This window comes from Quercus suber, unplaced genomic scaffold (assembly GCF_002906115.3).
Source record: "Quercus suber isolate HL8 unplaced genomic scaffold, Cork oak 2.0 scaffold_69, whole genome shotgun sequence".
In the NCBI taxonomy this organism is placed as follows: Eukaryota; Viridiplantae; Streptophyta; class Magnoliopsida; order Fagales; family Fagaceae; genus Quercus; species Quercus suber.
Window position 1 is genome coordinate 1,503,077 of NW_027069534.1, and position 70,830 is coordinate 1,573,906.

Below are 70,830 nucleotides of genomic sequence, written 5' to 3' on the forward strand. Positions count from 1 at the left end.
AAAGAAGAAACGCTTGCATTATTGAGAGTACTTTTGATAGTTATGGTGCTTTCTTGTTGCAGCTGGCACTCAATAATTGTCCACAATTATGGTGCTTTCTTGTAGCATAACCAGTTACTCTTCCAGTTGCTAGCTATTACACGTGAATTTCGATCATATGGAGGTGATCCACTCCTTATCCACTACTAGATTCTTCTTTCTTTCATGAAATATTTTCTTTTTCATTTTCTTCCACATCCTCTAGCTTTTAAATGAACTTCTTAGTTGATATTTTTTTATTGATCATAATGGGATCGGCATCATTGAGCAACAAGTAATTTTCAATCATGCTAGGGCGGCGCCACGTTAAGGCCAAGGTGGTCCCAGGACCACCTTGACCTGAAAAAAAAAATTATATATAATAATTTTAAAAAAAAAATTATTTGTCTACCCTTCAGAAAAAATTTGGGAACACCCTTAGTTTTTTTTTTTTTTTATTCCAATAAAATTAAATTTTGTTCTATAATTTGTTCTACTTTCAAGTAAAAAGAAAAAGCTCAAAAAAAATTGAACTAAAATTTGGAAAAAAAAAAATTGTAACATAGCAAGCCCACCACAAGGAAAAAAAGACCAACATTAATCCTAAACAAAACTAACCCCAGACAGATTTTTAAATCAAAATAATTAAATTTTTATTAACTAAATACCCAACCGGGCTAACCCAAACGATTCTCCAAAAAAAAAAAAAAACCAACCCAAACCCAATACACCTAATATGCGTCTGTCGATTGATCAAATGCTAAAGCAAACCTGAAATTAGAAATCCCAACCTAAAGGAAAAAAAAACTCATCAACGACCAACGAACCAAGCACATCGGCGCGACGGTGCCCCTACCTCAAACTCGAGCAACAGAGCACATCTGGCCTCAAGCTCGAGCAACAGTAACAGACCCCGCCCCGCCCTTGGTCCCCGAGCACATCGACATCGGCGATAGCGAGATCGAAGATCGGACCAAAGATTGCCTTGGCTTGGCCTCGAGTCCTCGCCTCGACATGCTACCACGGCACTGCCCCTCTAGCCTCAAGGTATTTCAGTTCTTTACTTCTCTTTCTTTTTCTCTATTTCATCTTATGAAGCTCTCTCTCTCTCTTTCTCTTTGAACTGAAATGAGATTCTCTCTCCGTTTCTCTCTGTTTCTCTATGTCTAATTGCCTTTACTTTATAACTTTATTTGACATTTAGACTTTATCGGTTTGTGAGTTTGTTGTTTTGTGTATTGTGAATTTTGTGTGTTGTGAATGTTTTATATCTTTAATGTTTTGTGTAATGTTGATTGGCAATTGTGACTCTTGTCTGTTGAGTGGGGTGGGATAGGGGTGATGGGGCCGCGGGGTTGATTGTCAATATATGAATTTCTCTTTTTATTAGATTGTGTAATTTATATTTCTTAAGGAACACTCTGAAAAAAATTCATGGAACCACCACTGCAATCATGAGCACCACCAATTGACTTCAAAGAGAACACAGATGGGACTAGCAGAACACTAGGAGTTTCATGTTGAGTGGATTATATTATATAGAAATGCGCACATATAACATATTGTATGAACCCAAAAGCATTTTCTTTTTTATCTTTAAACAAATTAGGTGAGTTTCAAATAACTATCTCAACTGGTAAAATGAAATCATATCGCAATCATCATAAAATAGACCTTGTAGATTCAAATCCTCTCATATTTACTAGAAAGCTTATGAGAGAGAATTTTACATCATAAGAAGTCAAGCCAAAAAGAAAAAAGAAAGAGAAAGTTGCATTCATAAGAAAACTGCTACTAGCACCCGTCATGCATCCGTTAAAGTTAACTAGTTAAGCAAATCCACAAGAAGCCAACATGCAAGTAAATGACGGGCACAACAAACGATGTACTATTTCTCATAGGTCAGCGTGAGTGGTTGAGATGGGTGGAACTGTTGTGTCCAATCTCTCATGGAAAACTCAGGCGCATGATTCAAGCAAATAGAAAACGTATTTTCTAGCTAGCTAGTACAAGCATTAAAACCACCAAGTTTTTCACTGTACAAAAGCATGTACTAGGCCTATTGCGAGAGAGGGACACGTAACTATGGCACCATTTTAACAAGTCGAGTGCATTGAAGGACTAAACCAAGTCAAGTCATTTTTATTAATATTTTCTTTCTCATGCAACTTCAATGTGTGTGTGTATATATATATATATATATATATTATATTATATGCTCATGACAAAGATGTTCGAAATCTTTAACTAGAACTTCAACCAAATCAAAATGTGGGCCTCCAATGGTTTTAAAGTATTATGACTATTTTAATGGAGTTTTTGTGGCAAATTTTTCACATTCTATATGTGCATTTTCCTGACCAGAAAGATGGTTTTGGTGACAAATTTCCAAGCTTCGTTAGGTGTAGTATTTGTTATTGTTGACAATATAAAAAAAGAGAGAATGACTGAATAGTCAGTATAATAATATATGTAAAACAATGTACAAAAGGGAGCCTTTATATAAGCTAGGTATGTGTGCAGTACAAGTAATATAAGTGTAGTACAAGTAATATACTAGGCTAAGCCCAATGGGCTAATCTATACACTAACATCCCCCCTCAAACTCGAGGTGGCAAGGAGAAAGCCAACTGGAGTTTGGATATAAGATCTCGAAGACGACCAGGCGGGTGAGACTTGGTGAAGATATCAGCAGGCTGGTCAGCAGATGAGATGGAGAACAACTTGAGATTGCCTTTCTTGAGATGCTGGCGAGTGATGTGGCAGTCGATCTCAATGTGCTTGGTGCGTTCGTGGAAGACATCATTATGAGGAATGTAGATAGCACTACGATTGTTACAATAAAGAGGAGTAGCAGTGGGCTGTGGAGCATCCATGTCAGCCAAGAGCCAGCAAAGCCAGACAAGCTCGCAGGTGGTGTCGGCAAGGGCACGATACTCAGCCTCAGTACTGGAACGGGAAACAACATCCTGCTTTTTGCTACGCCATGAGACAAGAGAAGTACCCAACAGGAAACAGAAACCTGTGATAGAGCATCGATCAGTCGGATCACCTGCCCAGTCCACATCTGAATAAGCATGAAGCTCAAGAGAAGACCGAGAGGAGTAGTGTAGACCATGATAAAGTGTACCCTTGACATATCGGAGAATCCGAAGAACAGCAGCATAGTGGACAGAACGAGGGGCATCCATGAATTTACTAACCATACCCACGGCATGTGAAATATCTGGACGAGTAACAGTGAGATAGATCAGACTACCAACCAACTGACGATAGCGAGTAGCATCAGATATAGGTTCACCATCCAAGGGTGTGAGCTTGGCATTGTATTCCAAAGGAGTGGAAACAGTCTTGTTGTCAGTGATACCGGCTTTGGAGAGAAGATCAGAAGCATATTTAGCTTGGGAAAGATAGTATCCATCAGAGGATGAGGTAACCTCAAGCCCAAGAAAATAGCTGAGAGTGCCCAAATCTTTCATCTCAAAATGCTGACTAAGGAAGTGCTGGAGAGAGCGGATACCTGCAGAATCATCTCCAGTAATAATCATATCATCAACATAGAGAAGAATAAGAGTGATACCAGCAGAGGATCTTCGGACGAAGAGAGCAGTGTCATGAGGACTCGAAGTGAAACCCTGCTGAGCAACAACTGAGCTGAACTTTTCAAACCAAGCTCAAGGAGCCTGCTTGAGACCATAAAGAGCACGGCGAAGGCGACAAACTTGACTGCCTGAATGTGGATAGCCAGAGGGTGGTTGCATGTACACTTCTTCTTGAAGGTCTCCATTGAGGAAAGCATTCTTTACATCGATTTGATAAAGAGGCCAACGGCGAACAGTAGCCACAGCAATGAGACATCTGACAGATGTAAGGAGAGCAACAGGAGCAAATGTTTCCTCATAGTCAATGCCATACTCTTGGGTAAAGCCCTTGGCAACTAGGCGAGCCTTGTATCGTTCAACAGATCCATCAGCCTTGGTCTTGATCTTGTAAACCCACCTACAACCTACTATAGACTGACCAGGAGGCAAATCAACCATATCCCAAGTGTGATTTTTATGAAGGGCATCTAGTTCATCATTCATAGCTTGCTGCCAAAGAGGGTCAGTATGGGCCTTACGATAGGTGTGAGGTTCATAGAGGGTGGCAAGGGCAAAAGAGCAATGATAATCAGAAAGATAAGGGGGAGGAATGCTTACCCGAGTGGAACGACGAAGTTCAGGACCATCAGGAGACTCAGGAGAGGGTGGTGCCACAGGATCCAAGACAGGCGGGTCATATGCCGGGACAGAACGGAGATGAGTCGTCTGGAGAGGCAGACGATTTTGAAGAATCCTCCACAAGTTCAGGATAGAGAGGGAGGAAAAGATCAGTAAAAATGGGAGACTCAGAGAAAGAGGATGTAGGAAACTGCTGAAGACTCGTGAAAGGACGATGTTCCCAAAACTCAACATGACGGGAGACACAAGACGATGAGAAATGGGATCATAGCAGCAAAACCCTTTTGAGATACACCATAACCAAGGAAACAACAGAGACGAGCACGAGGTTGGAGCTTTTTCGTTCATGAGGAGGAAGAGAGACAAAGCAAGCACAACCAAAAACCCGAAGAGAGGAGTAGTCAGGGTTTGACCATAGAGAAGCTCAAATGGTGATTTGTTATGTGTAGTTGGTGAAGGGATACGATTAATGGTGTATACAGCAGTGAGTGCAGCCTCACCCCAAAAGCGCTCAGGAAGAGAGACAGAAATGAGAAAGGTGCTGACAACATCAAGATGTGACGATGTTTTCGTTCTGCACGACCATTTTGTTGAAGGTGTAAGGACAAGACCGCTGAGTAAGTGTACCATGATTGTCTAAAAAGGATAGGAAAGATTTATCATTATATTCTTGAGCATTATCTTACTGAAAAACTTTGACGGTGCGATTGAACTGTGTTTCAATCATTTTATGAAATGTTTGGTAAATAGACACAAGTTCAGACCTATGATGAAGCAGATAAATCCAAGTATATCGAGAAAAATCATCCACAAATATGACAAAATATCTAGATCCCCCCTCAGTAGGAATAGGTGCAGGACCCCAAATATCAGAATGTATAAGATCAAAAGGTGCAGAAGAAAATGAGGCACTATTATTAAAGGGCAATTTTGTTTGTTTGCCAAAATGACAGGAAGTACAATCAAATTTTTGAAACTGAACTGAACCTAAATGACCTTGAGAAGCTAACAACTAAAGACGAGATAAGGATGGATGACCAAGACGAGCATGCCATAGATCAGGTGAGGAGGTGGTAGTGGTAGCAGCTGCAGAAACAACTTGTGAAGGAATCTTCAAGTTATGAACCTCAAACATGCGACCAACCTTACGGCCTGTCCCAAGCACTTGACCCGTCCGGAGATCCTGCACATCCACACCATGATTAGTAAAGAGAAGATCTACGCCTAATTCACAAAGTTGACCAACAGAAAGCAAATTGAGGGATAACTTTGGATATGAAAAGTGTCACTAAGGGATAAACAAGGAGAAGAGATTGTTCCTTTATGACTAACAGGCATAGGAGTTCCATCAGCAGTGTAAATGGTGATTGGATGTTCTAAGGGTGCCTTATCAAAAAATTGGGATTCATCAGGAGTCATATGGTTACAACATGCAGTATCAAAAAACCAAGGTTGTTTACCTGAGGTGACAGAAAGGGCAGTGGAAGTGCGGGATAAAACCTGTTGAACAACTGCCTCAATATCAGCCGTAGTAAGTGAGGAAGTCAAAGATGGACCTGTAGGAACCGATGGATCTGAAGGACATACAGCAGCTGCCCGAGGAAGAGAAGCTTTATTCTGCTATTGCACAAATTTCTGCAGTTTGCAACAAACTTAGATGTCATGGCCTTTAGCACGGCAAAACTCACAGCAAGTACCTTTGGAAGACTGAGAGGTGGGTCGCCCAGAGTTTATTCGTGGAGGAGCAGTGAATGCAGCAATGGGAGGCTGTGGAGATGGTGTAGCCAATACATGATCAGATGATGACATGTGATGAGTAGGCCGACGGTTCTCCTCAGAAATGAGCTCCTTGACTGCAGCATCAAGAGAAGGAGTAGGAGACCGACTAAGCAGAGAAGCCCTAGTAGGCTCAAAATCCTCACGCAAACCCATCATGAAGTGCATAAATCTACGGCGATCCCGATATTTGACAAAGAGCTCAATGTCCTTAGAACACACTAGTGGAGGATCTGCAGCAGAGAGTTGTTCCCACATAGTAGAAGTCTGAGAATAAAAATCAGAAATAGACTGACCTGTCTCTTGGCGCATTTGATAAAGTTTTGATTCAATGTGGAACTCCAAGCTTGAATCATTAGTACAATTATAGCGATCGGCCAAAAACTTCCAAGCAGCCTCAGCAGTCTCAAGATGAGGAAGAAGATTATGAATGGAGGGAATAGAGGTATTAATAAACCAAGACAAGATCTTACTTTGAATACTCTCCCATTCCTCTAGGCGATCTTCATAATCATCTGTTGTAACAGTAGTCGTGGAAGACTCTTCAGCAGCTGTGACTTTGGACTTGGGGTTTGGTACTAGTTTAGGAATTGAACCAGTCACATATCTCCACAGTTTACGACCCTTGAGAAAAACAGTCATATTCTGAGACCATGCATGATAGCTAGTAGGACCACCAACATAATGATGATAGGACGTATAATGTCGCGTTCATTTTGTTGAGCCATAATGAAGAAAATGACCAAAAAATGAGATTTAGAGACCTCAAATGCAGAAACGGAGCCCAAAATCGGAATCTACGCGAAAAACTGAGCAAGACAGGTCCTGTTGAAAAATTTTGACTTTGGTCAAAGTCAAGGTCAACGGTCTAGTCAACAGTCAACGGCTGACGCTGACGTGGGGTGCTGACGTGGCGGAGTGACGTCACCTAGGGCTGACGTGGCAGTCCGTGAAACGGAGCAGGGCGCGTGTGGCGCGTGAGGCGCGTGGAAGGGAGAGACGGCGCGTGGTGGCGCGTGACAGCGCGTGGAGGCTCGTGCTCGTGAGGCAGAAACTTCTGGCAGCGCGTGGAGGCGCGTGGAAGGTTGTTTCTGACAGATTTTTGTTGGGTTTTGCTCGGGACTGTCAATCTGTCAATGTGTGCCTTTACTTTGGCGGTTTGATCAACAAACTGACAAAATCCGAGTGTTCTAGGGTTGTGGGCGTGACGGCGGTGACTCGCTTCTGACAGTGACTACTAGATGAAAGTGAGGGCAGCGGAAGAACGCCGGAGATGTCCACAGGAACCAAAAAATCAGAGGAAAAGCTCTGATACCATGTTAACAATATAAAGAGAGAGAGAATGACTGAATAGTCAGTATAATAATATATGTAAAACAATGTACAAAAGGGAGCCTTTATATAGGCTAGGTATGTGTGCAGTACAAGTAATATAAGTGTAGTACAAGTAATATACTAGGCTAAGCCCAATGGGCTAATCTATACACTAACAGTTATGTCGACCTATATAGTTTTAAAGGCAACATTGTCGCCATAATCAGTTTGGAATAATTCATTTCGTGATTCTTCTTTATTCCTAATCCACTAATTCTTTTTTTTTCCCAACTTTCATAATAGGCTTTGACTTCTACTTCAAAATGATTGTCACTGGCCACCAAACCGACAACCTTGGATCAACTAAACTCGATGGGAACAATATAGCAAAGTTCTTTATTCCTATCCTGTAATGGATTCATTCATCATGACTATGGATATGGTGAGCAATTTTCATGAGCTCCAATTGACTACAACCAGAATAAGGAGGGAATATGCGAAAAAGAAGTTTCATGTGTGAACTATGAGTGGAATAACACGCTGAAAATTGTCAAAGGCATATAGCTTAACTAGCACTTTTTAGTGTTTTCAATAAAAACATCTAAGATTCAAATCTCTTCTCCTATTATAAATATCAATTTATCAAAATAAAAGTCTGCTGAAAACTGTTTGTATGGGTAAAAATTCATTAAAAAAGGAAAAGTCTAGCAATAATCCAGGTTTAAGTTCAAATTTTGGACCAATATTTAAGGAGGGAGGGGACAATTACATCACCATTAGAAAACTGTTACTAGCATAATCATTCAAACTAATGATTAAAATGTAAATTACTTGTGACGAAGTTTAATGCTTGAATGATTCTTGATGCAACTAGTCCTTAAATTGCTTGAATGGTAGCACAAATCTTATTGACATTTTAGTTGGAAGAAAGTCTTTTGAATTCCATTTCAAGAACAATTGATTTAGAACTGTGGAAAGAAATTGGAAATATCATTATTTGACACTGGCTTGTATTATCAATTGTAGGACTTTGGGATGATTTGAAGTGTTTTCCATTTAGATATTAGAAATTTTTTCTATTCTTGATAGAACAACATTTTTTTATTTTTAAGTTATTGGACAAACTTCTTACTCAACTATATAAGTATATATTAACTGCAAAACAAACCATGAGTCAGAAGTTTACTGATCTCTTTGCTTATGAATTATTGAATTTGAACTTAAAAGACTCCATTAGAACTTCATAGTTCATACAATTACAAATGAAATAAATAGTAATTAATAAATAGGGAACATAAATTTTCACTTCTTCATGCCTTTCTGTTCCAAACATGGTAATCCAGAGTCACTGTTTAAATTAAACTGGACTGCATGTTGTTCTCCTTGATCATTGGAATTCCTTTGGCATGAAGTGCAGCTACGCCAATATAACTTAACCCAGTACTTGCAACAAATGACACAAGCTATAACAAATGCTTAGATAAAGAAAATCCAGGAAGATACCTTCAAATCTGCATCAGTTCTTCAAAGATTTTCATTGCAGAAGCCGGCAAACCTAATAGAACATTTATGCTTTTCCTCTCTTTCCCATGAGATAGGAACAGAATTACTTCCTTCTCAGGCAAAGCCACAGGGCCAGAAAAAAGAGCTTCTCCCCATCCAAAATCTACTGTGTGAAAAGATAGCCTAGACCAAGTTGTAACCAGTAGGGTTGCTGCAAGTGAAGGCCTAGCTCTTGTTGCTTCAAAATAGTCTATAGCCGATCTCATATAACTGTCTGTAATCATGTTAATTGCCTTTTGAACTAGTCCAACTGTAAATGACAGTGGGTTCTCTAGTTGCTCACTTGCATTACATATTGAATTTGTTAACACAATTGCATTGCCAGAGTACCCCTTTGGAATTGGTGGCTCAAATCTAGACCTTCCATCAACAGCAAAGAGAAGCTTTGTTTGCTGATCAGGCTGCATCCTTAGTGCCTGAGTTCTAGATTTCCAGACAAAAGCTGTGAGGGCTTCAAATGTTGTGCACTTCTCCAAAACCCCATCTTCCATTGCCTTTTTCTTGAGGTGTTCAAGCTTCTCAGGGTCAAAACAGAAGGAACTATAATGCATTTCTTCTTTGTAAAGTTCGCTGGTCTCTGATATATCTTCAATCTGAGCAAATTCTTTGTGCTCAAACTCTATCTTAGGTGGGTTCCGGGCTTTGAGTAAGCTTCTATCTAGAACTGGTGGGACTTTTAGGGGCAAGCCTCTTGCAGTTTCACTCCATGAGTTTACAAATTCCATGGCAGCAATTCCATCATGCATACAATGGTTCATGCATAGTCCAAGAACAAAACCTCCACATTTGAATTTAGTCACCTGGAAGATTAAATTAGAAATGCAACTTTTAAAAAATGCTGTTTGTTTCAACTTAACAAAGGGGAAAAGAGAGAGAAAGAAAGAAAGAAGCAAAGCCTAGAGTTCTGTCAGGTTTCCATTTTTTTTTTTTTTTTCATTGAAAAATCTTCATTATTACATAAAAGAATATGCTCTGCAATTAAAGTAGATGATATAAATGTTTGATAAAGAAGGAAGAGGCTATTCTGATTTGATTGTCAAGTATTGACAACTCAAGAGAAGTAGTTGACTCTTATGGGGAGCCTATTTAAATGTAAAGGTTTGATATTAATAACTCTAGATTGATGCAGGAACTTACTAGAATTGATCATTATGATCAATCTTTCGATTAAATAGCCAAATAGAGGTATGGAAAACCGAACTTCATTCTATATAATTCAACCCTTTTTCCTCCAACTAGCCTAAATTTCTAAGATTTTAATATAGATATCGGCATGTTCCTTCTAGTTCTGTTAGAACAGATAAATAATTAGAAAATTTATACAAGGGAAATGCAAGAGGTATCACTTTTGTTACTTTCATCTTGAACTTTACATACAGGATGTTAGCATATAGAATATTCTGCACATGTTTCATGTTTTTAGTATTGCCCTTGATTAGGCTTGAATCAAGGCATATCAATTATCCTTGATTCAAGGCTAAGCAAGGTCCTCATAGGCCGACTATTCTGTGTGTGTGAATATGTATATACACACACACATACTGTATAGACATTTTAATACTAGAAATACAAAGATTTCATTCAGAACATTGTTCTGTCTATGTTTATTTCTACACAGGAGTACCTCCTTCTATCAGAAATACACTAAACTTATAAACAATGAGACATGAAAATAACTGAAGATCCTCAAACCTGAGCCACTAGAAGAGGCATCTCAAGTATGTTCCTTGCGCCTGGAATGTCATAAACTAGCTTTCCAAGAGTGACTGGGTCAGGCTTTGTTGTGTCGCCTATTTCCTCTATTGTACAGTCTGCTTCAGCCTCAACAAAAACAGCACCCTCCCCTGTGCAATCCACTATCAGCTTTCCTTCTGTACTGATTGTTAACCGGCCCGCAACTGGGTAGTAGGGAACAAGAACCTTAGACAAGGCATCCTTAATGATTTTCACAGCATCCTCATTGCCTTTAGACTCTGACTTAAAACAGTAAATAGTTCGAACTATAACTGCAATGTTCTGATCAAGGTTTGTGAGGAAGTAAAGACCCTTCTCTGTTTCCTCTGCTGGAGCAACCAGAGTTGGTTCATATTGCTTTACATTAAGCTGAGAGGAACTGTTACTAACGCTCTCCATCAGAAAACACCCTTCTTGATCCAAAACCTGACCAACACAATTGCCATAAAGCAAAATTGAATTTCACTACATAATCAAATTACTAGTTAAGGAACTTGTGTGTGATACCCCATATGTGGATTGGATTGGAAAAGTGTGTTGTGCGAGTGTATGCAGACTAGGCCATATAATTGATTACCAGGAACTCCAAAAGAACTAGTAAATTTAGAACTAGAGCTCCTCGTAATAAATCATATATTAGCCCATTTCGACTAGAAAGCACCCGATGTGAGACTTAGCACACAACAACACTTACACAATCCAATCTAATCCACATAATCCAAGGTACGACACTGTGTGTCATGCATGGAAATGCAATGTTTCATGATGATATAACATGAAAAACAATGAGTTATTTGCTAGTACAGAAATACAAAGTTGTTGGAAAAACAGAAATGGAACCGCAAAAATGTACTTGAAATGTACCTCAAAAGCAGGTATATTTGATGAGAAGAAAATGCGTTTGGAATGAAAATGAGACTGTGTAATTTGTGTTCCTTTTTGGTAGAGGAGTTATATAGAAAATGGTGGGCCAAAATCTTGAAAATTAATGGTTTTGATTTAACAAAAAAAATATTACAACATGGAAAAAAGACAGGTGGAGTTGGATAATTAGAGAAAGTTTTATACGCAAACAGGTTTTAATGGAGAAGCCTTATAATACGAAAGAAAAAAAGTCTTATAACAAGTTTTTTGACATTGTTGTTTCTATGGAGATTGCACTAAGGTCATATGGGTTGTGGTAGGCTACTTGCCAATGAACCAAAACATTACCAGCCAAGGAGTGTGGCGTGAGAGATAGACTGTGGGGTTGGTTGGTGGAGTTGGCGTCCAAAATTTTGGTTACTTGGCTGACTATATGTTTTTGCTGTTGGTTTAGCTTGAGGCCAAAGTAGCAGGAAATGCATAATAATGAAAATTAATGGAATCTCACTTCTATTATGGGTCCATGAAATGGACAAAAAGTTTATTAAACAAGATAACATTTTTATTGGATTGGAGCTTGTTAACGGATTACGTGAAAGACTCAACCAAATATTAATCAAACATCTATGTTTAACCAGTATTACTGTATTAGCATGGGATTTGTTTATCAAGAAATAATATAGGGTAGGTAGCACTGGGATTTGCATGACAGCAACTACATTTCCTCGCTATCAATAAAATTTCATTAGTAAAATTACTTAAGACATCAATTTTTCACACTATTAAATTCGATCGTGTGATTGCATTAACCAATACAGTACAAAGATGATTAAACTAAATCATGTGATTCATTAATCAATTTTCCAATTTTTCACACTATTAAATTCGATTGTGTGATTGCATTAATCAATACAGTACAAAGATAATTAAACTGAACCAAGTGATTCATTAATCAATTTTTCAATTTTCCACACTGTTAAATTTAATCATGTAATTGCATTAACCAATAGAGTACAAAAATGATTAAACTGAACTATGTGATTCATTAATCTATTACATGGTTAAAATTTAATTGGAGAACTTAGGGATAACATCAAAGAAACTTTACCTAAGTGTTATCCTGAAAAGCAACCTATCTGTACTTTTGTTTTCTTTCTATTGGTCTGAAAGGCCTTTCTGTTTTAGTCAGTAAGAAACAAACATCTACAGTCAGTCCTCACTGGTTTGATCATAAGAGATCATCTAGAATCACGTAATGCAACAAGTAACCGAGTTTTAAACACGAAGCTAATACAAAGTTTGCTGAAACATTTCAATCAACTATTAGAAGTCAAAATGATTTTTTTTTAATCCGTTTACCATATTTAACCCAAAGTAGACGCCAATGTAAGAGTTCTTCACCAACAAAAGCAAATTAAAACAATCTTATTGAAGGGGTTATCAATAATTATTAGTCCAATTGGGTTAAGCAACATTTTGGGGTTTGAATAATTTGAAAGAATGAGCGTGTGTGAGATGAATAATGACGAGAGAGACATCCCACTAGAAAAGAAAGAAAATTTAATAATTGAGTGATAAGATATACATAAGCCTCCTGAAAATCAGGTACCTCATTGGCACCAATGAAATCTGCAAATTGGACAATACCTTTCGATTTGGATTACAGCAACAGCTACTATTCTATTGTCCAACCCCAAAATCAAGAACGATCAGGAAACTTTATAAAGCTGATAATTTGGGATTTGCCTAGAGAAAATGGGCAATCATTGGACAGTTTATTATAAAATACAGAACTATACTACTGACACAGAACAAATCACTGAAAATAAGCACATACTCACAAATTTTCACTCAGGTCGCACCAGAGACTCTAAAAGATAACCATGAAACCCGAAGAACTCTTCAAAGTATATAAACTCAGCCATTCAAAGTCCAAATCGAGACAAAGTGTCATGAATTTCAAATCTTAGCAACATTACTGAAAAATAAAGAGAAGAAATCAGCGCAAAACTTAACCATGATTTGACAGTATGCTTTTGTCCAAGTGAGAGAACAACAAAAATTTTGTTATTTTTTTTTCCCAATTAAGTGAAAAAAAACAAGGCCTTTTATACGCACTCCAAAGTAACCCACGAATACATAACCCCACCTGACAAAATTGTGTATCAAGTAATCAATAAACATATAGCGACTCCATCCCACTTGCTCCACCCATGAGGCCCTAAAAACAAAATATGAACCCCTATCTCTAACAAAGAATATATCACTTCACAAGATGAAAATGAGAGCCCAAATCTCAAAATTATGGGGAGGAAGATAACTTCAAACCCTTTGATACGTCCTCAACTTCACACAAGCTTGAGCCCATCCATCGACCTACATATGCTTGGGACATTCCCAACTAACATGTTTTCTTAAAATAATAATAATAATATCTGACCTTTTAAGTTCTGAAAAATAATAGAGTACTGCAGAAAATACAAGTTCTTTGATTTCATCAACATCAAATAATTCATCTTCAGTCAATAACTGCATTAATAAAGCCATTCACTAAACATTTAAAGAGGATAAATATCAAAAGTCTGAACATAATTTTCTGAAAGGAAAGAGAAACTATCAAAAAAATAAAACTAACTAATAAAACTACGGAGATTATAAGTACAACAAAAGAGGTTAATTCATATGGTACAAACAAACCCGGTTGGGTACATGTGTCTGGAATCAGTCATGATATCTAGACATCCACTGTAGTTTGTCAATTATAGAAGCTGAAGGATCCCCAGTAGAAAGATCATCTACCTGAAGAATTCACTACAAGCTTCAAATGTTCTGCAAAGGTCATAGAAAGTTCTTTGTCTCAGTCCAATGCACTAAGCATCATCATCGTCGTCATCGTCTTCGTCTTTGTCTGCATCATCACCAGCATCAGCATTCTCCTCAGCATCCTCTCCCTCATCTTCCTCATCACTCATGTTATTTATCACATCTGTAATTATATCCTTCACCTCCGCTTTTCTATGCATTAAGTCAACACCAAAGTGGGTACCTAATAAAATTACATTTGCTAAGTCAACCAGGTTAAACTGAAAATCTAATATCATTATTGTTGTTATTTTGTTTGGGGTGGAGTAAATATAAATAAAAGTAAACCATACCAAGTTGCCTGAGAATATCAGATAAAGTTGCCTGCATCATGAGAAACAGAGTACATTTAAAATGACATACACAACCTTAACAAACCAATCTATGTGATGCTGTAGGAAAGTGTACTTACAGTATTGAAGTCCACCTCCTTCAGGATATTAACAACCACAGCATGCATCTCCTCTCTGCTGGGTTCTGCCTTTGCCTTCTTACCAGCTTTGCCTTTTCCTGGTTCCAGGATATATTTGATAAAAAGGTGAGATATTCGTCCAACCATAGAAACTATTTTAACACAAAGCAATGATATTATTCCTAGAATACCATGCATTAATTTCACAACAATTTCAGGAAAATTTGCAATAAAACCATATGCTAATGGACCTTCAACCTTTATTTTATTTTCATATTAGTAAGTAAAATCAATTGAAAAAAAGAAAAGCACAAGGTGTGCAACCCTAATATTAGACCTTCAATCATTTAAAGCGTGTTAGTTTACTAAGTTAAAAATAAACTCAGAAGGACAACTTTTTGTCTAAGAAAGTAAATTGGCTATAATATGCAAAAACATACTCAGTAATATATGTAACCCAGAAAAGAAAAACCCCAACCTCAAAAGTAGTTCCATGAAGGGGGAAAAAATATTTGAACAAAAACTGAATATCCAATGTGCCAAAATCATCTATAGCAGTCATAAAATTAAACATTTATGCTTGGGAAAAAAAGCAGGGCAATACGCAATGCACCTTGATCCTTTGCCGAGACCTTTCCTGGGGACCTGCTTGACTGTTTCTTGCTTGCATCTTTCTCTTTGATGTTCTTCTGGCTTTCCTTTTCAACCTTCTGTTTTTTAGATGTTGATTCCTTTGACTTGGAACGTGAGCTAGAAGTTCCACCAGTATCACTGGCACCTCTTTTCAAAGTTGAACTAGATGATTTTTTTGGAGATTTTGCAGGTGCCTTCACAGATTTTGCAGGGGTAGCCTTTTTGACAGGCTTGGGTTTTTCAACTGTTTTTGTCACTGAACCATCCTTCCGACCTTTTTTTGATGAGCTTTTTGACGTCTGCTCCTTTGGTTTCTCTTCCTCTTCCTCCTCCTCCTCCTCTTCCTCTTCCTCCAATTTATGTTCTTCATGATCACTTTCTTCATTTGGTACTGTTTCATTTTCATCATCATTATGAGATTCATCTTTCGCACCAGAAGATTCAACTTTATCCTCAACTTCATCTTCTTCCTCAACTTCCGATGACTGCTTTTGCTTTTTTGCAACTTGGGGTGTTTGTTTTTGTTTCTAGAGACAAAAATGGGAAAAAAAAAAAATCAAAGTCACCAAAACTTTGAATGAGGTGGAGAGCCATGGACAGCACAAAAGATACATTGATAAACAAAGGCCAACAAGAAGAGAGCAAACTACAACCATCAATCACACTTAGTGCCTCAGAATATTCAGAAGTCCCAGACACTTATCATGAAAATCAGGAAAAATTTTATAACTGAAATAAATCAAGCAAAGTGCAGGAAGCAAAATTCAAAACTCCTTTTGTTCCTTTTTCTTCCAGGCTCATTCTGAGGAGAGTTAGTCATGCATTTATACATATTACAGAGGTCACGAACATCAAACATATCACAATCAGGGTAATAGAAGGTATGAGAAAGCATATACGTGTATGATAGAGAGGGACAGAACTAAATCTAAGGCACAGCACACATCCAATCACTTGCCTAGAATTTCTAGCATGTTATGTTATGTACCTTCACAGCCACAATCCCATTACTTATGATAAATTTGGCTACCGCTTTGTATATTTCAATCACAGCAATATACAACATCTAAAAATTACACTACCCCTTTAACTGTGTACTACATTCATATACTGGAAAAGCAGGCATGACTAAGACAACAACAGAGCAGCAGATATGTCATTAGAGGATCTGATTTAAGCATGGTTCAAAGACCACCCTAATCCAGTTATGGCCTGTTTGGATGGAAGGGGAGAAGGAGGGGTAGTGGAGGGGAGTAGAGTAGAATTGGTTAAAAATAAGCTAATTTTGTGCTAACTCTACTCTACTCTACTCCCCCTCCCTCTCCCTCAATCCAAACAGACCATTAGTGTGTAAAAGACCTGTCCAAATTATGTTATGATTATTAAGTTTCTCCTGACCATCATATGTATGCCATTGACAATTCCAACTCCTAAAAGTAAATGTATCAGCGAATGGAAAGATGGGGGCACATAAACAACATAATGAACTCTTCCATTTTGAAAACTTAATTGCTAACTAATACTTCAGACAAGTATAACCCCTTAGCCAAATGTTTATGATTACCAACTAAAGATGGCAATTCAAAATAACAGATCATAAAATGAGCAGCAACATTCTCATCAGGATCAGATAAAATCTTCTGAGTTAGAATAAAATTTAGTATGAAAATTTGATCTTGCCTAAGGTCATATCAATTAAGCATTAAGCAAGCATAAGTGTTACTAAATAAGATATCTCCACTAAAAGGCCCTGCATCATGAGCAAGAGGCTAAAAATCCCTAGTATTCTGAATTAAAGAGGGGGGTGGGGAACAGACCTTGCGTTGTGTTTCTGCAGATGCTTCTCCAGAGCTTGCAGTTTTGCTTGGTGTGGACTTCCTCCTACGCTTTTGACCTTTCTGAAATTCAAATACAGAATAAGCTTCAGCAACTCACACCCTGAGAACTTATCATCAAATGCTTGATCTATGGACTAATGATGTAATGTAAAACCTGATCTTTATCAGCAAGCAAAACGTCAGTTGTAGGATGTGGAGATTCCAAAAACTCTAACAACTTTGCAGAGAGTTCTTCCTGAAATTAAAGATGAGTTAGGAAGATTACAGGAAATTGATACAATGTAGATACAATAACAGGTATCATTCTATCAGAACTTACCTTCTTTGTCATTGATCTATTTATTGGAATATTAAGCACATCACAGAAATCCATCAATTTTTCCTTAACACATTTGTCAATCCTCTCCTTTACCTTTGCCCGCTGCTTTTCCTAAAGTAAAAAAATTTATTGAAAAAAAAGAAGTTATAATCAGATTAACAGAATACTAAAGACATGGATAGACAAGAAGATTATATTACGTTGATATAATCAAGAAGATTATAACCATAAATCAACAAGAAAGACAAAATGAGTATAATTTCAGTAAACAAGAAAAAACACCTCATTCCCGGTCCACACGTAGCCAGAAAACTGGCCTATATTTTTCTTACAAATATGCACCTACGCAAGAATGCCAACAATTAACATCTCAATCATCTGATGAATGTCAATTCAAAACAGATAACAAGAAAATGAGTTGGTTGGTCACCTTAGCTTTCTTTCCGTAAAGTATTGAATGAAGCATTTGCAGATTGTCATCAGTTTTTCTCTTGGACAACTTGAAAGCCACTGAAACAGTTTAGATAATCAGACAAAAAATAGGCCAGGCTGCAGTAACAAGAAAGTTGAATTGAAGTGAATAACAAGCCTCAAAACAAAGTATCTGTGGACAATAATAGCTGAAAAATGCTTCCCTCTTAACATGCAGATGATTCTCAGATGTGTCAAAATCTTTTTTTTTTAAAACCATTTCCATCATTATCCTGATGGAAGTAAACAACAACAAAGACAACACCTGACTTGAATTAATCATTCTTCTTCATTTTCTAACTTTCAATCCCCCAACCCCAAGAACATAGTATATAAAACTCCAAAAAAGAAATCCCTAACATATTTAGATTGCTAAATTTCCCTCATCCATTTGACATTCTTCAAGCTACTATGCCTCAATACGTTTTCATTGTTGAAGAGAAAGAACCAGTACTATTCTTAGTCTTTCTTAAAAAAATCTAGAAATGGAATAAAATATCATCATAAACAAAAATTTAATACCCTTTATTTGTCTTCTTTTTATTCAATTGTGCAGTCACCCTAAAAGGGGAAAAACAAAACTTCTATTGTCTGGCTTCACCTAAATTCTTTGCTGTTAAGACTTATATTGACAAATAATATCTCAATATTTCTAGAACAAGTTCAGCACAGCAATTTGATTGCTGCACCTAAGCCACTTAAGGGTTAACTCTTCACTGGAATGAAAGCCCTAACCTAGCAACAGAGATTAATATTGCACAACATGACCCCACTTCAAACAGATTGGTTATATATTTATGATTTTAAGCGTAGCATAGATTAAATATGAAATATATTACTTGGTGTGAAGAAGGAAAGAATATACAAAGTTAATTGTCTTCCTATGCTCTGTAGCCCTTGTTGGAATATAATAACCTAGTTTTTCATAACCACTAAGACAACTTGACATTTCCACTGCTTGCAACAAGTCCATTAGTCCATATTACTGACAAGGTGTGATATTTTATGACCCAATAAACAAAAACTGTCCCCCATAGATCTACCAAGAAACAAACTACAATAATAGAATTTTTTTAAAAAAATTAACACCCCCAAGTAATCTTTTGTGTGTATATATCAAGTTTTTTTAGTTAACAAGGTGTGTGCGGCTCTTTGGGCACCCCACTACCAATTCAATTTGAAGTTGGTTTTGCCATCATATTGTTATGAAGTTCTGCAATTATTTTTATTAGGATGAAAATCAAAATAATTGAGCAATAGAAAGTGAATCAGGAAGAATAATAAGGCAAATTATACATTTCTGCTTAGACTGTCTAACAGCGAAAAATCAAAGTGCTGTCAGTTACCCCAGGAAACTAAATCAATTTCCCACTTCTGGTACTGACACATGGCAGATCATGTCTTTTCATTGTTAAGTTACACACGCACCCAATAGCCTTGAACTCACAACCTCACCCTCCAACTAATTATTATGGGAGAAGGAAGTGCCAATTGAGCTATAGCTCATAGCTCTGTTTGTTTATACATATTATACCCCAAAAAAAAAAAAAACAAAAATTTGGGGATTTTGACACAAACCATCCTAACTAATTAAGTGAGGAGTGATGCTAAAATTAAGCAAACAAAAGCAAGTTTGGAGCCTAATACAAACTAAAAATGTCTCAAACTTAAAACCCAAGTTCTTGTACTTTGCATATCAGATCAAAGGAAATACTGAAACAGCCAATCAAAGTGAGCTCTACTTTACAACATAAATATGTTCCATCATATAAACATTCAAAACTCAATTGTAAATACACAATGACACTAGCAAAATGTCTATTTCTTACACGTTTTAAGCAGGGAACGGTGGGTTAGAACCATTTGATCTAAAGGTCATCGGTGACACTAGCAATATCCAATCGGTATACAAAGCAAATCGTGCAATTACCACTAAATGAGCTTGGTTCACTCGCAACATTAATATGATAGATTCTTATAGCTCAAAAGTCATTCACCTAACAGCAATCGAAAAGCTTAAAATAAACCAAGAAAAGAAACCGAAACATACCGTTTGGAATATCCTTAAGCTGCGTACCAGAACCCTGCATTTCCACAATCCCAATTTAATCGAAAAAAAAAAACCAAAACTTTCACTCAAAATGCGACACGAAACCCACAAAATTTTTCAAAAACTCCATTACCTTCTCAATGGACAAAGCCTTGTTCGCCGACGACTTGCCGGACCTCCCCGGCGACGGCACAGAGAACCTCTCCACCATCTTCCTCTCCCTCGTCGGCCTGTCACTCACCGGCGTAGCATGCTCTTTCTCCTTCTCTTTCTCTTTCTCCTTCTCCTTCTCCTTCTCTTTCTTCTCCTCCGCCACCGACTCCAACTCCTCGCTCGCCTTCTTCTTCGCCGCCGTGGCCGCAGCCACCTCGCTCTGGTCCTTCTTCGAGCTCCCTCTCCGGCCACTCCTCTTCCCTTTCTTGCTCGGCGTTTCGGCCACCTTCTCCTTCTTCTCTCCTTCAACTTCTTCCTCAACCTTCTCAGCCCCAACTCCTTTCTCCCCCGCCCCTTCTTCTTCAACTTTCTCCGACACCGCCACAAGATTTTCCCGCTCTTCCTCCTCCTTCTTACCTCCCTCCACTTCGAGCTTCGCCTCCTCCTTCTCTCCAGCCGGAGCTTCCTCCTCCGGCTTCTTCTCCTCTAGGGTTACGGTAGCCATGGGAAACAAACGGCCAAACACAAACCACAAATTTCACACACGCACACGCACACGCACACAGAGAGCGCTAAAACCCTAGGGCTTGTTTGGGGGGTTTTGGGAGGGAAACCCTAGAAATCGAAACGCTCACACACAGAGAGATAGAGACTTTTTTGAGTTTTGACTTTGTTTAAGAGAGAGAGAAATTTGAGAGGGATTTTGTGACAAAAAAAATTGAGGGAAATGAGAAATGAAAAATGAATTTGGGAAATTTTGAGAGCGCGGTTGTGAAGTAAAAAGGAGCGCGGGGGTTCAAATTTTGATGCCAAATTTTGTGAGCGGGCTTGGATTTGTGTTTTTTCTTTTTTTTTTATTTTCCCGCTCTTCCTCCTCCTTCTTACCTCCCTCCACTTCGAGCTTCGCCTCCTCCTTCTCTCCAGCCGGAGCTTCCTCCTCCGGCTTCTTCTCCTCTAGGGTTACGGTAGCCATGGGAAACAAACGGCCAAACACAAACCACAAATTTCACACACGCACACGCACACGCACACAGAGAGCGCTAAAACCCTAGGGCTTGTTTGGGGGGTTTTGGGAGGGAAACCCTAGAAATCGAAACGCTCACACACAGAGAGATAGAGACTTTTTTGAGTTTTGACTTTGTTTAAGAGAGAGAGAAATTTGAGAGGGATTTTGTGACAAAAAAAATTGAGGGAAATGAGAAATGAAAAATGAATTTGGGAAATTTTGAGAGCGCGGTTGTGAAGTAAAAAGGAGCGCGGGGGTTCAAATTTTGATGCCAAATTTTGTGAGCGGGCTTGGATTTGTGTTTTTTCTTTTTTTTTTTTCTTTTTTTTTTTTCGGGAGTTAATATTTTTAGTCTCGGCAAACAGAGACAAAAAGTAGTAGAGGTTAATAGAGGAAGAAAAGGCTGCTATTACTAGTAGTTGTGAGTGAGTAGGCTCTGCATGACTGACTGGCAGAGGGACAGTTTTTGTGAATAAATTGCGAAACTGATGTGGGTCTGGTACCTGCACCAACAATCGGAAATGTGTATGTGACATATGTCAATATGCTCTATTATCATTTATCATGTGACTCATAGGCTCATAGCTAACGTATTATGTAATGACCCACAACTAACTATCTTCTTCTACCTTGTAGACTGAGTAGAGTAGTAACGGTTGTTGATTTTTATTTTGAATATACTTGAAGTTCAAGTTTGAGACTTTGAATTTATCAATGAAAAAAAAAAATTTATTTATATATATAATAAGTATAGGACTACACTTTTTTTTTCTTATGGGAAGATTGAAAACTTTATTAATAATGTGAGAAATATCTAGGTTATTATAAGAAACAAAAATTCTCTTCAATTCAATTTTAGGTAATAAATGTGCTAATCTCTTCAAAAAGCAAGGATGCCTGAGATAACCGAAGCCACAAAGGAGAGAGTGGGAGATAGTTCACTTAGAGCTCAGTACACAATGAGGGAGTCATCTTCAAGAATAAACTCTTAAATACCAACATCATTTGCAAACTTCAAGCCAGCTTCAAACGCCTTTGAATTTGCTTCTGTCACTCCCAAAAGGTGCATCAAATTTTCTTACTAAGTGTTGTTTCTATCCTCCCCTTGTCATCTCGAATAATGACCCCTCTCCCATTGAATTATGTGCTGAGAAGACCGCTCCATTGACATTAATTTTGAACAACAATGTCGATGGTGGAGACCAAGAGATTAAGGGTAACACCGATGGGTTATGATTGGAAATTGCTACTACGTCGTTTTCATCCAGGTATTGTGGTGCCCACTACACCAAAGCCATCCTACTCTTCTTTATTCCTCGTGTTTAACTTCAGTTTGATTGAGCCACTTCATTAAATTTATGTTAATAATTTAATAATACTTGAAATTATATTATTAAATGATATATATTAATTTTTATTTGTGAACTTATCACTATATAAACTTTTATTAATGTGTGTTTGGGAATTTATTATAAGCTAGTTTTTTTGCTTATTTTAAATATTATTTGTGGATCTCATACAAATTTTTTGTCTCAACTTTATTTCAAATAGTTTAATTTTAAGCTCTTTAAAAAATAAGTTAACTTTTAACTTTTTAATGAGTCATGTGACTTACTTAAATAATAAATGTGAATAGTTTTTTTTAGACATAATGGTTTACATAAAAAATCCAACAACCCAAGTTATATAAAAAAATCTCACTCCTATACAAATACTCTATCGGAAATAAACAATTTTCAAATAGTTAAATGTTACAAAACAAAAAGCCCAAGATACTTCGGGATCAACTGCATGACCGCACGCATACAGGGCTCATTTCGGCATTTCCAAGGCTCAGTGTTACACCAAAGAGGCCAATCAATAAACGAGTCTGTACTAAAACGTTTATATCAAAGAAATTTCCTTAACAAGGGCTCAGTCAAAATGAAAAAAAATGAGCCCATCGCTTCCCTTCCTCTACACAAAAGGCATAAAAGGCTCACATATGGTTGTATAATTATTTGAATGTTACCCACACTGTCTACTTTTATCATTTCCTTGTTGAGTTGTTGTGAACAGTGCCCCTATTAGAAGAAGATAGTGAATATTCTAAGACAGTGAGTATGGATCTTTAATAGCACCTATAAACATTTGTCTTTCTAAATAAAAGTCTTGAAATATAACCCATGCCATGTGCCATAGGTTTAAAACATAAAGAAATAGAGAAGGTGTATGTTCATTATTAACGCCTAATAACCATTTGCACACAACCTCTAGTTGGATGAGGAAGTCAAGGCTCTAATCTCCATCACCTTTGGTGGAGAAATTGAGAGACGCAGCTAGTTGAGCTAAAAAAACCACTCAAATAAGCAAGTTTCAAAGAACTCGTTTGGTGTAAAAAAGCCTGGTTGGGAAAGAAAAACGGTAGAAAGTGAAATAAAGCATTCTTATTTCTTAAGGACAATTTGGGTGTTTCAAAGAAAAGCCTGAAATGCCATTGCATCCGGGGATAATCAACTAACGCTCTGTTTATTTCAACATTAACGTTTTCTAGAAAATTGTTCATTTTTCAAAGAACATTTTCTAGAAAACTGTCTCATTTTCCAGTATTTGGTAACGACCTTAAAAATGAGTTTGAGAATGTTTTCAAGTATTTGGTATGCATTTTTTTTTTAAATATTTCTTGTATAATTTAAAACATGTATATTATGTAAACTAACTAATGTAATCATTGCAGAGTTTATACTTGAAGGAGATTCGGAGGTGGTGATAAACTCTCTTCGAAGTAAGGAAGCAGCGTTTTCTTCTTTTGGCCATCTTCTCGAGTCAGCAAAATCCACTTTAGTTTCCAGCAATTGTATTGCTTTCTCACATGTTCGTAGAACTAGAAATAAAGTAGCACATAACCTTGCTAGACTTGCAAGAAATGTCAGAGGTTTATCAGTGTGGGTGGAGAATGCCCCCCCCCCCCCCTAGTGGATGTACTCTTTGCCGACCCCGGCTGATTTTATAAAAGTAGTAGTCTTCATTCTCCAAAAAAAAAAAAACTAATTTAATCATTATAAATAAAAAACCAAGAATGAATTTGGTTTTCATACAAAAATTTTGACAATAGATACAATCAAAATTAATTAGTTGTCAAATTTTCATAATTTCTACCACTCATCTTGCTCATATATATAGACAGTAACATACGTACACACAAACATATATCAACCATTTGTCTATATATATATATATATATAAATTTGACAAGGTAATACATTTTCAATAAGTATAAATAACAATAACTTTCAATTGTCTACTCTTTTTGTTGGTATACTAATTGTCTACTATGGTCAACCGCAAGTCTTCAGTATTACTCTAAATTATGTATTTAGATAATGTACTATATAATATATCATCACTGTATAGTACCTGCCAACAAAAAAAGTATTTGCCAACAAATGCAATTTTCCTAAACAATTATCATTCATTGTATAACAATATTATTAGTCCACGGTAAAGATTGTCCCATGTAAAAGCAATTTAGAGTAATATAGGTACTATGTTTAAAATTTTCATCTTTTACTTCATTCATTCTTTCTTCTTCTTCTTCTTTTTATTTTTATTTTTTTTATTTTTTTGCACTTTATGTACAAAAAAAGAAGTAACTTCTACCTAGAATCCATCAAACCGAAAATTTCTTAGAGAAAGAAGAAAATTGAGCTTGAAATTCAAAGCAAAGAATTGGGATTTTGGTAGAGAGGAATGAAATAATTACCACTACAAATGTATTCTCCTTTGCAAGTCGAAGCTATTGACCGATCAATGAAGGGAAAAAAAGAATCTAATCAGAGAATTGTGTTATAGAGGGGAAGAGAAACGTGGAGAAAAGAGAGAAGAGAGACAGTTAAAGAGAAAGAGAGATCCATGGGAAGAGGAGAGACCAGAGTTAGTGACAGTGAGGGTGTGAGGAGAGAAAAAGCAAAGGAAAGAGAGGAAAAGTGAGAAAACTTACCATGAGAGAGAGAAAGCGCTAAAAAATTATGTTTCCCACGGCCATAGACGAAGATAATATTTATAGGAGATGCAACACGTGAGAGAGAGATTGTTTTCCAAAAAAAAAAAATTTTGGAAAACAACCTATAAAAAATAAGCCTTATTTTTATTAGAGTTTTCCATTGACCAAAGATAATTTTCCATTGACCAGGGTTTTTTTTGTACTACCAAACACTGGAAAATGTGAAAAACTATCTTTACAAAAGGTTTTCCAGCAAAACAAACAAAGCGTAATTCAAAACCTTACTCCATCCCATTATAAAAGGGGAAGGTGTGGACGAGGGAAACAACAGGCAATAAAAAAATTGGAAACTGGTAAAAAAGAAAAAGAAGAATCAAAACAATTTAAAGCTTCCAAGCTATTTGATGTTATCTCTCATTCTCCACCAACATCTAAGAGCATTCATATTGGAAATGGTATATGCCATATGTTGGTTCAATTTAGCATAAATGCCAAAAAACTCCACTGCATCCAGACTTGTAAATGTAGACTATTGCAAAAAAAATTGCAATTGTGTTACAGTGTGATTCTAAATGTAGAATCGCACTATAACTCAATTGTAAAACAAATTTTTTTTTTCTCACTCGACTGTCTCCCTAACTCTCCCACTCTCTCAACTCTGTCTCACACGTCTCTCTCTCTCTCTCTCTCAGATTTCTCCCTCTCCCTTTGCTCTCCCTCAAGCCACCGTTGGCCACCATCGCCCAGCAACGCCAAGCCCAGGCCGCGTCTCACCCAGCAACGCCTAGCAACGTGGATCGACAATCGTGGTGGCGTGGGTTTGGATCAACGAAGATCGAAGATCGTGCTGTGATGTGTGATGTGTGTGTGGCTTCGATGTTTTGCTCCAATGTTTTGGGTTCGATGTGGCTTTGATGTTTTGCTCCGATCGTGGTGGCGTGGGTTTTATTGATGGGTTTGCTATGATGTTTTTTTTTTTTTTTAATATGTTGTGGCCGGTGCTAGAGGTTGAGGGAGAAAGAGAGGTTGGTGGTGGGGGCTTGCCATGGTGGTGGTGGGTTTAATGAGTGTGGGTGTGGTTGGATTGGTTTATGAGTTGTGGCTCTCTCAGTGATGGGTTTTGGCCGTGGGTATGGGTATGGGTATGGGTATGGTTATGGTCGTGGCTTTTTATTTTTATTTTTTATTTCCTGGTGGTGGTGGTGGTGATTTTTGGCGGCCATTGGTGATATTCATGGGTGTGGTTAAGTTGTGTTTTGGCATGTTTTTTCCTGGTGGTGGTGGGTTTGTGACTAATGTGGTGGTCGTGATTTTTGGTGGTCGTGGGTGATATTCATGGGTGTAGTTAAGTTGTGTTTTGGTCCGAGGTGATGTTCATCGGTTTGGGTTGGTAGTGGGTGGATAAGAAAGAGAGAAAAACATAGAGAAGGAGAACAGAGATGAAGAGCGAAGAGAGCAAAAAGAGAGATTTTTTTTTTATATTATTTTATTCTGTAATTTATATTATTTTAATATATTGAAGGTAAAAATAAAAGTTGAGATGTTAGGTATATTGTAAAATGGTATTATATAATTGATAAAGTAGTTTTTTGGGATGGCAAAAGAGAATAGGATGGCATTTCCGGATGGAAATGCTATAAGCGATTAGCAAGCAACCATAACATGCACCACCTCTCTTCCCCACCCCCCCCCCCCCAAAAAAGCGTGTGTGTATGTAAGTACAAATGCTATAACTAATCCTTTCACTTAGTGAGCAAGTTTGTTATTATTTGGTACTAATTTATTACACGTGTCCATATGAGACTAGGCTTGCTACATTACGAAAAAAAAAAATCAAAATTAGTTTGGTGTCATTAATAATATATTGAATTGACCATTGAGGAGAGGACACCAAATAAAGCAAGGGGAGAATTACATTCAAAGCATCTCCTTCACAAATTACATGCTTACATCCCAACTCTGTTATTGTTGCTACTACCAACCTTTGTAGTTGCCCTTGGTGGTTAATAGCATTTGTATGTGTTGCAATCCCAAGCGCAATGGTTCAACAAAGAAGAAGTAGTAGTTTATTTTGCTTTTGCTAACCAAGCTATCTAGGTTTTAAGCTTTTAGCGAGTCTCAGTCTTGTGCCATTTCATTCCATACAAAGAGAATATCTTTCTTGTAATTTCTCCCTACTGCTATTAAGCTTGCTCTCTTTTAATATGTTGCTACATAAAAATAAATAAATAAATAAATAATACTTTCACAAAAAGTGGATGAGGATTTTATTAATTGTCTCTAAAAATTATAACAGTTGCAAAATTTCATGACAAAAAGTAATCAAATATATGTCTTATCCTTAATAATAAGTGCATTCACCCATCTCTTTCTAATTCTTAACTTGGTGGTCTTTGAAAATTTGGCCGCAACCCTTCCTTCCACCAGCTTGGGCATGTCATCATCAGAGTCAGCATTTGCTTCTAGGTTGACAGCAAAGTCAAAAACTTGAGCATATGCACCAGGTATGGACCCAGTGAGCTTGTCCTTATACGAGCTCTGCCTACCCTTCTCTCCCACACTCCAGCCAACTGGGCTGGTCTCGCCTCTAATTTGCTCTACCGTGTTTGCTTTCTTAGTGCTCTTCTCCAACTCTACGTCTTCTTCACTCTATCTCTCAAGGTATTCGCACTCCATCTCTATCTCTGCAAATCGGTCACCTTCTCAGTCTCAATCTATCTCTTCAAATTAGTCCATCTCAGTCTTAATCTCTCTATCTCTGCAAATCACCTTCATCTTGGTCTCTTTCTCAACTCACACACACACACACACACACACTCTCTCTCTCTCAAACTGACCAATTATCCCCAAATTTACACAGTTAAGGATGTCGTTCCCCTTAAATGTTTTTTTTTTATATTTTAATTACCATATATATATATATATATATTTTTATTTTTTTTTTTAAAAGGCAAAACGGCGTCGTTTCCGCAATGTTAACAGCATCCCCTAACTAAGCACTAACGGAATCCTGCATTGACAAAAATTGAAAATTAGAGAAGTAAAAAGACAAAACTGAAAGTTAGAGTACTGAAATGAAAAAAACTGAAAGTTAAAGGGTCCATTTAGATTTTTGCCAATTTTATATTTCAAGACCAATGATCGAAAAAAAAATCATAAATTAGAAATTACAGAAAAGTTATAAAAATAAAGTAAATTATAAAAATTACACTTTGCTTAAGCCTCACCCACGCACACAGGGGCACTCCAACACTGAAGGAAGTGACAATTAGAATTATCACAATTTTCATATCTTTCGTGGACCCTACAAGCAATGGTATTAGGTTTGAAGTCCAACTCCTCTTTTCTCTACACCTCAGAGGTAATAAATGCGTAATAAAGACCCTCTAGGCTTAGCACAACATTTCGACCTGCCTCTAGTCTGACATTTGCCATTTTCGCAAGCACTCTCCCTCTACTCGAAATTGTACCCACTACCCAGAGTTACCTACCTAGGATTGGTACTGTACCTTATGCAATATTAATAAACGGCTAAGATTAAAAGTTTCTTTTTCTAACTTTAATCTCAACCATTTATTATTATTGCATGGACAATTGCATAGCACAAGCAATTTCGTCTACTTGTAAGGCCAAAAAAAAATAGAGAAATGTTTTGTAATAAAGACTAGGCACAATTTTTGTGTGTCCTGACATAAAGCAGATCACAGCCAAATTCACAGAGCTCCCAGAAACAAAAAGCGCAATGGTTCCAACTTTCAAGACTTGGTAATTGAAAAGTAAACATAATAATCAACAACCCAAAGGCCCAGAGTGACACTAACAACACTCAACAAGCCTTCCTAGCCTAAGAAAAATTTCCATCACCCAAATTCCTCAACAAAACAGGTACTCTAAGTCCCCAATTGTAAAAAGTTGGCCCCTAGCCTAATCTCCTCGGAGGATGAACCCAATGGAGAAGGAGTAGGCATGTGCCTCGAACCCACCAACGAATGGAGATTAACCCCCCCTCCCCCCCCCCCTGGGTGACAATAATGACCAAATCCATGACACCTTCCTCTAATGATCAAGCTCACCTTAGCCAAGAAAGGTATCCACACAGGGAAAATATTATTCCGAGTGCTTCCACGCTCAACCAAAATTGGATTGGCCTCAATGGCAAAGAGAATCGGGACTAGGACCATGGGAGAGAGACTGATGGAAAGAAAAAGGAATGGAAGTATCCAAACGAGGGAGCAAATTCAGTTATGGTCGCCAACGGAAAGCTCCAAATTGATGCGAAGATTCTTTGTGAAAGGGATGAAAGTCCTAGAACCCTTCATAGTGCTAATGCATAGGGAAGCAGTACTCAGCCCAGTCTTGGAAAAGATAGGGTGAATAGTGGAAGAGCAGGGGGTTCGGACCCTAAGTTTTAAGTTTTTACCAACCTTTAGTCTTTATTGATGAAAATTATGGTCTGGAATTGCAGAGGGGCTCCTAGCCCAAACTTTTGCAAAATAATCATGGATATGATGAAGGATAGTAATCCAAATATCCTTGTTGTCACAGAGATGAGAGTCGATGGATATAGAGCGAAGGAAATCACAAATAAATTCCATTTTGATGGAGTTGTGCATACGAATTCCATAGGCTACACAAGGGGCATCTGGCTCTTATGGAACTCAGCAGTGGTGAAAGTGGAGCCCATTGCAACAACGAAGCAAAAAATTCATGCCATTATCAAGGTTAGTAGCTCTAACCTTACATGGCTTCTTTCTGCTATGTATGCGAGCCCTAGGTTCCATGAACGAATTGTCCTTTGGGGAAACCCTGAGACAATAGCCTCAAACCTAATCTACCTTGCATCATGATGGGGGATTTTAATGAGGTCTTGTTGAGTAATGAAAAAGTTGGGGGTCGTCTTGTTAACACTAGAATAGCCTTGAGATTCCAAGAATGCCTAGATGCTTGTGATATGATGGATATCGGGTTTAGTGTAGCCAAATACACTTGGTCCAACATGAGAGGAGTGGCTGAACTTATTCAAGAAAGGTTAGGAGCTTCTGTAATCCCAGTTGGATAGTCTTATACCCTAAAGTAAATGGCAGTCATCTTACAAGGCTAAACTCTGACCATTGCCCAATTCTGATAGAGTTGGATAGGAGCTCCCCAACCAGGCTCCCTAGACCATTTCGATTTCAACCGAGATGGCTCTCTCATCCTGATTTTCTCCAGCTAGTGAGAGAGAGCTGGGGAGATTTAGCTTCTCTTGACACAGCTGTGAATTCCTTTATCGTTAAGGCCAAGACCTGGAACAAGGAAGTGTTTGGCAATATCTTTGTCAGAAAGAAAAAAAAAAATTACAACCAGGCTAAGTGGCATCCAAGTAGCTATTAGTAATAGACCCTCCCATTCTCTGATTGACTTGGAGAAGGACCTGAGGAGAGAATATGTTGAAGTTATTAGAATCGAAGAAGAGTTCTGAATTATGAAGTCCAGGATTAAGGTGCTGGTCAACGAAGATCGAAATACCTCATTTTATCACACATCCATAATTGCTCGAAGAAGAAGAAACAAGATTGTCAGCCTTTGGGATGGTAATGGGGATTGGATTGGCAATGAAACTGATGTAGCAGAGCATATAAGAGAATGTTTTATTGCTCTCTACTCTACGGATAAGGTGTCTAGTTTCAGGAGAACATGGCAGATCCCTAACTAGCCAGTTTGTCTCATTGATGAAGATTGTGCTCACCTATCAGAACTAGTCATTGACCAAGAAATTAAGAATGCCATATGGTTTCTAAAGCGCTTCAAGGTGCCAGGGCTAGATGGACTTCATGCGGGGTTCTTACAAAGATTCCAGCTTCTAGTGAGCAGATCTGTTATTGAGGCAATTCATGATGTTTTTCATAGTGGAAAAATGCCTGAAACCCTCAATAAAACTCTCATTACTCTTATTTCTAAGTGACTTGGTGTTGATTGTTTGAGCAGTTACAGACCTATCAGTCTCTACAACACTGTCTACAAGGCCATCTCAAAGGTCAGAAGACCGTACCTTGTTGATTTGGTGTCCCTCATGCAAAATGTGTTTGTTTCAGGACAAAAGGGTAATGATAATGTAGTTATTGTTCAAGAGCTCCTTCACTCAATAAGCACAAAAAAAGGAAGCTCAAGTCAAATGGCAATAAAAATTGATCTAGAGAAAGCTTATGATAGACTTGAATAGAGTTTTTTTTTCAGGATACCTTAGCTCTCTTCAAGGTTCCTAACTTTCTGCTTAATGTTATAATGAGTTGTATCACTTCTTCTAGTATTGCTATGTTGTTTGATGGTGGAGCGTTGGAGGAGTTTAGACCTACTAGAGGGATTAGACAAGGTGATCCTCTGTCACCCTACAAATTTATCATGTGCATGGAGGTTCTAGGGTTCCTCATTAAGGACAAGTGTGACTCGAAGTTGTGAAATCCAATAAAAGCCTCACAAGGGGGACAAGCTTTCTTGCATTTGTTTTTTGCTGATGACCTTGTGTTGTTTGGGAAAGTAGACCTAAAGAATTGCCAAAGTATGAGAGACGCCTTGGATGTGTTTTATGATTATGCAGGGAGAAAGTGAGCCTTAGCAATTCAAGGGTATATTTCTCGCCTAATGTTCCTGCTGAGAAAATGGCAGACTTATGTTCCTGCCTTGAGCTCCACTCCACACCAAACCTTAGAAAATACTTGGGGTTCCCTTTAAAGCAACCTGGTTCGTCAAAGCATGATTTTGATTTCGTTATTGAACGAGTCCAGAGGAAGTTGGCCTGCTGGAAGGCCCACCTTCTATCCTTTGCTGGAAGAGTGGTGCTGACTTAGTCAGTCCTAGCAGCCATCCTTGCTTATGTTATGCAGGGGACGATGCTCCCGGGGAAAACCAATGAAGCAATAGACTGAGTGAGTAGAAATTTCATATGGGGGTCAACTGAAGACAAGAGAAAACTGCACACAGTCAGCTAGGATAAGATAACAAGGCCTAGGAAAGAAAGGGGTCTCGGCTTAACTGCGGGCAAGCAAAAAAATTTAGCCCTTCTAGCAAAGCTGAATTGGCGTGTGAATACAAAAATAGACCAACTTTGGGCCAAGGTCTTGAGGCTTAAGAATGCAAATCCTAATAGATGTTGCTCTAGAACATGGGCTGGTATCAAGAGAGGAAAGCATATCTTTGAGCAAGGAACAAAGTGAAATGTGGGGTCCAATAGTGGGCTTAGTTCCTGGCATGACAAGTGGTTGATAGAAGGAGAGCTTCGGTCCCTTATCTCGGGGCCTTTGCTTAGGGATGAGAACAAGTTGAGAATAAGTGATATAGTGCACGAAGAAAGGTGGAATATCAATCTTTGCTCCTTTGTGTTCCCCTCAGAGATCCTTCTCCACATCAGAGTTGTTCCTACCCCCAAACAACTAATCTCAAAGATACCCTCAACTCGGGGTTATCACCCTCAGGAGAGTTTGAAGGGAAATCTGCCTACAGGCTCGCGGAAAGGAAGTAGGGACCCAGCCTATGGATTTGTAGGTCAATGTGTTTGGAAAACTGACACTCTCCCAAAAATCCAATGTTTTTGTGTGGAAATGCTTTCTGCATAGCCTCCCAGTTAAAGACTTGCTGGTGAAAAGAGGCATCACGGAGGACAACACCTGTGGTTTTTGTAACAGAGGAAGCGAGACAATCATTCATGTGCTCTGGGATTGCGAGTTTGGAAAAAGCTTTTGGATGGGTTTAGGGAACTCGATATGTGATGGGAGGTTTTTTGAGAATGACCTCTGCCTTTGGCTGAAAGAAAATTTGCATCCTAGTTAAAATGCCGAGGAAAACTCCATTCCTTGGAACAACTTCTTTGCTTTTGGGACATGGGGCCTTTGGAATCATAGAAATAAAAGAATCTTCAAAAAATTTGAACCTAATCCCAGGTTTGCTGTGGAGGTGAACAATGTGGCCCTTAACTACTTCTATGTTGCTGGCAAAAGTAAGGTCAAAACAAACCAAAGTCCTATTATGGTTAGATGGGCCAAACTTGAAGAAAACTAGCACAGACTTAACACAGATGGCTTGGTTATTGGGAATCCTGGTATTGCAAGGGGAGAAGGTGTAGTCAGAGATCACAATGGATAGTGGGTAACTGGATTCACTAGAGTGATTGGTATAGCCAGTAGTGTTGAAGCAGAGTTTTGAGCCGTTAGAGATGGGCTACAGACCTGCATTAACTTGAATCTTCTAGCGGTTGAAGTTGAAATGGATTCAAAAGTTGTCTTAGGATAGCTCTCAGGCCAGCACAATGCCAATAGAGCTCACTCTCTACTCATAACTGGTTGTAGGAAGCTAATTGAAAAGATCCCCAGAGTAAAGATGTTGCACTCTTATAGAGAAGGCAACCAATGTGCAGACAAGATGACTAGAATTGGTGGAGCTTAATAGGAAGCTTGTAGGACTTTCTTATCCCCCCCATGTGATGTCCGTCTTTCTTTGTATTTCGACGAAATTGGTGTGTACCGTGAGCGTCTTTGCTCAGACTTTGTTCCTTAGTTTTATACAATGCATCCCGTTTACCAAAAAAAAAAAATGTCTTATCCACTTACGAGCACAGAATTAGGAACTCAAGATGTAGTTTATAATATTCCAAATATTACAATGGCATCAGAATCATCAAGGAGAAAAAGAGTGTAAAAAAAAAAAAGAGGAGAAAAAGAGTGTTATCTTAAAAAAAAAAAGTGTGAATATAAAATGAAGAAAATAATATCAGTTGGCCCATATCACTAAAACTGGGCCAAGCTGTGGTTAAGCCCAAAGCCCAACTTAGTTAGTACGGGTCGACCCGGGGGTTTATTAATGGAGCTTGGAAAATGATGAAAAGAGGCAACGGAGACGTTGATATTACCAATCAGTCCCCACTTTATATAAAAACCACATTGTTTCTTCTCTACCTATTTCCTGAGCAGCAGCAGCCAAGGGTTTGTGTTATACTTGGTTTTCCTCAAGAGTTATCAGAAATGATAAAAACTCTCTCTAATTCAACATCTATGTTTTCGGATCTACATCTGTTCTTTTCGATTTGTACACTTGTTTTTTTGTTCCTCGTACTGTAGTTGATATGAATAATATTGAGGATGTTTCTCTGGAAACAAAACAGTGCGTTTTTTAATTCAATGGAAAAGTAGTGGAGATGTTTGTATATATATATATATATATTTTTTTTTTGTATGGCTGACTAGTGATTCAGTTATGGACTCTCTGAAAATAATGTTATCAGAGCAATTTCTTGAAACCATGACATTATCTCAACCAAATTGCCACTCTGTGTGTGTTAATTGTTGTTATTTGGATTAGTAAGATAAATAGTTAAATACCCATGTAATGGGTCTTAAATGCAAATCTATTCAAATGTTGTATGTAACTTATCAATAGAAAAATATGAGCTAGACCTCGTTGGCACCTTGTGTTATGATTTATTGTGCCGCAAGAAGACGTTGATTTTATATTTTATGTTCATTCAGTAGAGAAAAAGAACAGAAAAGAAAAACAATTTAAAAAAAACTCCAAGGACCAATTTTAGTTTAGTTGAACTGCCATTTGTTAATTCCAGTAATGGTGATATTCAGGTGCCTGATTATTCCAATGGCTATATTGTTCGGTGTTTGATGTTAACGTTGGTGGTATTATTATATGCAGGGCCCAAAAAGTGGTGGAAAAGTTGCTGCCGCACCTGCTAAGAAGAAGACTGTATGTATCTTTTATTAGTTGTTCCTTCTTTGAGTTAGAGTAATTTATTTGCTATATTTTGCGGATTGGTGTCCGTTCTCACCTTTTGCATGTTGGTTTTGATCTTGTTTATAGGAGAAGGTTTTGAACCCTTATTTGAGAAGCGTCCTAAGCAGTTTGGTATTGGTGGTGCTTTGCCTCCAAAGAGAGATCTGCACCGATTTGTGAAGTGGCCAGCGGTTGTTTGTCTCCAGAGGAAGACGCGTATTCTTAAGCAGCGCTTGAAGGTCCCCCTAGACATGGCAAAACAAGCGGGTTGGGTCGGGTTTGAGTTGGTCAATTGAGTTTTGGGTTAAAACAGATCATTTTTAAATTGGTGAATCAGGTTGCATGTCGGGTCGAATTGGGTTGACCCATATTCTTAAGACAAGTTTTTTTTTTTTTTTTTTTTCAATTACAAAAACAAATTAATGACAATTTGTTTAGAGAGAATAAAAAATCAATTAAGTAAATGAATTGCACTTTATGTCACTTGTTAATATCTTTCAAATTTTGACAGTTTAAGCCATCGGTTAGTAAAGGTTCAGAATTCAAAACTGGGCTACATTTTTTCATTCACCAGATCACAGAGATTGGGGAATGCTCCACCTAGTGCAACTACTAGGCGGTGAATTCGTCAATTATGACAAAAATTATTTATAGTCATAAATTTATAATAGAAAAAATCTTCAATGTTAATAATTCACTGTCAAAATGTATATAATTACAAGTTTATATCTTCAAAAAGAGATAGATATTAAAACAAACAAAACATATAAGCTAGCAAAGTAGCAATTTATCGGTTTTCTTAAGTGCATATGTTTCTGTTGCATTTAAAATAATATTAAAGTTAGATTACTTAGAAATATAAACTGAACAAAAAAACATTTAAAAATAAACATAATATATTAAGTAAAGAAGAATAAGTAAATATTTTATAAGAATTACACCTCAATCTCAATCTAGTCAACGTTGGTCTGAAGATTTAAGGACTGAAACAACTTAAAAAAGAAGATAAAAGAAAAGAGTAGAGGCACAGTCGCATAGAGAGAAAAGAGTAGTGTAGAGGCGGAAAGCTGAAAGTGTAGAGGTAGGGGCCCAAGCTTTGACTGATTTGTGTGAAACTAAAAAAGTGTGGAATGTGTGAAAGTGTGAAAAGAAGGGTAGAGGCGCAAGAGACAAGAGTAGAGGAACTAAACTGAGGAAGCTTTGGGCCGGCCCTTTGTGCTTTGGTTTGTCACGTTTCAACTTTAAAGTTTGTGCATTGTGTCTTTGGCTTTGGACTACAACTAGTATTGAATGAGATTTTTTTTTTTAATGATTATCTTGACAGTCTTGTCTCATTCTCTCATGTCATGTCTGTGAAACTTTTAGCTTTTATTAGTTGTGATGAAGCTCAAATAGTCATTCTCTCATTTCATGTCTTGACAATAGTTTTACTTGTTTATAATTTTATATCTATAATATATTGACTATTAGTTTTGGTACTTTGTGCTTTATGCACCTAGTATCATGACGTAGTCTAAATATTTTTTTAGCAAATTTTTTTAACAGGTTGGGTCACGGGTTATCTGTGTCAGGTCGGGTTGACCTGTAAAAAAATTGGATCGGGTCACAGGTCAATTTGTTTTTGCTTCGGGTAAAAAAATTTGGGTTTGGGTTAGGTGTTTTTCAGGTCGGGTCAAAAAATTCTTACCCATGTTGGCATGTCTAGTCCCACTAGCATTGAACCAGTTCACTAAGACCCTGGACAAAAACTTTGGTAAAGACCCGGTTATCTCACATAGGCAGTTGCTTAATTTACATTTTCTTGTATTGTCTTGTTTTAAAGTACAATACATATCAGTTCATTTAATTTTGACCACCATCGGAAAATAGATGATTAACTGTTAAGAGAGAATGTAGAAGCCCTTGTTTCGCAGCACCTTCCCTTTATCCTAGGAAAAACAAAATTCATGAAAAACGCAACTTCACTTTTGTGCACGTCTACACCCAATCCCACGTGGTACAAGCGTCAAGTGCAGTATATAATCTTTTTGATAGTGGATGGTATTGATTTCTAGTAAGATTTTTTTTTTTTTTTTAACTGAACAATATTTGCTATTCTGGGTGATTTTTCTCACGATCCCTAATAAAATTTCCCTATGACCTGTGAGGCATGAGACGACTTTAGGGAGCACAGATGAGAGAAATAGTGGAATAATGGCTTTTGAGTGGGGGTAGATGATAGGGGTTTTTTTTTGTTGGTGCTATGGGTTTATGGCAAGTGGCAACACATGATTTTGATTAAGTGGTTTGGGATTATAAGTTTGGCTGATTTTTTCTTTGTAAGTTATTTTATTATGCTGCAGGATTTGTTCATGTACTACTTGTTTATCTGTATCTATGCATGTTTGATTTGTTTATTTTTAAACAAATCAAACATGCATAGATACAGATAAACAAATTGCAATCAAGGTAGATTCAAATTGCAAATTTCGTTCATCTTTGATTACACAGTAGTCTTGCTAATATATAATCTATAATCGATTCTATTTGCTGTTTCAGGCTAACTTTAATGGCAAGTATGACGAGTACTGAAAGAAGTGGGGCGGTGGGATCATGGGATCAAAATCACAAGCCAAAACCAGGCGAAGGAAAGACTTCTAGTAAAGGAAGCTGCTCAGAGGATGACTTAGGAGTATTATCCATCCTTGGATGCTGATTATTTTTGCTGTGTCTGCGTTTTTTTTTTTTTTTTTTGGAAAAGCACGTTTTGTAGCTGTGGTGGCTTTCTAGTGCCACAAACTTTTTTTAACAAAACTTTTATTAAAAATGAAATTTATAGTACTATTCACGCATTTAAAAATTATTTAGTTACAATGTTTTTAGTTTTCAACAAAATAAGCGGTATCTAAACACATTCTTAGTTTCGTTTCGCATTGTGTCACTCTCTAGTTTGGGAGTGATATGTTTTTTATACAACTTTAAATACTCCAATTAGCTATCTTTTTTTATTATATATAAAGATTTGTTTTGATTGATCAACATGTTGATCACATTAAGTTTGTTAGCTATAAAATGGCCATTGGTGTGATTATTTTGTCCACTGAGGTATCAATGTTGGCCTTCAACCAATATGCTGGCAAGGTTGTTTGCCCTTCAGCAAACAAGGGTTTAAAAACCCTTCCCTTACCGAATGATATCTCGAGTCTCATTTAGTTTTAAGCAAGTAACTAGATTCATGATATTGGCATTGCTTGTTAATCATTCGGTTCAAAAGGAGTATTTTTAGACCGCCTAGATTAGTAGTGTTAGTCGTTCCTCCATTGTACTGAATGGACCAAATTGATGTTGTTGAATTAATTTGAATAACAGACATTCTTCCGCTACTTAAGAAGTGGGTGAGTTACTTGTCATTTTATTTGTATATATATATTTTTTTAAAAAAAAAAAAAAAAAAAAAACCCATGTTAAAGGCCATTGCCTTAAAATTGGTCTCAATGAGTCAAATTAGCATGGACTTGATATCTAGCAAATAGCAAATTTTGTTCATGAATTCAATAGTTGTTGTCTCACTGATCTTAAATTATTAATAATTTTTTTAGACTATTGTATAATATAGTTGTATTGTATACTAAATTGTATTTAGAATACTATTTTAGATTATTGTATATATACAATATGAAGTTGTATATATATATATAAAATTATATTAACCCGGTCCTTTATGACAAATTCCTAACTCCATTATTAACCTTGCTAAAAAAAATTCTAGAGCCGCCACCGTCATGATAACATTATTATACTTGGCAAATTTAGGCTTGAACTTGACTTATCTATTAAATAAACCTTTTCCTAAACTCAAGCTATTCATAAACATCACAAATGAGATGTTGGTGAACATAATGCTGACAATACCCAATAATTCCAAAGTCATTATTGAAATTTTGAAAGTAGATAAGTAATAATCAGTATTATAGACTTTGCTAAAAAGCTATGACAATATTGAATGGTCGATCATAATCAAACTTCAACAAGAAGTCACGTATATACTAGCTAAGTAATAGTCAAACTTTGTGAAGTAATCTATAATAGTTAATTTTCAAGTAGAATCAAACTTCAATTAGAAATTACAAATATTACTTTGGGGGTCAAGCCAAATGGGATTGTGCCTGAAGCAAGTCATAATCTATATATATATATATATATATATATATATATGGGAATGAAAAATGATAATTCACAATGGGAGGTCCAAAGAGAAAGAATCTTGAAACAAGATGGTGGAGTAGGAATAATGTTTAAAACACACATGCAAGCTAAGAAATTGGATCATCTAAGGTGGCTTTGCTCCTTCGGCTTACACATGCAACAATGGAGAAATTAATGTTCTTTGTGGGACTCTTTTTATCTATCTCTCTCTAATTTTTCTAAACCCCCTTTTCCCTGGAGTCTTTCCCTATTTATATTAGTGTAAATAATGGGCTTGTAATGATGGGGTCTGCTTTGTCAAGTGTTCTACCCCTCTTTTTAGAATCATAGTGGGAATATGTGTCTAGTTCATTGTTTAAACAGGTCACTTTAGCAATTAATGTACAGGCCCCTACTGTCCCCTTCTGACATTGCCACTACAGTTACTCCTCATGATTAATAACATACCTTGAGGAATGTGCTCAGCTAGGGGCATATTCTCAGGTACTGTAATTCCTCAGCCACATTCCTCGAGCAATGTCTTCTCAGCAAGCCAACTCGAGTGTTTTTCTCCTTGGCGAATGCAGTTGGGCTAAATGAAACTCCTTGATATGACTCGCAACTTGACAAGCTGGGCTTGATTAGATCTCTTTCCTCTACTCCACCTTCTCTACCTATAGGGCATTCGAATTGCGACCCAATATCAGTTGGACAATTTTTATTATCCCACAATTACTATTTGAATAGTAAGATTCCATCCTAAAATTAAAAGAAAAAAGAAAAGTAAATTATAAAAAAAATCTAGTTCATTTGAGGAGTCTCATTGCAGTTTTCCTTTGCAACTAGGCCTAGTTGGGCCGAATTGGATCTCAATCCTAGCCCCAAATCACCTGGACAAAAACGACACCATATTTATAGCAAAGTGAAAAATTGGTGGCTTCGAACCTCATTGGTCCGTGACCACAACCTACCTGCCCAAAAAGCCTAGCAAGGCCAAACTCACCAAATAGCAAATACCAAATAGCGAAAAAAAAAAAAAAAATCAGATTTTTATAAACGATTCAAAAGAGTCAGCACGCACGAACTCAGTCCTGGTCCGAGATGGAACTGACTCAACGCGACCCGAGTTCTAAACCGCTCCGACCCGACGAACCAGAGCTCGACCTCTACACCATTCCAAGCCAATCTAGTAAGTCTCTCTCTCTCTCTCTCTCTCTCTAGAAAACCCTAACATTCGCTCTCCATCGAAACCCTAAATCGCTACTTCTCGTTCCTCAGATTTCGATTCCTCGATAATTTTCCTGGTAAAAGTTGATTAATTCTTTAATTTTTTCAGTTACATTGCTCAAATTTTGAGTCTTTAGTATTCGCTTCGTGAAATTTATAATTTTTTTTTACGTGCATGTTTTGATTTGACGGTACAAAATTTTTCACACCGTGAATTTTCCGGGAAAATTTGAGTTCTGTTTCTCTTTTATGGTTTCAGTTACAATGATCGAAAAAATTTGTCATTGAAAAGCTCGGATAGTAGCTTATGAATAATTTTCTACAGTTAATTTTGGCTTCGTGAAATTTAATTCTATAATTGATTGAATTTTATGCGTCTGTTTGCGAATTTTCCTGGAAAAAAAATTTGCTGTGAATTTTCCGGCAAAATGTGTGGGAATAAAGCGACTTTTTTGGTTTTATTTTAGGAGCAAGAAAGAAAAAAGAAAAAAAATTGAAAAATTTAATTGTTTTTGTCAATTTTAGACACTTGAATTGAATTCTCAGGTTGGTTTAATCGCTTTGAAGGAATTAATTTCTGGAAAATTTTATTTTTTCAGCTACAAAGATCGAAAATTTGGCATTGAAAAGTTTGTATAGTAGCTTATGAATAACTCTCTTTAGTTAATTTTAGCTTTGTGATATATTTTTTTTTAATATGAATTTTATGTGTCTGTTTGCGATAATATCCCTGAATATAGTTTCTCATGAATTTTCCGGTGAAATGTGTGGGCATAAAGGGACTTTGTTATATTTTAGCAGCAAAAAATGAAAATTTTGAAAATTTTAAGTACTTTGTTAATTTTAGACATTTGAATTGAATTCTCAGGTTGGTTTTTGTGGGACGAAATCCACGATATTGAGAGAACTGAACTGAGAGATTTCTTTGATGGAAGCTCATTTACAAGGACCCCAAAAGTATACAGGGAATACAGGGACTTTATCATCAATAAGTACAGAGAAGAGCCTACAAGGCGGCTTACTTTCACAGATGTCCGGAAATCACTGGTGGGTGATATTAGTTTGCTACACAAGGTGTTTATGTTCTTGGAGAAGTGGGGGTTGATAAATTTCAGTGCTAATTTGGGTAATAGTAGTAATGTTAGTAGTAGTAGTAATAGTTTGGTTGTGGTGGAGGATGAGGAGGATAAGGCTAGGGTTAAGGTTGAGGGAACTATCCCAAATGCAGTTCGGGTAGGGGCATCACCGAATTCGCCAAAGCCTATTTCAGCAACCCCAATTGTGGGGGATAGTAGTGGGGATGCGGTTGAGAGTGGATTTAAATTGCCACCGTTGGCATCGTATTCGGATGTTTTTGGTGATTTGGTGAAGCAGAAAGGGTTGGTCTGTGGGAATTGTGGTGGCAATTGTGATTCTGGTCACTATAAATATACCAAGGTAATTTCGTGTGCTCTTGTGAGTTTCTGTAGTAGATTACTAGTTTTTTTGCCTTTTCTTGATATATATGTGTGTGTGTGTGTGTGTGAATTTATGATCAAATTGATTGTTGGAGTAAAATGGGGTTTTTGATATTTGCAACTTGCTTACATTACAATTCATTTTATGTTATATATCTTTGTCAGCTGCGCTTTCTAATAGTACCCTGATATTGTATATCTTTTGTGTTTACTTTTGATCTTGGTTATGTTTTCAATTAGAAATTGTTAAGAAATAGGGATTGGCTGTTTCTGCTAATTAAATGTCTAGCATGGTCCAGTTACTGTCATTGTAGTCATGAACACTCTCATTGGTCAGGTCTTTCTGGGAGTTATTTTGTACATTTCTTCATGATTTGTAGACATTTGCATGAGTGTTATTGGGGTCAGATGTAGGTTGTGTATCGTTGTGTATATATAATATTAGACCTAAATATTTGTCTTTGATTGTTTATGCTAATGAAAAGTGCGGGTTGAAGTGATTACGAAACTAACAGCTAGGTATGTGTTTCTTGACATATATTTCTTAGATCATCATGATTCTACATATTTTCCATTAGATGAAGTTGAATTCTTTTATAAGTATGGTTGAGCGTTTGACACGAGTGTCATGACCTCAAATGCTCAAATTTTATAAAGGAAAAAGGTGTCTTACAAATCATAGAGGAACTGTTGTAGCTAGAGAACTTATTAAGATACTATGTCTTAGTCTTAGTTGCCTGAGCAGCACTTCTGTTTGTCTTTGTTACAAAATTACAACTACCTGCTTTGCTTAAGACTTAAGCAGGTTGCATGCTTTGAGGTTCAACAGGACCAAATGATGTGCAGGTTATTTATTGCTTACATTGTATTGATTAAATATGCAAATGGGAAATTGCTTGAGCTTTATTTAAATATTCTACATGTCAAATTATCAATGGCTTACACTATTGGTGGTGAAATCGATTCATCATAACATCCTTTTTTCACCTCTTTTGGCATGATCAGTGTATAATTCCAATATCTATCTCTCTCTCTCTCTCTCTGTGTTTTTTGTGCTAGATTTCTTTATATTAAAATATTAATTCATTGTTCTAATTGCTTCATTAACAGGGCGAATTCATTATTTGCATAAACTGTTTCAAAAATCAAAATTATGGAGAGAACAGGTCTATGGATGAATTCAAACAAATTGAGCATGTTGAAAACAGTAGTAATCAAGGAGCTATGTGGACTGAGGCAGAAACCCTACTTCTTTTAGAATCAGTTATGAAGCATGGGGATGACTGGGAGCTTGTTGCTCAAAATTTGCAAAACAAAAGCAAGCTTGATTGTATAGCGAAACTCATTGAGCTGCCTTTTGGAGAGCTTATGTTGGGTTCTTCCCACAGATATGGTAATTTTGGTGGCCTCAATGGCAACAAGAATGGTGCAAATCAAATTCAGTTATTGTCATCTGAGCTTCATGAAAGTCTCAAAACAGAAGGTCAATCTCATGAACAGATAAATGAAAAAGAGCAGAATGGAGATGCTGTGGACGAAGGTCCTCCTTCAAAGAAACAGCGCGTCACTTCCCTTTCAGATGCAGGTGGTTCACTTATGAAACAGGTAGGAGACCTCCATTTTTTTTTTTTTTTTTTTTTGCAGAACTTAATAGCAAGCATTTTTTTTTTGGGACATATAATTATTATTTTTAATCTGGCTTTTAAATTGATTTATCACAGTAAAAGTTTTATATTTAAATTCCATTTATGTAAAAGTGCTTGAGAAAGACAAAAGATGTGAAATGTGCTTAATGATTTGCAAAAAAAAAAAAAAAAAGAAAAAAAAAGGTGGCATATAATTGATGGTGGGAAGAAAAACAGAAAAAAAGGAGTTCCTTTATGTTAAATATTTCTAAAAATTTTATTACTTTTCTTTCATATACCTAAAATATATTGGCCAATGAACCCTGACTCAAACCGTCAAATGACACTTCCTCATCCCACAGCCATGGGTGGAGTGTGCGGTTGTGGGTTCAAAAGTCAAGATCAACTAAGTGTGCATGTAATTTTCTAATGTAATTTATTACTTTTTTTGCATATATATTTTTTTTGTTACTTCATGCTCCTTGCATGAAGTTGCCTTGTTTAATAAATTTTTTCTTACTTATCAAAAAAAAAAAAAAAAGGTAATAATATATATATATACCTAATAAATTTTGGTTAACTGAACTTTGCTCTTGTAAGTAAATGAAGAGAATCACATATACAATTTTAATTCTTTATTGGAATTGTTTTTTTTGGGGGGTGGGGGGGTTTATTGTCAGACCTTTTATTCTTTTCCCTGTCATTACCCACAACAAGAAGTTAATTGTGTTTCCATTAGGTAGCTCTCATCTCAACCATGGTTGGTCCAGAAATCACTGCTGCTGCAGCTGGGGCTGCTGTTACAGCGCTTTGTGATGAGAACTCATTACCAAGAGAGACTTTTGATGTTGATGAGGATTATATTTCTAATGGGATATGTTCTCCCACTACAAGTTTCGAGCAAGAGAGGTTATTCATTCATTCCTTCTTTCATTAATTATTTACCTTTTTCTGATGCCTTTGGGAGCATTATTTTCCCTTTATATTTGTACTATGGTTTTTAAATATTCTGTTATCTTTTTCAGATTCCTTCAGGATGAAGATTCTAAGCTGACGGAAAGGTCCACTCAATCAGGTATGTGTTGTTAGGTGCAAAGATGCAGATGTTACAGTCTTCTGAAATACATTGATTTTTCTGTGCTTTTCCCCCACTTTAATCCAAAATCATAACATAATGTCAATTCAAAGAATCCTTGTGTTTTGTAATTTTGCTTCATTCCTATGCGCCTGCCTGATATCATCACCCACACTCACTATTGCTAATTATCTGGTCATCCATTTTATATTATTCTGTTGGGTTATTGATTGTTGGATCATGTCTCTCCTAACCATATCATATGAACTTCATGCAGAAACTCAGGATACATCCCTAAAGAGGGATGATATACCCCTAACTGTGCGAATTAGAGCTTCCATTGGAACAGCTCTTGGTGCAGCTGCTGCCCGTTCTAAATTATTAGCTGATCAGGAAGACAGAGAGATTGAAAACTTAGTCGCAATCATAATCGAGACACAGGTGGCTCTTAATCTAGGATTTCTATTTATGGTTCATATGCTTTTCAACTTTTTTCTCTTGTTGAAAACGTGCTGTTTAAGAGGTATGTATGACTGATAATTTATTCTTTGCTTGAATGCACATGTAGATGAAAAAATTGCACCAGAAAATCAAGCATTTTGATGATCTAGAGCTCATAATGGAGAAGGAATATACTGAAATTGAAGATCTAAAAGATTCTCTTTTAGCTGAGCGGATTGAAGTCTTACAAAGGGCAGTTAATGCTGGTATCTGTAGATGGAGGGATCACTTTGCTGTAAAATCTTAAGTCTGGTAGTTTATCTATGTGGAAATTTTTAGTTCACATCACCTAGGAGGAGAAGAAGAAAAGATGAGATCCAAGATGAATCTGAAGGATATCAATATATCCTTTTATGGTTAGTTCTTTTGGTCTAGCTGAAATTGCTTGTACTGCCAATTGTAGTTAGGCATACAATTAGGGCTGTTGAACACTGATCTTGTAACCATTAGACATTAGTTTCATTTAGCCTCTTTAGAAACGCCCATAGCCCAAAATTCATTGCTATTTTTGTATTATTCTTCAACCCTTCTCAATCTGAAGGTGTCGCCTTGATTTTACATTTTAAGTGTTTAGCATTTTCATTACTATGACTTTGTTTTACACAATTCCTTTATCAATACTGTATAATCAAATTTTACCTTATATTTGTACAATTTATTCGTTTCACCCTGTACAAAAAAACGTGCACAGCCCAAATAAATGGTTTACAATCATTCCTAGCATAGATGGTGACTATAAGTCTATAACATGATTGTGTTCTGTCCCTAGTATAGTTCAAAAGGCAGCCTTCAATGTCCCTTCATTGTTCCTTCCAAGAAAGAGCATGAGCAAACTATGGATAGGATCTTATGAGCCCAAAATTTTGAGAGCTAAGACTCCTAAAAAGGTTTGTGAAGAGGAAACTTCTCGCCGTCTCCTGAGGAAGTTTCGGAGACGTGTTCAAGTTCCCTTTAACCTGTAATATGTTTTGTCCTATCTGTTGCTTAATCAAACCAATGATTTTAGGGTCAACATGTTTGCCATACACATCTGTGACAAAGAAAGTGTCTTTTGCTTTCCCACCCCTTGTTGAGATCTCTGCTTGCTTAATGCACAAACCATTTTCACGAAATATCCTGGTAATATCTGAAAGGAGTCCAAGTCTGTCATCAGTGCACAGTTCTAATTCCAGTTCCTGCACCAGAGCTCAATTCTTAGAAAATGACAAGAACAAAGATGCTTCTCTAAGTGCTAAATTATTTCATGCATTGGATGTATCTGTCTTCCCTCTCACAGTTGTGAGACCCGCACATTGTGAGAGGGAAGATACATACATGCGACGCATGAATTTCCATTTTTTGAAGTTGTTTATCTACCTCAGAGGCTCGCCTCTCGATGGCTGCTTCAAGGCATTCTATAACGCGCTGTCGCTCAGCTTCTGAACTTACAGGAAGCCCATCCATATGTCTAATGTAGTATTCCTGCAAGGAGACGACTATAATTACAAAGGTCTGATTGGATGAAATTAAAAAAAATGTGCAGAACTGGACTTTAAATTCATAACTTGTAGACTCCACATTGTGAGACAAATGAATATAAATTGTGCATCCGGCATATGCTCATCTCTCTAATAAAGTGTAGACTCCGTAATGTGAGAGAGATGATATGTGAGATAATTATTGGTGGAAGAGATACTATTGATTTTGAGTAGTTGTTGGAATTATGGGTTACCAAATGTGTTTTGATCCTATGGATCGAGGGCAACGCATAGAAATGCAATCAAATGATTTTGTCTGCTGATGGACTTAAAAAAAGAAGAAGATAGAGTTCCCTTGAGGGGATGGGAAAGTTGGCAATCAAACGAATTAGAATGTTTTAGAAACTAGTTGTGCCATTTTAACTATTAGTGAGTTTTGATCTTACCTGGTAAGCTTCCATTCTTTCTGTGATGACTGTCCCATGGAATACCACATATTGCATATCTGCTAGAGAGCACAGAGTGTCAAATAAAAGTTTTGGCCGGTCTTTGGATCTTACAGTGACGACGGTATAGTCTCTATCATTGCAATCTAATACACAAACATGGTTTCTTGAACTATGCTTGACACCTTCAAGCCTTTCAAAATCCCTATCAGCAAACATCATCTGATGTAATCTTCTTTGCGTGTGCATTATCCCAGAGGAGGATATTGTCAATCTTGGTGTCTTAAAATTGCTATTTACTTTGAGGACATTGCATAGCAGTTCATTCATCATGGAGAGTTGTTTTGGATTTTCAATTGCTCCTCCAGTTTCCTGGTCTGTGACATAAATAACAGCTGCAGCTCTAGAATTGTGTGTCCAGATTTCACTGTTTACCACATTGCATCTTAGGTTTGTGAGCACTGCAAAAACTTCTGACAACAACCCCGGCCTGTCAGTGCTGGTTAGTTCAATTGATGTGTGCTCCTTGCAGGGCATTACCCCATTTAGCCCTCTCAATGTATCAGTCTCAAGAGTCTGCAAAATCGATCAACAAATTTGAGGATGAAATAGAAGAATATAGAAGTTCCAAAAAAAAAAAAAGATAGTGCAATTATGCAACCAGGTGGAAATAAGCGGTAACTGATTCTGGGAAACCGAAATTGAGTTTAAATGGAAGCAAGGTGATCGTGTTCATACCAATATGGAAGCAAAGCAAGCATTCACATGAAAATAAGGTTAATCTTGAACTACAAGGACTATAAATTTTGAAATATACCAACCAAATGAAAAGAAGGAAATTGATGAATAGTTTTCTGTGATCACTCACCTTTTGTATATAATTTAGGAACCCTTCATCTCTAATTTTGTTCCCATCACAGTCAGTCACATTAAACACTGGAAATTGAGAATCAGAGTGAGAAATGAGAGAGAGAGAGAATGAATGCTTTCTAACCATTTGAAATTGTAACAATAGCTTCCAGCAGAAAAAAAAAAAATGCAAGCGTACCATCCATGAACCATCCTCCATCAGAGGAGATGTATGCTTTTGTTATGATGAGGTTCAAGTCTGTAAGTACTTGGACAACTTCAAGGAGTAATCCATGCCTATTAGCACTAACAACCTAAGCCAAAAACAAAAAACCCCAAACACATAATTACAAAATTATCTACATAACAGTTCAGTTTGCCAATTAGACAATGGAGACCAGCAGGATTTACCTCTATAATGGTGGCATGTTCACAAGATTCATTGTCAATCACAACTCTGCAAACACAAAAGTAATGTCAATTGTCCTATAAATCTTTAAAGCTAAAAATTTTGAAAGCAAGAGAAGTCCAAAATTCAAATCCAAGCTGCAGGCAGGGCTATGTAGCAAAGTTTGATTTACTAACTTATCCAATACCATACATAACATGCAAAATGAATAAAAAAGTTCAGAGTTAGCCTATAAGAAGTTCTAATAATTCCCACAAAGCCAAAATAAGATTCTCTTCAAACTGTTAAATTCATGCCCAAAATCTAGGACAGCAAAACCTTTTTTTGGTCTAAAAAAAACACCCAGAAACCGATTTTACATAAAGATCATATAAGCAAGAAAGATAGAGTTCCATTACCTTGTGGGATTCATTCTGCTAATAAACTTCGCATACACATCATCCATTGTTAACAATCCCAAATCTCCTGAAAAGCCAGACTCAAACTAGGAAAAAAAAACCACAACTAAAAGAGACAGAGAGCGTGTGAAAAACCAAAAAACAAGAAGAAAGGAAGCAGTGTGAACTCAGTGAAGTGCATGGCCGTTTGAAGTTTAAATATAGCAGCTGGAATGAGTTAATAAATGGCGGCTTATTACCCGACAGCTAATGTATAAAGCAACTGTTTTGTAACGTATAGAGCTGGAGCAACTGGGTTTAGTCAGATTGACAGTTAAAAAAGTGTTTCAAGGAAACAGTTAAAGCTGCCAAACTGGATTCTTAATTCCTATATATATATATATATATACATAGCTGTGTCTGTACACTGTTTAGGAATTTGAATTCACGTGGCTGGCATTACATGATCATTTTCAAGTTCATTAGAATTTGAAGGGTTAAAATTATATAATAATGAAGCAGAAATTGTATTTATTTATGTACAAAGCTTCAATATTTTTTTGTTAAGTTAAACTTTTGGCAAATAATCAGTTAAGTTTTTCCCTAATTGGATTATATAACAATTAGATTGTGATAATTTTAAGGCATAGATAAGGCCAGAGGATATTGTAGTTTACATTTGAGATAAAGACAAGGAAGTGTACAGTGATACATATGTTAGCTTCACAATGCAGATATGAGACTCTTCAACTTACTGTTTTTTTCCTACTAGATAAAACTGTGACAACAACTAGAGTGATCTAAAACAACAAACGTGGCAAGTCCAAGGATACTGGATCTTAGCTTTTGTTTTGTCAAACTTCCGTGTCATTGTAGGTTTCAGTTAGTGAAACTAACAATGTTTTCTTGTCACATATCCCATCTGAATATAAAAAAAAAAAAACAAATATCTTGATCTGATAATATCTTTATCTTTTAGGCATGATACACTTTTTAGGCAGATTTTTATTTTTTGAGAAATTTTGATAGAGCTTCAAGTTTCAACTTATAGCGTCTATTCTTGATGAGTGTATTCTTTATCATCAAACTAAAATATTAATCTGTTTTTGGTGTAGGTTGGAATTTAATCCGAGATCTCTTATTTAACCTTCAGAAACTTTACCAGATTAAAAGAGTTGTCCCAAATCCAATAACTTTGTATTTGGGGAGTTGTTTGGATGCTAATTAATAAACCAAGCTTCTATTCGCTATGCAACAATAACTTTGGAGTACACTTCATCAAATTAACTTTCTAGAAGAGGTGACTTTTTTCCCTTTGGAAAAAAAAAAAAATTGTTATAGCTATAGGTTGGTTCTAAAAGTGTGACGTATTTAAATCTGAGCCTCAAGATTTCTCAATTTTAGCTCACCTAAATGCCTAATTAAGAGGCACACAGCTACTCTTCAAAAAAAAGAAAGAGGCACACAGCTATTTTGAGCTGTAGCATTCATTTGGCATAGTTTATTAGGTTCTGTTTTAGTTCGAGCAGTACAAGAGCTACGCCACAATAATTAATTGAGAGAGGAAAATAATGATGTGGTCATTAATTTCTTCAAGCTAGCTATTTATTATACCATTGTGAACAACGTGTATCCTTTTTTTTTTTTCAATTGCAAAAGGTCCATCACAGTCGTATCCAGCTAGGGTTTAAATTTAATTCTGGATAAAATTTCTTTATTTACACTTAATTGAAGAAAGTTGTATCATCATTTAAAATATGCTAGTATAATACCTCCTCTTTCAAGTTAATTTAATAACCGAATTAAGTTATTTGTTGTTAGTTATGCTGCAGTTAGTATACTTATTTATTTATTTATTTATTTTTTTTATCATTAAACTATGGCACCATTTGTTTTTCGATGTAATTGAGATTTGAACATTAGATCTCTTATTTGACGACAATAAACTATCCTAGTTGAACTAACTGGAATCTACAAAATACATTGATATAAGTTCTAACTTACATAATTACGTTAAGACATCATTTGGTTTTTTGTATAAGTGAGATTCGAACTCTTGATCTCTTATTCAGAAATAAGAGACTGTCCTAATTGACCTAATTAGAATCCATCAAATACATTGATGTAATTTCTAGCTTATAAATTGCTATATCAACTTTTAAACAAGATTAGAAAGTAATTCCAAATTTTATTATATTATATATGTCATTTACGTAATACCAACCATATTCGTTATCATTTTATTGTAGATTAACTTTTTTTTTTTGTTGTTATCTAACAATAGCCAAGATGAATCATCATATTTGATCAAGGTCACATCAAGCTGTAACGAAATTTCTGAGATACTTCTAGCTGAAGAGATTGTTATTCAATCCTTCACCTCAAAAGACAATAAAAAAGGAAAAAGCAAGCTTTGGTTAAAGCAAACAAATTTGGGTACTGTTTTCTACTTTAAAAGGAAGGAAAGTCCGTAAAATACTTAAGAAAGGACTTAAGGGAAGGTCATTTGGTGGGCCACAAGAGTGCTTAAGGACAATTGAGGATGCACAATTGCACGTCTTGTTGCCTCTAATAAGAATCTACCAGGTGTTCTTGGATTCCCTTTTATGCATGTTCGATTTGACAATAATTTTGTCATAACCCAACTAGATTCTAGGTAAGGATACAATGTAAGTTTCACATTCTTTTATTTTCATGATTGTTTACGTAGTAAATTGTGATTGAAACATGCAATTTTAACAGTTAAAGATAGTGAAGAAATTATTTATATCACTTTTATTAATACTAATCACAACAATATTCATAATAAATATCTTGAAAATTTTGGTATCTCTTTTAAATATAGAAAATTAGGTTGAAATAGCTTCTGTACTTGTCAATTGTCATGGGTTGCAATTTTTTCTTGCCTTGTTTAGTTCTACTAAGAACTACTGTTTTGTGTTCCACAACGAGATCTTATTAGTCATAAGCAACCCGTGAACTGAATCAACCTTTTTGGAGAACAGAATAACATGGTGGGGACAAGTTGCAATATATTGAAGTACCATGTATTCTCGTTCATGCTTCTTTATCCATTTCCCATAAAAGCCCAAGATCAGTTTTTAGTAGTCAAACTTAACCCGTGAATATGTTGAGAAAAAATATTTGGGAGACAAACAAGTAGTCTTTTAACTGCACATTTTAAGTGTAGATATATACCTAAAAGGAGTTTCCATCTTTCTATTTTTACAAATATTTTTTTTTTGCTTTTTATTGATATTATTTTTTTTAAGTGGTTCATATTCTTCTAATTATTGTTATTGTGCATTATATTTTCCTAATTTCTTTTTGTACAACTAAAATTTTTAAGTTTTAAATTTCTTAGTATCTTAAGAAGATTTATCATGATAATAAAAAATTAATCTATATATATATATATATAAGCAGAGAGCTCAAGTTGGAGAGCATGAAGTTGTGTCATGTGGCACATTCCTTGAAGTTTTCTTTATTTAGTTTTCTACTTCAACAAAGTTTGCATTTATATTAGAGTATTAGTTTATTAAATTAGCCAATAAAGTAAATGCATATATTAATTATCTATTGTTGTGCATTAATTATTTGTATTAAATGAATTCATATGATTATTTTTATAAACTCTATATAGAAAATAATTTTTAGGTGGAATAATGATAATAAATTTAGAATATAACTTTCTTACTCATGTTTAGTTACTTTGACAACAATTGTCACAAAAGCCATAAAAAAATTAATATTTGTGAATTCACTAAGATTAATCTTAATCCTTTAAATTTCCTAACTCTTTTTGTGTGTGTGTGTGTGTGTGTGTGGAACTAACACTGTAGTATGTATTTTAAGTAATGAAATTTTAATATAATTTTTCTAAGATTTATATGAGAAATAATTGATTTTTTTTTTTATTTATGTGAGAAACAATTGATTTGACAAAATGACATTTTTACTCAAATTTAGTTGTTTTTGTAACAATTGAAACCATGTCCAATAAAAAGAGGAAGATATTTTTAGTAACACGCAATCAAGAATGTAAAAAAATAATAATTGAAGGATATATGCCTTTGTAGTAAGCATGAAACATGCCTATCTATATTAGCTACTATATCATGCAATTTTCAATTTGTAAACACACATATATAGTATGATCAAATCACTATACTACTCTTAGCGTATTTATATTTTGTCTATATATGAAATAACTAAAGATTACAATTTTTTATAGTGAAATTTATTAAAAATATCTTTTTTATATATCGATAGTTGGGAATGTTTGAATCTTGAATGTTTCTATTGGAAATTTAGGAATTTTTTGTAAAACTTATAGAAATATTGGAGAAAACTAATAATAAGTTGCACCACACATTGTGTGGAAACTCAACTAGTTTAGCTAACAGGAGAATCTGCATCAGCTGAACAAGTGCGTAACTTGTATGACACTAATTCGGCCACACTAATGCAGCCATCGATCATTATTCAAATAAGACCAAACTATATTGCTTTGAATATAGAATGTGGTTTCTCTTTATTTTCAGCTTGAGGAATAGACACACAAACACTCAACATCTATCATGGAAAGTAGGAACTAGGAACTATATAGCGCAGAATGATGGAATAAGATTAGTGTCCCAAGTTTTAAGGAATTATATCTAAATTTTGCTCTTAAAATATTAAATGAATGATATACATATAAAGCCTTTGAGCAAATGGTTGCAACGAGGTTAGTTTATCATTAGGAGGTTGCTTAGAAAACCCTAGGAATAAGAAAATAACAAAGTCTTTCTTATGGAGAATCGATACAGACCTCAACTTTCACGCTAGCTTTTTTCTTTTCTTTTCTCACTTCTCTCCCAAGAAAAGAAAAAACTTGTAAGTGTAACTTGGCGTAAGCAACTAAATGTAATGATTGCATGTATATATGGTAGTTATGCAACTCTCTCTAATTAGTTAGTGGGTTTCTTACTCTAATTAGTTAGTGTGCCCCAAAGGATTAGCGCTTTAATTTTTGCACAAAAATTGCAAACATAAGTTGTTCCATACTCATAACATGAACAATTCTTTTAAACAAATATAAGGATGATAAGGAAAAAGAATTCACTATTAGTTGTATTCTATCATTTTATATCTTATGCAACAAATGTGTCATGTACAGTTTGTAAAACCTACATTTTTATATGACCTATAAATTATAAATTATGAGACACTGATTATAGAATAATTATTACCATCTCTATCTACTATCACTACACCAAAATAAGTTATTACATCAAACGTTAATACAACAAAATTAGTATAGTGGTATTAGACATAATATTATATCTACAAATTAAAAGTCGATGTAATAGTAACTTAAAAGTGGTAAATTATTACATTAATAATAATTAGTTGAAATAAGTTATAATTTTTAGTTGCAATAGAGGCTTTAATACTAAATTGCATTAAGACTTTTTTTTTTTTTTTTTGCAATAACTTAAATTGAAGAAATCATTGTTATAACTTAATACCAATTATTTTGCAATCTATTACAATAGAAATTTCAAAGTGATAGTTTATTGTAACAAATATATAATTGTAATAACTAAATATAAATTATTTTACAATATATTGCAATGACAAACCTGAAGTTGCAACAAATATATTTTTTTCTTCCTCAAAAAAAAAAAAAAAAAAAAGTTGCAACGCAGATATTATTACAATAATCTAAGGGCATTTGTCAATGAACTATTTTAAGAGAGTCTTTTATGAAAAAAGAAAATTAATGTTTTGATCATTAATTCATTTTTCCTTTGTTTTATATGGGTTGTTAAACCCTATATGGCTATATATGCCCTCATGAGTATGCAAATACCCGCATATAATCAAATCCTTAAATCTATGTTTTTAGTTCGAAACACTGTTATACTTTTTTTTTCCCTACGACCATCATGACCTAAGTTCTAGATTAACATCATATAGAGATTAATTAATGGAGACTCTATTCATTTCATACACATTCCACACACCTTTACCCCTTTCACATGCAGGGAGCACACATAAGGGACACAAGTACACATTTAATTGTTTGAAATGAAATCAAAGAAATGAAATCCCTAAACCAACAATATTCATATCCAAAACAACATTTCAAAGAAATGAAATGAAATTCCTAAACCAAAATCACACAACTCAAAACAACATGTTAAGTAACTATATGATTTTCAAAATCGTCCACTAATAAAATCTCATACTAAAATTGTCCACCTTGCCGCCACCAACGTAACTCACCTTGCAAAATAAAATTCTCCCACTAATTAAAAAAGAATTGTTCCAAATTACAAAAAAAAAAAAAAAAAAGAAAAGAAAAAGAAAAAGAAAAAGAAATATATATTCTCTTCTTCTTCCCTATATATGCATGGTGTATATTGGATTTTCCTTGACTTCCAGTTCCTAGCCCAGCAATTTGAATCCTCCTATTCTCCTTAGCCAACTCCAAAGCAATGGCTATGTCTTGATCTATAACCATGTTGGCTTATACAAATTAAATGGGTTTAATTAAAAACATTAATGATTGATAATTTAATAAGTGAAATACAAATTAAAATAAGTGAAATATTTACCATTATTGGTTTCACAATTCTTTCTACATTTTGTTGAAATTTTTTACAAAAGAGTTTAGCTCTATTTGTAAAATTCAATTGAGAACCTTCAATTTCACTCCACATCTCTATAACTCTTGGGTCAAAGACACCAAACATATTACCTACATAGAATTATTGATTTTGCACAAATAATTCCCTAAGTTCATTTTCAACTGTACACACACAAATTAATTAACCCAACAATGAAAATGAATGAACCCTAAACAAATTTATTCAAGAAATCAAAAAAAAAAAAAAAAAACCCAATCTACATACCTTCTACTCTGCTACTTTGCATGGAGATATTGACTATAGTGGAAGGAATAAGATGTGGCACTTCAGTTTGGGCTTCCAGCATTTGAAACCTTGTAGTGTAATCATCAATTTTACAAAAGATCATTCTCAAAGTCTCAGCATCTATATTAGGAGGTTGCTCAGAAAACTCTAGAAATCGGAAAATAACAAAGCCTTTCTTATGGAGAATCAATATAGAGACTACTATTGGTTCTGCCATATCTCTCTCAACTTTCACGCTAGCTTTTTTATTTTCTTTTCTCACTTCTCGCCCAAGAAAAGAAAAAACTTGTAAGTGTAAATTGGTGTAAGTACCTAGATGTAATGATTGCATGTATATATGGCAGTTATGCAACTCTCTCTCTAATTAGTTAGTGGGTTTCTCACTCTAATTAGTTAGTGTGCCCCAAAGGATCAGTGCTTTAGTTTTTGCACAAAGTTGCAAACACAAGTTGTTCCCTACTTATAACATGAACAATTCTTCAAAGCATATATAAGGATGATAAGGAAAAAGAATTCACTATTAGTTGTATTCTATCATTTTATATCTTATGCAACAAATGTGTAACTACATTTTAATATGACCTATAAATTATAAATGATGAGGCACTGATTATAGAATAATTATTGCCATCTTTATCTAATATCATTATACCAAAATAAGTTTATTACATCAAATGTTAATACAACAAAATTAGTACAGTGGTATTATACATAATATTACATCTACAAATTAAAAATCGTTGTAATAGTAACTTAAAATTGGTAAATTATTACATTAATAATAATTAGTTGAAATAAGTTATAATTTTTAGTTGCAATAGAGGCTTTAATACTATAAGAATTTTTTTATTTTATTTTTTGCAATAACTTAAATCGAAGAAATCGTTGTAATAACTTAATACCAATTATTTTGCAATCTATTACAATAGAAATTTCAAAGTGACAGCTTATTGTAACAAATATATTATTGTAATAACTAAATATTAATTATTTTACAATATATTGCAATGACAAACATGGTTGGATTTGAGTGGAAAGAATGATAAGCCGCTTGTATATACTCACTGTACTTCTCCACTTCTCGGCGAAGATTCTCGTCGAGTGGGTCAAGAAAGCGCTTCCAATCATTGCTACCATGATATTCCCTCCATTTACTACCAAGATGGTTCCTTGGAGAGTATTCAACTATCTTTGACAAGAGTCTTTAAAGCCTATTTAGATGCCTTGGTGACATTTCCTCTGCGGCTTTCATTTCTAACCAAAGTCTAGCCAAGTTAAGCCCTGCAACGAATATATTATTACAATAATTTAATATTAATTATTTTACAATCTATTTTAATGAAAAATATGAAACAATTATCTATTACAATGAAGATATCGTTGCAATAACTTGACTTAAATTATTTTTGTCACTTATTAGCAATCTAATGCAATAAAATTTGTGAAATAATAACTTATTGCTACAAGATACTTGAAATAGTAAATTATTTATTGCAATGACAAACATGGTTGGATTTGAGCGGAAAGAATGATAAGCCGCTTGTATATGCTCACCGTACTTCACCACTTCTTGGCGGAGATTCTCGTTGAGTGGGTCAAGAAGGCCCTTCCAATCATTGCTACCATGATATTCCCTCCATTTACTACCAAGATGGTTCCTTGGAGAGTATTCAACTGTCTTTGACGAGAGTCTTTGAAGCCTGTTCAGACGCCTTGGTGACATTTCTTATGCGGCTTTAATTTCTGGCCAAAGTCTAGCCAAGTTAAGCCTTGCAACGAATATATTATTACAATAATCTAATACTAATTATTTTACAATCTATTTTAGTGAAAAATATGAAACATTTATCTATTACAATAAATATATCGTTGCAATAACTTGACTCAAATTATTTTTGTCAATTATTAGCAGTCTATTGCAATAAAATTTGTGAAATAATAACTTATTGCTACAAGATATTCAAAATAATAAATTATTTATTGCAATGACAAACATGGCTAGATTTGAGTGGAGAGAATGATAAGCCGCTTGTATATACTCACTATACTTCATCACTTCTCGGCGGAGATTCTCATTGAGTGGGTCAAGAAGGCCCTTGCAATCATTGCTACCATGATATTTCCTCCATTTACTGCCAAGATGGTTCCTTGGAGAGTATTCAACTGTCTTGGACAAGAGTCTTTGAAGCCTGTTCAGATGCCTTGGTGACATTTCTTTTGCGGCTTTCATTTTTGGCCAAAGTCTAGCCAACTTAACCCCTGCAATGAATATATTATTACAATAGTCTAATACTAATTATTTTACAATCTATTTTAATGAAAAATATGAAGCAATTATCTATTACAATGAAGATATCGTAGCAATAACTTGACTCAAATTATTTTTGTCAATTATTAGCAATCTATTGCAATAAAATTTGTGAAATAATAACTTATTGCTACAAGATATTCAAAATAGTAAATTATTTATTGCAATGACAAACATGGCTGGATTTGAGTGGAAAGAATGATAAGCCGCTTATGTATACTCACTGTACTTCACCACTTCTCGGCGGAGATTCTTGTCGAGTGGGTCAAGAAGGCCCTTCCAATCATTGCTACCATGATATTCCCTCCATTTATTGCCAAGATGGTTTCTTGGAGAGTATTCAACTATCTTTGACAAGAGTCTTTGAAGCCTGTTCAGATGCCTTGATGACATTTCTTCTGCGGCTTTCATTTCTGGCTAAAGTCTAGCCAAGTTAAGCCCTGCAACGAATATATTATTACAATAATCTAATATTAATTATTTTACATTCTATTTTAATGAAAAATATGAAACAATTATCTATTACAATGAAGATATCGTTGCAATAACTTGACTCAAATTATTTTTGTCAATTATTTGCAATCTATTGCAATAAAATTTGTGAAATAATAATTTATTGCTACAAGATATTTGAAATAGTAAATTATTTATTGCAATGACAAACATGGCTGGATTTGAGTAGAAAGAATGATAAGTCGCTTGTATATATTCACCGTACTTCACCACTTCTTGGTGGAGATTCTCTTCGAGTGGGTCAAGAAGGTCCTTCCAATCATTGCTACCATGATATTCCTTCCATTTACTACCAAGATAGTTCTTTGGAGAGTATCAACTATATTTGACAAGAGTCTTTGAAGCCTGTTCAGATGCCTTGGTGACATTTCTTCTACGGCTTTCATTTTTTGCCAAAGTCTAGCCAAGTTAAACCTTGCAACGAATATATTATTACAATAATCTAATACTAATTATTTTACAATCTATTTCAATGAAAAATATGAAACAATTATTTATTACAAGGAAGACTTCGTTGCAATAACTTGACTTAAATTATTTTTGTCAATTATTTGCAATCTCTTGCAATAAAATTTGTGAAATAATAACTTATTGCTACAAGATATTTGAAATAGTAAATTATTTATTGCAACAAGAAATATATTATTATATCAAAATTGTCATTAAAACTGTGCTTAAAACATAGGATTGTAGGTAAATAGCCCAAAAAATTTAGAAGGTGTCAGATAATCAGATGTAATAATTGTCATTAAACTGTGTCTATATATCTATACACATGACCAATGCTTGAGCCTCTAGGTTCTAGATATAAGTCCAAACAAAGTTGTAGTATATATTTGGTGTGCGTTTGGCATGGGCTTAAAAAGCTAGATTTTTGTATTGTTAGCTTATTTTTGCTACTACTCATGTCTCATTATACTTTTTAGTATTATTCATGGGTTCCATTGTACTGTTTTAGTTACCTTTTAGTTTTATTTACAATATTTTCAATACAAAGTTTTTAGTTTCAGCTAAATAAGCTGTTTTTAAACATACACTTGGACTGCCTGGAACCTAACTATAGCTCATTATTTAACCTGCTTTCTTGGATATCATGTTGTCCAAGAAAAGGCAATACCGATAACAGATATTCGGGCTTGCTCAAAGTCATATTATATGCTGGTTAGACGTTGGTATCAAAGTAGACTGGGCCTATGTTACCAACTTTGGTTGGGTGTGATTGTCAACCAGACACCAGACCAACACACACAAAGGCCTTTTTTGGGCCCCCTAACTTATAAAGGGTCAAGGATGGACCAGTCCTGGTCAGACTCAGACCTCACCTAGACGTGATTATATAAGACCATATAACTATATAAGTCCATACCCTTTGAGGAATCAATGAACAGACCCCTTTTTTTTGTTCATGAAAGGTATAATAATAAGCAGTGGTCTCATTATATTTTAAAAAGGCTAGTTAAAGAAATGATCACTTGATATCCATGCGATTAGTTCGTGAATCATTTTTGGTACACAGTTCATACTTTAGCTATCTATATTTGCTTGCCTTGCTGGGCTTTCATAGTGTTACTTTAGCTACTTTCTCCTCATTAACAGCAAATAGTATTAGCTATACCTAATACTGCTTTCGAAATCCACAGCATGAGCATCAATGATCAAACACAGCATTATTATTGCTGGCTTGCACATTGAAGTACAATTAGAGGTTACATGAATTACAAAGTAGTAGTTAAATAATTCATACCAAAATCTATGTGTTGCTTTCAAACCAAGTAGATGCAAAGTTTCCATTGAGCCCTCATTGCCCAGGTTGCAATAATAAATTTTTCCTGCAAGACCTTTTTTTGCATTCAGCAATGCATTGAGGAAGAGTGCAAGGTTTTAGTTGAATTCCAAATGCGCACTCCACTGGGTCAAGAGTCCAGACCCAAAACCAAGAATCCCAGAACCACGGCCACCAACACTATAGGCCTATAGGCATAGCCTACTTCTTCATTGCTTTCATTTCCAATTGAAAAGCATCACTTTTTGGCCCTGAACCCCACTTTCTTCTCCTATTTTAGCAGCAGATTTTGAAAAAGGAACTGCCTTCTAAGCATTTATAGAAAGACCAACAGACTAGAATGATGTCACATAAAGACTAATAAGTATATAAAATATTTAAAGGTTATATGAAAACCACACCATGGGTTATAAAAAATCACCTATTCCCTCTTGCAATTTTTCTTAAAAATGAAAAACATATTTTAAGTTTCACTCATCGATACTACTAAGGAAAAGTTCTGGCTTTGTCACTGCATGTAATGATCATAATCATTTAGCTAAACAATCAAAGTGGACCTATTTGGTTATTCCATTACTTGTGTTAGTGTTTTATGCTTACAGGTTACAGCTGCATCCACCAAAAATGGCTCTAGATTACACTTTTTCTCCAAGAGTAGTGGACATGAACCAACAAGAGGTTTTCCTTATGTTATAACTCTGCACTTTTTTTTGTTTTTGTTTTCCAAGTGTAGATATTTGAAAAATTTGGGCTTTCAAAATACTAATCAGGTTTACATTGGAATGTTGATCTACCACAATTTCTTAAATGATGTTGACCATCACAAAATAATTCTCCTCCCCTAGCCTATTCTCTTACTTATCAAAAAAAAAAAAAAAAAAAAAAAAAAATCCAATTAAGAACTAAACAACAACAAGCCCACTTTGTCTTATGCCACTTATAGAGCCCAATATTCACTTCTGGTCCAACTCAAGCCTCTATTGGCCTAGTAGTTCAGGCCACAAAAGGGCCGGATCAAATCGGATCCGGATCCGGGTACGTGTTCAAACCAATCACTTTCCCTTCCCTCCCAAAACTTCAAAATAAAAATACCAAAGTGGAGGGAAAAGAAAAGAAAACCCCAAACCCCCAAAATGTCTAGAAGACGCCTCAGACTAATATGTTCCTCCGACGAAGAAGAAGAAGAAAACCAAATTCCTCAACAACCCGAAACCGAAAATCCGAACCCGAACCCGAATCTTGTTCCGGATCCATATCCATCCGAACCGCTTGAAATCTCCGACGACGGTGTAGAAGAAGAAGAAGAAGAATTCATCGACGTCTCCGATAACTTCACTCCTCCCGATCCGGATCCAAATCCGAATCCCGATCACCACTCCGCACAACAAACTCCGGCGACGAATTCCGCCGGCGAAGGCTCGGGTTTCCGGGAGGCTGATGTTTCCGACAACTCGGCGCAACCAAATCTGGCCGCCGGAGGAGGAGAACACGACAGCTCGGGCTCTGGTTCTCCGATCGGAGATTTTCTCGGGAGGCTAGGGCTGAGGCTGAAGAATGAGTCGCTCGAGGCTTGCTTGGACGCGCTTCGAAGCTCCGTGCCGGGCTTCGCGAGCCTCGGCGTCGACGCGAAGGCCAAGCTTTGCTTCGAGCGGTTCTTGGTTTCCGACATGAATCAATGCGGGAGCGGCGCGCTCCCTCGCAACGTGGATTCCATGCACCTCGTCGATCTTGCTGGTCCGTTCGTCTTGCAGGTCCGATTTTGATTTGAATCTCTGCAAATTTTTTTTTTTTTGGTTTTCAATTATTGTGGCTTAGGTGTTTGATTGTAGTTCTGTTTGGAAAATGGTTAATATTTACTTTATCAATATTAAGATGAAATTAAAGGAAATTAAATTTTATTTGTTAGTTAATTAATGGTAATCACGATTATATAGTTTACAATAAGTTTAGAGACACAAGTATGAAACATGGACATTGACACTGGCACTAACTTGACACGTGACACGACGATACGTCAATTCTTGAAAAATTAGGATAGTCATGGTGTGGGGTAACCAGAAAATCTAGGAGGACAATCTTTTTATGCCACAACTCTAACGTGGCAGATTGCAAGTGGTGGGTCAATGTGAAAGTGATAGGTAGTCTGCTAGATATAATAGTTGTGGAAAAGAGTGTGTTAAAGGTTGTGGTTATAGAATTACTCGGGGATGATATTCTTTTTTAGTAAAAAGACGTGCGTGCAGGACACGCACATGCCAGTGGCTGTGCTCAGGATGCAACATTTTAACAATGGCTAACATGACCTATTGTGATTGACACATAATAAACATGGTGTTAGTAATAAATACAATAACACAACAGGTCATGTCAACAGTATTGAAAAATGTTGTGTCCATAGTGTTACTCCAATCATTTATTTGTAAACTAATTCTAAGTTGGTTTTTTGAATTGAAAGTTTTTTTTTTCTTCATGTAGGAGTTTTATTTTGTGCGTGTTTGATTGCAGTTTTGATTAAAATGATAACCACTTTATGATTATTAGGGAAATTAAGAAAATTAAAACTTTTATGTTAGTTTAATGATTAGTAATTATGATTGAATAATTTATTTGTAAACAAATTCTCTCTCTCATGTTGGGTTTTTATATTATAGATTGATGAGATAGTTAATATCAGTTGTCCTCTCAAGGGAAGGTATGAAAAAGCGCCTCCTGGGATCAAGAGGTGTCTCAAGTTATCGATGACCGATGGTGTTCAACGTGTTTTTGGAATGGAATACAGGCCTATTCAAGCGCTTGAATCTTTGGCTCCTGCTGGATTGAAGGTCTTTTTTGGTACTTATTAGTTATCACCTGTGTATATGGTTTTTTTTTGTTCTGGCTGAATAATGGGTGTATTTCCAAGATTGAATCTGATATATTTGAGGAGTTATCTGCTTATAAATCATATTTAGACATAGGCATGATGCTCTTGCATAGCTATGCTTACAATTGAATATGAATTGTGTACGAGACAAGCAATATGTAAAAGTCACTTGAAGAAATCTAAAATAAATTCCATGAAGCAAATGCATATACAATTGAATGGTGTTACAGAGATGTTCAAGTGGTTGCCTCAAGACATTATGCATTATGACATGGATTTTTGTGACAAATATTGTCTATCATGCATATATGTTGGTGTTTTGGCACGAAGCCACAAAAGGATAGCTTTTGATACATTGGAATGAAATTCATCTGACTTAGATGTGGTCCTATGCCTTTGTGCATTATTAGTTAAACTAGAAAATTATGCAAATGCTTTAGAATATTGTATGAGCTGTGGGATTAGTGACATATAGTGTATTGGTCAAGTTGTGTCAGAGATCAGCTGTTGCCATCTGCTTGTGATTCACTATCTGAATTTGCTCTTACTTGTCGCTTGTTTGTTGTTTGATCATTTCCACATGCCAGGTAAAATTAAAGAGATACATCTAGTATATCTTCTTTGCTTCTTAACAGTTAGTCATGTTCTGACATACTGGTATTAATAAGTGGTCCATTTGAAAAAATATAACTCCTTTTAAAGCATGTCGCATTAGCCGAATGACAGATCATCCTTTTGACTTGCAGGTTGCCATCTGTAATGTACATATACGTCATGGGCTTCTAATGCTGGTCCCTGAAGCTTTTGAAGTTCTGGGGGGATTGGTTGAGGAGTTGGAGGCAGCACGCCTGCGACTTGTTGACGAAATAAATAAGCCACCCAGGGGAAGAAGGTATATGTTGAGCACCAAGGATGTAATGATCTCTGTGAAAGTTACAATTTATTATAAGGTTTTTTAAATGACATTTTGTCCTGTTTTTTTTTTATTTTGAAATGAATGACAGTGCCTTTAAGTGCACTTGATTATATTGCATTCTTTGCTATTAACATCTTTAGCTTATTCTTCTATATATGCATATTTTATCTTTAGCTTATTCTGTTATAGATGGAAACTATAGTTTCTGTGACTAAATGCTGCACTAGCCTTAGTGCAACTTTGCTTTTAATCCTCTACTTTTGATTGCATATATGCAACTCCCTATAGTGAGTAAATGTTAGGAAGGTGATTTTGGTCCATGAAAAGGACCTGAGGTTCATGCAAGAGGGGAAGTAGGTTGTCATTAAATTAATTGTTGAAAGGAAATGATTTCCAAATAGAATGTATATTAAATTATGTCAAGAGAGTTATGCTTTTGGAACTTTTGTGAAATATCATTTGTGCTGGATGATAAATCAATAATCTGTAGTGGTTGAATTCTATTTTAGTTGTTCATACTGGTCTTGTATGTGATGTAATTCTTGACCTTTAAAAGGTCAGTTTAAACGGAGCTGTTTACACCTTTTATGCAGTTTCTTCATTTACTCTCTTTCCTTCAGTTTAACTATTCTTATGCAGAACAAGGTCAGGAGTCGTCCCTCCTTTAGCAACTAGAGCAACCCTTGCTGCATGGCCATCAAATGGTGTTAGTGCTGCCGTGCACAACAATAGTTCCACATTGCAAGATGCAACTCCCTTTCGAGCAAATAACCAAGGTAACTCACTTTTTTTTCCTCTGGGAAGAAAGGAGAGAAAAGGGGGGTGGGTGGGTCCCTTTAACTTGATAATGAACAGTTTTGACTTTCATATACACATTATACTTTTTTGATAACAACACTTAAGTTGCATGGTAGTGCTGCTATATTTGTGGTATACATGTGCCAACTAGGGTGGATGTCGAGATTAAGTAAAACCTCATATATATATATATATATTTTACAACATTTTTACAAACTATTGATGTGACAAATTCTTACTAGTTCTAATCAGAACCCACTACTAACATCACACTTTTATTTACTAATAGTTATTTGAAAAATGCTAGAGCTACATCAGCATTTTGTAAAAATATTGTAAAATAGTTTGTGTTTGTAATATTACTCTTATATATATATATATTGGAATTTCATTGTACCATTGATATAATGTGGTATGCAATAGAGTTCTCTTAGATTAACAAGCTATTCCAATTGCCTTTTCTTTCCTTGTCTTAATTCCTCACCCATCTCCCCTCCGTAAATGTATCACAAGTAAAAGATTTAGTCTGTGAAGAAGGATGTCAAGGAGAGCTGTGGTAGTTAACCTGATTTAAAAGTTTGAAATGAAATTTTTATTTTTGTAAGAATGCTGAGACATGATTTAGCCATTTTCCCTGCTGGCAATTTTCATTTTTAAGACATATAAGCTAGAAGGTGTATTCCAGTGCATTACTCACATGCGTGTATTGTATAATTAGTCATCAAATGAGTAATCAATATATGCTGGAATGTTAATGAACATAGAAGAAATTTGGGAATATGCTGGGAATACTAGGTGTCAAATCAGGAATTGGTACATGCTTGTATGTCATTAATATTTTTTGCCTGAATTTGGGTTCTGTAGGTGCTACTTCGGTTCTGTCGGGCACTAACACCAGCCAAAGGACGACAGAAGAATTTACAGATCCTGCTACTGTAGAAAATGCTGTTCCTAACACATCATCTTCTGTTATTTCTGGTTTAGAGGAGATGCATATAGATACTTTCCCCTTTAGCCGGGAAAATGCTGTTCCTAATCCATCCTCTCATACTGTTTCTACTGTTTCGGAGGTTGAGGATGTTCATATGGTTGATGAGGCAGACCACCCTGTCATTCTATCTGGTGACCGGGAAATCCCATTTACTTACTTAGCTAGTTTGTCAGCCAAGCTGGTAGCAGTAATGGAGAAATCACCTTCTGTTCAGGGAAAAATTAAGGTATATATTCTGTTTTCTTTATCAATTAGATAATATGGCCACTATAATTTGTTTCTTTCAATTGAAAGTGCCTTGAGTCTTCGAAACATATTATGAGTTAGATTGAGATCAGCTCCACTTGAGTTGGTTCAGTTCATCCTGCCAATGCCTGGCCTTAATGATCTGCAGTTGGCTAGCAAATCAGATAGTCCATATATTATGAATGAAAAACCTCTGTAATATCTTAAATTCAAAGATCAAATATATATGTGCAAATCATTCCTTTTACGATTTCAATATTTTTTTTTAAAGTTTATTTTTAATTGATGTTCTATGAGATTATTTATCTAAATTAGTGACTAGTCTTTCCATGTTAGAGATGAACCAACTGTTTTTCAATGATCACATTATATATATGAATAATGTTAGAAATACAAACTATTTTATAAAATTTTTTACAAACTGCTGATGTGGTGAGTGATTATTAGTAAATGAAAAAGTGATATTAATGGTGGGCCTAGATGAAAACCAATAAAAGGTTGGCCACATCAGTAGTTTGTAAAAATGTTATAAAATAGTTTGTGACTGTAGCATTATTCTCTCTCTCTCTCTCTCTATATATATATATATATACCCTGCAAAGTGGGTGTTGAACTTTCCTTTTTTGTCTGTTTCAAATTGAACATCAAATTTCTAAAAATGTTAAAGCATTTAAATTTCCACTTTCTCACACTTGTTGCAACAATGTAGGAACCCTCTTTGAGAACATTATCCTAACATCTACGTATCAAAAGAACATGAGCATTATCCTAACATCATGTTTATTAGAAATGTCGATACTTGGGTTGATTAATCAATTGCAGGCAATATTTTTATTTTTAGAAATGTTGATACTTAGGTTCCTCTAGGCTCTAGTGTTGCGGACATATATGAACATCTTAAGAAACATGGTACAATGATACATCTTTATTTTATTCTTTATCTAGTTCTTTTCAACTCAATGTATCTATTGACCAACTTAGAGTGGCTGTTACTTGTGCAGTCTTCAATTTTAGATGGACACATACCCTTCAGACGTAAGATATGCTTATTTAATTGTAAATGGAATTTACATTTTAACTGTTTAAAGATGGAGGGATTCAATAAACATTACAATTTAATTCAATAGTGAATATATTAATTTTTTAATCGGTAAGTCTACCCACATATAGTGGATTTTGAACACATGACCTTAGCTTCCACCCCTTATTTATGGGATGGAGGAGGAGATATTTAAGCTAGAATTCTGGGGCATAATTATATTAATTTTAACTGAGATAGATTGTACTTGATGTCATACGTATAGGATACATTTCCAATTTTATAGTGAGGCATCTTGAGTTGCTTTTCGTCCTTATAATTATTGTGTCTTGTAGTAGTATTCACCTCTAATTATTCTACCACTTTACTAAATATATATTTCTGAAACGTGAATCCAAAATTTGTAGTGCTTTTTGACTGGCGTAAAGGGATTCCAGTATAAGCAGCGGACAACATATGAGCTCCGGGCATATGTTGATGATGGTAGCCTGATTACTGAGATCCTCATTCATCATGATGTGAGTATTTACTTTCTTCCCTTCATAATATGAGCTTGTAGGACTTTGGGTTATTGATCAATTTTTTATGCACTCTAGGTTGTACAGAAAGGAATAGGTTTTTCACCAGAGGAGGTCACTGCTGCTCTTTCTTCTCCGGACAAAAAAATAGTTAGTGACATGAAGGAGACGCTCAAGCAATTCCAGATGTTCTTAGCGAATTTTGAGGTATTATCTTTCACCCTCTCCCCCCCAACCTCTTCTTCTTTCTGTTTGACTGAAAGATCAATAGGCCTACTTTATAGATTAAATGCTTCTGTAAATGTTATTATAGTTTTTTGAGCTGTGAGAGAGTGTATAAGATTAGTTCATCTATCAATCTCTTCAATTGGGAATGTTTTGTTTCAGGGCACAATGCTTATAGAGATGAGTACAACCTCTCCGCAACCGATTGCTCTTGAGATGAATGAGGGCTGTACTGAATCTGATGCGTGGTTGCTTCTGAGAAGGCTAAATTCTACTGTTCCTGCTCAGACACCACACCATTCTTCTTTAGATCCCATTGATGTATCCCCTTGAGTGGCTCTCAGTTTGCCAGTCTTTAGGAAGAACATTGGCTCACAAAATTGACAAGGCTGGCGATCATCCTATGTCCATCTTGGGTGCAGGAGGACTCTTCTTTGATTACGACATTCCATATTCATGGATCACAGAACCTGTGTGGCAAGCCAAGTTGGGAGGCCATGATAACTTAAATTGATGTGGCAATTTTTAAAGCATTGCCTGCTTATTGGTCTGGAGGTTGGGCTGTTTCATCGGATGTATAAGCTATGGCAGGGGAAACTGATTTTACACTTCACGATCCTTTAATTTGCTGTGTAACTGGATTACGCTGTTTGGTCAAGGAAGAAACATTGTAGTCTGATGAAGTCCTCTTTGTTTAAGGAAAATCCGCTGCCAGTTGGAGTCTGCCACATAAAGTAGGCGATGCTTAAGAAGAAAATGCAAAGCCAATGAGCTATCTGGAAGAAGACCAGGCCTGAGAAGTGAGAACGCTGAGAAGAGCTGGAAACTTGTTTTACATTTGAATGACTTGTACCAGCTAAGTTTTGCTAAATTGCTTAGTCAATTGTTAACATGGTATTTATTCTGTCTTAAAAAAAAAAAAAAAATTCTGAGTAGAGTATAAATTGCGGAATCAATTGTCCATTCACATTCTTTGTATGCAATTGCAAGGTCATGCCCCCACCTTCTCTTTTAGATCATGAAATAGTGTAGCAAAATGTAGTTTTTTTGTTTTGTTTGGTTGATGAACCTGGTGGACAATCAGCTTTAAAAAGTACATACGAATTGATCCGTTACATCAGAACTTTTCCAATATGATATTTTTATTATCTTATATGGTATTTTGCATTAAAAAACGTAATTTAATAAAAAGATATCATAATCGGTTGACTAATATGAATATACACAAAAATATTAAAAAAAATGTACACCACCATTCTATAGAACATGTTAGAATTGTAGCCTTTTTTTTTCCTTTCCAAATATAAGTGTAATGTCAATATTGTTGAATCTTAAATTTCAATGGAGTCTTGTGAATATTCATCATTTTTGTTGCTTTTTAAGGGCTTATATCTCTAATTTCAAATGCCTATTTTGTTTATATTTTTTTAGCCAAAAATTAAAGAATTTGGTCCACTTTGGACCAAACTCTTGATTTGTGTGTCTAGTATTGCTCATGAAACATTCTCACCAATTAAAAGCAACTAGAATGAGCAGAGAATTGATTTCACGCTTAACACTGCCCAAAGTGGCCAACTGTTTCATCTAGAAAACGCTTACAATCTTCTACGCTTGAGACATCTGCAGGGATCACAGTAACTTAAGGGGAGCCGAGCTTGTAAGCCTTGAGGGAAACTTCTCGGAGATGGTTCTCTCGTCTTGCTATGAGGGCTAGGCAAGCTTCTCTCTTAGCATACTCGTGCAACTGCAGGGTGCTTCAAAACCACAACAATTAATTGAAAAAAAAAAAAAATAGCAAGGAGAAGATGTAAAGTAATTAAACACATAGTTTTTATTTGATGAAAAACAATTTGTCCTAAAAGGGCAAAACTTCCATTAAGAAAGTAAACATTTAATCATTTAACCATTGAGTGGCTTAAGATGGTTCAAACCTCGCCCGTGCCAGAGGACGCCCCAGTGATGAGTATTACTTTTCCAGCCACATTTTCAATGAATATGGATTTTATGTTGGATAGGAGACGTTTGAAGAAAATATATATGTTGGTGGAATGAAGACTAACATGGTTAGGACTTTGGGAGAGACTGTAATGTACATGATTTGGTGAATGAAATCCATGACTTCTCTTCACAGGCGCAGAGATAAGTGTTTGAAGTGTGTAGGATTTACGTTATGATGGAAGGAAGTGAAAGGCTAGTGGTTTGTAACTTAAGGGCATGAGTTGCAGAGGATATATACAAGCAGGTAGGCTGTCTGGTACAGCTTTTTAGACGAGAAAAAAGGGTTTTAAGCAATCTGTCAAAAACCTTTCTCTCTGTCACTGTTCAGGGCTGCATGTTGTTAGTATTATTTCTCCTCCACTTGGCCTAGATGATGTTGGTCCCCATGAAAGTAAATCTGGAACATCACTGAGTTTCTTTGATTATCCCATAAACGGAGATGGTTGCGTTGTCTAAACCATCCATTGGTTTTGTTAAATTTTACTCTAATTTAACATCTCAAAATAATTGATATAATTCATTGGTTAGTTATAAACTTGTATATTTGGTTTTTTATCTGAAAATTAACTTTCAGTTGATGACATCTAGAGTCTTGTAGCTCAACTGACATCTCTTGGTGTTTTCAACAAAAATTTTCGGGTTCAAATCCCCAAACTTTTGATTTAAAAAAAAAAAAAAAAATCAGTTGATAACTTCGATTATCAATTTGCATATGGTTTTATAAAAATGTAGTAGGAAAAAAGAAAAAGGAAAAAAAAAACAAGTTATTTGCTTCATAAACAGATATTGATATAATTTATCAAGGTGACAATTTAATTCAACTCTAAAGGTATAATATCTAAATTGAAGCGAGACCCATTAGCTCTGCTTGGCTTCATGATTTTTATATGCCTTCATGCGTGGAGATTAAATTGAAGCTGTGTTGAAGAATTTATTGGCTTAAACACCAGATGTTGCAGCTAGGAGTCTTTTGAAGTCTGGCGCCTCTTGATAAACGTCAAGTGTAAGCACCATTCCAATACTTCAGGACACATGATTTTCATCCAAAACATCACCTTCATCCAAGATGGCTCAGTCAAGTACATATCTCCCCTGCAAGCACTGGCCACAATTGCCTTGGCACACCCTTCTGTTGACTTAACTAGGATCCAGGTTGC

General features: G+C 35.7%; 7 protein-coding genes and 1 long non-coding RNA gene across 8 annotated transcripts in view; 3 read left to right on the plus strand and 5 right to left on the minus strand.

Annotated features, from left to right (window-relative positions):
- Positions 1–5,130: 5,130 nt before the first annotated feature.
- On the minus strand, positions 5,131–8,372 carry LOC136067368 (uncharacterized). Its single transcript, XM_065773117.1, has 2 exons — positions 5,795–8,372; positions 5,131–5,421 (listed from the first exon to the last, which is right to left on the minus strand). The coding sequence occupies exon 1, from the start codon at positions 6,654–6,656 to the stop codon at positions 5,892–5,894; it is 765 nt and encodes a 254-aa protein (XP_065629189.1). The 5' UTR covers positions 6,657–8,372; the 3' UTR covers positions 5,131–5,421; positions 5,795–5,891.
- Positions 8,373–8,498: 126 nt separating this feature from the next.
- LOC112001733 (omega-hydroxypalmitate O-feruloyl transferase) lies at positions 8,499–11,621 on the minus strand. The gene is made up of 3 exons (XM_024033912.2): positions 11,490–11,621; positions 10,584–11,051; positions 8,499–9,691 (listed from the first exon to the last, which is right to left on the minus strand). The coding sequence occupies exons 2-3, from the start codon at positions 11,022–11,024 to the stop codon at positions 8,834–8,836; spliced, it is 1,299 nt and encodes a 432-aa protein (XP_023889680.1). The 5' UTR covers positions 11,025–11,051; positions 11,490–11,621; the 3' UTR covers positions 8,499–8,833.
- A 2,398-nt stretch (positions 11,622–14,019) lies between these two features.
- Positions 14,020–21,082, minus strand: LOC112001732 (DEK domain-containing chromatin-associated protein 1). The gene is made up of 11 exons (XM_024033911.2): positions 20,208–21,082; positions 20,075–20,108; positions 17,984–18,063; positions 17,836–17,895; positions 17,554–17,664; positions 17,389–17,469; positions 17,214–17,294; positions 15,377–15,923; positions 14,764–14,861; positions 14,645–14,675; positions 14,020–14,535 (listed from the first exon to the last, which is right to left on the minus strand). Exons 1-11 carry the CDS (start codon positions 20,730–20,732, stop codon positions 14,360–14,362), a joined length of 1,824 nt encoding a protein of 607 aa, XP_023889679.2. The 5' UTR covers positions 20,733–21,082; the 3' UTR covers positions 14,020–14,359.
- A 13,009-nt stretch (positions 21,083–34,091) lies between these two features.
- On the plus strand, positions 34,092–35,460 carry LOC136067385 (uncharacterized). Its single transcript, XR_010628853.1, has 2 exons — positions 34,092–34,938; positions 35,053–35,460. It is a non-coding gene; the product is annotated as an uncharacterized LOC136067385 (long non-coding RNA).
- Positions 35,461–40,112: 4,652 nt separating this feature from the next.
- LOC112001740 (SWI/SNF complex subunit SWI3A) lies at positions 40,113–45,600 on the plus strand. The gene is made up of 7 exons (XM_024033919.2): positions 40,113–40,318; positions 41,225–41,793; positions 42,924–43,418; positions 44,178–44,347; positions 44,464–44,513; positions 44,791–44,954; positions 45,082–45,600. The coding sequence occupies exons 1-7, from the start codon at positions 40,231–40,233 to the stop codon at positions 45,259–45,261; spliced, it is 1,716 nt and encodes a 571-aa protein (XP_023889687.2). The 5' UTR covers positions 40,113–40,230; the 3' UTR covers positions 45,262–45,600.
- A 24-nt stretch (positions 45,601–45,624) lies between these two features.
- LOC112001741 (ACT domain-containing protein ACR6) lies at positions 45,625–49,212 on the minus strand. Its single transcript, XM_065773118.1, has 8 exons — positions 48,813–49,212; positions 48,574–48,640; positions 48,178–48,223; positions 47,966–48,080; positions 47,786–47,853; positions 46,918–47,493; positions 46,371–46,475; positions 45,625–46,189 (listed from the first exon to the last, which is right to left on the minus strand). The coding sequence occupies exons 2-8, from the start codon at positions 48,618–48,620 to the stop codon at positions 45,848–45,850; spliced, it is 1,299 nt and encodes a 432-aa protein (XP_065629190.1). The 5' UTR covers positions 48,621–48,640; positions 48,813–49,212; the 3' UTR covers positions 45,625–45,847.
- Positions 49,213–61,033: 11,821 nt separating this feature from the next.
- On the plus strand, positions 61,034–68,790 carry LOC112001742 (recQ-mediated genome instability protein 1). Its single transcript, XM_024033922.2, has 8 exons — positions 61,034–61,830; positions 62,731–62,901; positions 63,689–63,834; positions 64,498–64,634; positions 65,521–65,873; positions 67,340–67,450; positions 67,529–67,657; positions 67,838–68,790. The coding sequence occupies exons 1-8, from the start codon at positions 61,213–61,215 to the stop codon at positions 68,006–68,008; spliced, it is 1,836 nt and encodes a 611-aa protein (XP_023889690.1). The 5' UTR covers positions 61,034–61,212; the 3' UTR covers positions 68,009–68,790.
- Positions 68,791–70,423: 1,633 nt separating this feature from the next.
- The window catches only part of LOC112001748 (11-beta-hydroxysteroid dehydrogenase A), a 3,025-nt gene continuing 2,618 nt past the window's right edge, over positions 70,424–70,830 (minus strand). Inside the window, exon 6 of the mRNA XM_024033925.2 lies at positions 70,424–70,830. This exon is cut by the window's right edge and continues 6 nt beyond it. Coding sequence (XP_023889693.1) covers positions 70,633–70,830 — 198 coding nt within the window. The 3' untranslated portion in view covers positions 70,424–70,632.

Bases quoted from the DNA above. Each gene is read 5' to 3' on its own strand.
- LOC136067368 (XM_065773117.1), bottom strand. From the start codon at position 6,656: ATGACTGTTTTTCTCAAGGGTCGTAAACTGTGGAGATATGTGACTGGT.
- LOC112001733 (XM_024033912.2), bottom strand. From the start codon at position 11,024: ATGGAGAGCGTTAGTAACAGTTCCTCTCAGCTTAATGTAAAGCAATAT. The intron at 9,692-10,583 runs GTTTGAGGATCT...TTAATCTTCCAG, and splicing joins TGCCTCTTCTAGTGGCTCAG to GTGACTAAATTCAAATGTGG.
- LOC112001732 (XM_024033911.2), bottom strand. From the start codon at position 20,732: ATGGCTACCGTAACCCTAGAGGAGAAGAAGCCGGAGGAGGAAGCTCCG. The intron at 17,665-17,835 runs GTGTTTTTTCTT...TTTTTACTTTAG, and splicing joins ACGTGTGGACCGGGAATGAG to GAAAAGCAGCGGGCAAAGGT. The intron at 14,676-14,763 runs GTAAGTACACTT...CTCATGATGCAG, and splicing joins AGGAGGTGGACTTCAATACT to GCAACTTTATCTGATATTCT.
- LOC112001740 (XM_024033919.2), top strand. From the start codon at position 40,231: ATGGAACTGACTCAACGCGACCCGAGTTCTAAACCGCTCCGACCCGAC. The intron at 43,419-44,177 runs GTAGGAGACCTC...TGTTTCCATTAG, and splicing joins GTGGTTCACTTATGAAACAG to GTAGCTCTCATCTCAACCAT. The intron at 44,955-45,081 runs GTGGCTCTTAAT...ATGCACATGTAG, and splicing joins CAATCATAATCGAGACACAG to ATGAAAAAATTGCACCAGAA.
- LOC112001741 (XM_065773118.1), bottom strand. From the start codon at position 48,620: ATGGATGATGTGTATGCGAAGTTTATTAGCAGAATGAATCCCACAAG. The intron at 48,224-48,573 runs GTAATGGAACTC...TTGTGTTTGCAG, and splicing joins AGCAGAATGAATCCCACAAG to AGTTGTGATTGACAATGAAT. The intron at 47,854-47,965 runs GTACGCTTGCAT...CTCAATTTCCAG, and splicing joins TGGAGGATGGTTCATGGATG to TGTTTAATGTGACTGACTGT.
- LOC112001742 (XM_024033922.2), top strand. From the start codon at position 61,213: ATGTCTAGAAGACGCCTCAGACTAATATGTTCCTCCGACGAAGAAGAA. The intron at 64,635-65,520 runs GTAACTCACTTT...TGGGTTCTGTAG, and splicing joins CTTTCGAGCAAATAACCAAG to GTGCTACTTCGGTTCTGTCG. The intron at 65,874-67,339 runs GTATATATTCTG...CAAAATTTGTAG, and splicing joins CTGTTCAGGGAAAAATTAAG to TGCTTTTTGACTGGCGTAAA.